Raw genomic sequence first — 72089 nt, forward strand, 5'->3', positions numbered from 1 at the left:
ATCATATAATGAACCTTAGGAACTTGCCCTAGGTAGAGCTATGTCAAACCCCTAGTGGTCACCCGAATAAGTTTTCTATTTATTCTTGCTTTAGCTTTGTACTAACCTGTTTTCTTTTGGTTGCGATTGCATTGCATTTTTATCATAAAAAAGAGGTGTTGATTCACATTCAGTTGTTAAATAGAGAGCTTGTCATAAGAAAATGAGTTTCTTGATAAAGTGGATGATAATATGGTTGTCCGAATATGGTCCAAGAAAACATGATAAGAGAAGGATGATAGGTTAATGGAGGACTAAACGACTATGGCTACGTTGCCCAAGGATTCAAGATAACAAAGATTATTCAAGAGCCGCTGAAATTTCTTAAAGAGAAGCCAACGAGCATCACGAGGATAAGTGAGCAATAAGTTGCAGCCCGGATCAAGCAAAGAGGAGATGGAAAAGACATCCCTTTTGAAGAGTTCGTGAGATTTATCTTAATGCTCGAATGAAGAAGAGGATCGAATGTTTTCACCTATGAGGGCAAGGACGTATAAATATCCATTTTATGTAAAGAGATTTGTTTTCTAGAAATTTTTTCTAAATGTAATTGAATCAGAATCAATGTCTCTTTAGGCATTCATTTCATGCATCTGCATTACATGACATCATATGCATCGAAAGTGTCTAATTGAGTAAATTTATTTCAGTTAATCTGGAAACCAACCAACCCACCAAACACTATTACGGTACAAAAGTGAGATCAAAGAATATTGATCAAAGGTTGGAAAAGTTCGAGCAGTTCCAAAAAGAAATGTAGGATCAACTTCAGTAGCAAATGCAATAGCAGTTTGAGAAGATTCAGCAAAAAATGATGGACAAAATGGTGGAATCTCAGGGGAATATGATGACTCAATTAAATCAGTTGTTGATTGGGGGAGTTGATAAAGGAAAGGGCTCTGTGCTCAATGTAGAAGAAGGAGACAGTGAGGGACCCATTTATCCCCCAGGCTTTACCCCTTAACATGTTAAGGTATATTTGCGCAAATCTTCTGTCACCATCAAGTCTCAGCAGTTTTAGGCCAGTGTTGCAACACCAATAAATTTTCAAGCTGGATCAGGCTCTAACCCCGGAGACAACCTTGTTAATCCTGCTATCCCTGACTTCGACTAAACAGCTGAAAAAGAGAAAATTAAGGATGGATTGCCAAAACAGCTAGAAGAAAAGTATAAATGGCTGGAAGAGAAATTTAGAGCGATGGAAAGTGCTCAGAGCTACTATGGGATTGATGCTAAAGAATTGAGCTTGGTTCTGGATTTAGTACTCCCTTGCAAGTTTAAAATGCAGAATTTGAGAAGTATAATGGAACTAGTGGCCTCGAAGCTCACATTACCATGTTTTGTAGACGGATGACTGGGTATGTTAATAACGATCAACTACTGATATATTACTTCCAAGATAGCCTCACAGGAGCAGCATCCAAGTGGTACAATCAATTGAGCCGTACCACGATTAATTAATGGAGAGATTTAGCACAGGAATTGATAAAGCAGTACAGTCATGTGACAGACATGGTTCCTGATAGAATTACCTTGCAAAGCATGGAGAAGAAGTCAAATAAAGGTTTTAGGCAGTACGTACAGAGGTGGAGAGAGATCGCCGTCCAAGTTCAGCCACCGCTCTTGGAAAGAGAAATGACAATGCTCTTTATAAATACATTGAAAGCCCCGTTCATCACACATATGTTAGGAAGTGCCACAAAAGCTTTTCTGATATAGTCATGAATGGTGAAATGATTGAAAGTGCCATAAGGAGCGGAAAGATTGATGCTGGAGGAAATAACATAAGGCAAGCCTCAAAAGAAAAAGAAAATGAGGTGAATAGCGTGGATTCGTACAGTAAATCGATTACGGTGAATTAGCCAAGAAAAGTGGTTGCTAATCAGTAAGGTTCATCAAGACAAGAATCAGGTGTAAAGTAAGGTACTGAGAAGCTCCAGTTCACGCCAATTCCAAAGTCGTATAATGAGCTGTATCAAAGCTTATTCAAGGCGCATGTTGTTTTCCCTTTTCATGTGAAGCCTCCACAGTCTCCGTACCCCAAATGGTATGATGCAAGTGCACAATGCAATTATCATGCGGGAATTATGGGGCACTCAATTGAAAATTGCACTACATTTAAAAAGCTAGTTGAAAGACTAATCAACGTGGGTGTTGTCAAGTTTGGTGACTCATCTAGTGCAAAAAATCCATTACCCAATCATGATTGATAATGGATTTAATGTAATGTATGAAGAAGTGGTGGGACACGATCACATCAATGCCATATATGAAGACACACTTGAAAAGGAACCTTGTTAGACATCCACCCTTATAAACTTGAGAGTGTTCTAAATAATCAGATTGTAGAAGAAATCTCTGTAGCATCTAGAGCTTACTTAGAGTAATGTTTAGAACACACTTGTTGCCTTTAGCCTAGAGGTAATAAGAATTCCTTTATGAAATAGGCTCATGTCTGAACGTCGTTATTCTAATAAAAAACATCTTTGCATTCATTTTTGAGCCAATATTCTTTTATTCTTCTAGAATAATTATTCTTTCATTCTTTTGGATTTTCTTCCACATTATTCCTTTATTCATTCATAATTATAATTGAACAAATAGTTATTCATAAATTTATACATTCTTTTGTATATTCTTTAATATTTATTATGGGTCCCCAGATATCAATAACATGAGTGACGCTGCTACAGGCTCAGAATTTCCTTTTGAGCGAGGCATGTGTTTAGAGGGATTTCATGACTTGTTGAGGATGGAAGAGCAAGAAGAGAAACAAATTTACCTCCTGAGGAGATAATGGAGATTGTGACCTTGAGGGAACATGCATGACCGAAGAAACAAAGCAAGACGTTGCTGAGTTACTTCAAGAATTCAAAGATATCTTCACATGGTCATACCAGAATATGCTTGGATTAAGCATTGTCATTGCAATCTGAACAACAGCACGATATCAGAAATTTACAGTATGCTCAAGATTAGCATCATGAACGATGCATTTAGAATTCTTTGCCGGGGCAATGCCTTTTTCTTTGGCTCATCATGGTTTTGCCCGTCGAAGTCAAGTTGTCATTTCTCTGTTGTTGGACTTCATCCTAATTGAAGAGTAAGATTCAAAGTTTTTTCGTCATAGTTAAATTTCGCCTTAGGCCAAGGCGAAAACCTGCAAAAGGCACCTTGAGACCAAAAGGGATTTGAGTTGAAAAGTCGAAAAGGGCGGCTCAAATTTTGGATCAAAATGGGGCATGAGATGATCAGAGTTACTAGGGTATGCGGTGATCTTGCTATGCCTGAGACGGCAGGAAAGGGTACGCGACATCTTGGGGCATCGACAGAGTAATGTAAATCTCCTAAGCACATGTCAAACTCAGAATGGTCTTTAGAAAGTTTGTACAGAGAAGTTCAAGCTGCGATATCTGGGGCACCTAGTTTTTATACTATTTATATTTGCTTATTCTTGGAATACTTCATTCTTTTTCAAGATAAAAGTCAATTCCTCTTTTATTCTCAATATTCTTGATAATTTATTCATTGCAAGCTATGCTTTCAAATCAATTATATTTTATCCATCATTTTGTTCTTTTTGCAAGTATGTTGCATTAGAATAACGATTAATGGACTAATAAAACTTTCAAAAGGAAAGTTTTGCATATTACTCTAGAAGTTTCTAAATAATACGGGAACCTGATACAGGACTATTGTTTAGAGCGCGCCAAGTTTAAATGTTGGAAATCTGATAAGGAAGAGTCTAAATTAAGATTTTCTCTTTGGATTTTGTTGTTAAAAACATTGAGTGAACAAAATGACAAGATGGGGTGTTGGAGACAAAGCTTCATTGAACAAATAAGCGATGATGACCTTGTGATAGGAAGAAGTTCCTTTTGAAATGAAAATTCTTCATTTGTGCATAAGCATTTCGTATGACACCCTAAGAATGGTGTAAAGAACCAAAGAGTTTCACATTATGTATTCTTGAATTACGATAGGAGTGGATTAAGAAAAGATTAGATTCTTCTACACTTGGTCACAGCGGGAGAAAGATGATACAAATTTTATGTCCCAGTGGATTGAACTTTGAAGTTCACAGTGGGGGGTAATCTGATCAAGTGTTTCTTTGGAGATGCCAGCTGAGCAAAAAGGCGTTATTGTTAAAGCCTTAATAAACTTTGACCAATGACAACCTAAGCGGGATCATTCTCGAAAAAATAAATTTGCATTCATGCAAACACCATTCACACATGCCTAATTAAGAGCATTTGATTCATTTTGATCATGTCATCCTAATCATTAGGTATAATTAGGTTCATTATACAGGTCATGTTCCCCAGATAACAGATCAGTGAAGATAACAAATCTTGTCTTCCTGTACCAACAGCGAAGCAGATTGAAGACACCAGCCTTGCCTCCCTAGGTTGCAGCGAAGTAGGTTAAAAATAGCAGATCTTGCCTTCCTGCACCAATAGCGAAGCAGATCGATGACCCCAGTCCTATCTCCCTGGTCAGCAGTGGAATAGGTTGAAAAATTGTAAGTCCTATCTCCCTAGTCAGTAGTGGAATAGTTTGAAAATTGTAAATCATATCTCCCTGGTCAGCAGTGGAATAGGTTAAAGATTGTGAGTCATATCTCCTTGGTTAGCAGTGGAATAAGTTGAAGATTGTGAATCTTACTTCTCTGACGTTATAGCGGAGCAGATTAAAGCTGAGGGCAGCGAATCTTATCTCCCTGGCGTTAAGACTTGAAATAGCTGAAGCAGAGTAGATTAAAGCTGTAGGCAGCGAATCCTATCTCTTTGGCATTACAGTGAAATAGATTGAAGCCAAAACGGTGAATCTTACTTCCCTGACATTGTAGCGGAGAAGATTGAAGCCATGACGGTGAATTTTATCTCCCTGGCATTAAGGCTTGGATTAGCTTAAGTGGAGCGGATTGAAGCTATGGGCAGCGAATCCTATCTCTTTGGCATTACAGGGGAGCAGATTAAAGTCGCAACGGCGAATCTTACTCCTCTGGCTGTGTAGTAGAACAGATTGAAACTACGACGGCAAATTTGGTTTCCCCAATATTACAATTAAAAATATTAAAGCCGCAACGGCGAATCTTACTCCCTTGGCAATGTAGTAGAACAGATTGAAGCTACGACGGCGAATCTAGTTTCCCCAACATTGCAATTAAAAAGATTGAAACCGCAACGACGAATTTTTCTTCCCTGGCGGTGTAGTGGAATAGATTGAAGCTATGACGGCGAATCTCGTTTCCCCAACATTGTAATTAAAAAGATTGAAGCCGCAAACGATAAATTTTACTTCCCTAGCGGTGTAGTGGAACAGATTGAAGCTACGACGGCGAATCTTGTTTCCCCAACATTGCAATTTAAAAGACTGAAGATGGCAAGTTTTATCCCCCTGAAATTGTAGTGGGGCAGACTGAATAAACAAATCCTACCTCCCTAAAGTTTTAGTGGAGTGGATTAGAGTGATGGATCTTATCTCTCTGAAATTACAGTAGAGCAGATCGCGTGAAACTCATTTTTAAGTTACAGCAGATCAAGTTGAAGCTATAAGCCTTGTCTCCCTGAAGTTGCAGTAGAGCAGATTAAAGATAGTAAATTTTGTTCTCTTGAAAAACTACAACGTGCAAATCATATCTCTCTGGCATTGCAGTGGAGCAGGTTGAAGCACCAGTTCCTATACCTCTGAAGATGTAGTAGGTGTTGGATCACCGGCACCCCTATGGCGCAGCAAAAAATAAAAATCCGACGATCCTAACCAGAGATCCATGTGTGAGGAACGAATCGGGGTGAAAGAGGTGGCGAAATTACCTAATGTTTATTCAGAGTAGACAGCAACACCTCAACAACGAGTAGTCTGATCTGCTGTTGAACCAAACCGCAATCTATCATGATTCTGGCCTCTACGTAATCTACCCAGTTGACTACGAACGAAAGGAATCCCCAAAACAGTTTTGAGAGTTATTTTTTTTACGGCTGCTAGACTCAAACAAAGAAAAACGGGATTATATATATCCTTTTGTTTTAGGGTTTTTTTTAAGAATTAAATAAATATAATAATATTTTAATTATAATATAAGTTCGGTAAACCATATATTTATTTGAATTCTTATGCTAACCAAATTCATGTCCTTACTATACGTACAACAACCTTGTACATAATGTGTTGGAAATTTGATTACCGAATTAAATTAATTCTATAATTAATTTAATTCAAGCGACCCCAAAAACAATACCAACTATGGTTTATTCCGTTCATTTCAACTATAGGGTGTGACCCTGTAGGTTCTTATAACGTTAGCAGTAACACTAGAACGATTCTAATGCTACGAACAATGAGTGGCATCTAGCAATGCATCATTGCTACCTAAGTCACAAGAGATCATGATTCGACATAACCTTTTTATGATTAACCTTTTATGTAATAATCCTTAAGTCCTTTATCTCTGGATTGGACACAAGTCATGGAATAGTCACACTTGCATTGTCCATTCCATGTTCCTTGATATCTTAAGCAGACTACGATATACAAATAAGTATGACATCTAATATCAACTTATTTGAGCATGGCCATGCATTTCTAGTCTCACTTAATCAAGTGGCCTAAGATATTACTCACATTATGTAGGAGGGACTTATCCTATATCGACCAACCATATCCCTCTACATAGATTGTGGTATATCCAACATCAGTCTTTATAGAACAACCAGTTACGGTGTACGTTTGACTGTATCAAAATATACAACTCACGATGTTGGGATTATGATGATCTCAAGTCTGAGGATCATATAAATATTAATCATTATAAGTAATGTCGGGACAATTACATAATAAACCAAGAAACATACTCATAACGGGTCAGTCCAATATGTTGTTCTCTAACACACATATTCATGTAATGATTCTGACATTCCATATCAATGACAACTCTTTATCATCAATCAACTACACGTTAGTCTTAATGCATTATCGTTGTCCTATCCAACAATAATACTTGACTAAGGAACTTTTAAGAATAATCATATTATTCTCAGGACATTTTATAAAACAATTTATTTATATACACAGAAAAGAAACTGAAATAATAATGGTAACGCCTTATATGATAAATCAAGTATGTTATTACAACCATCTCATGATTGATCTTTGGGCATACTCTAACAATCTCCCACTAGCACTAACACCAATCACTTATATATCTAATACCAAGTGACTTAGTGTGACGATCATGCTTCTGCTGTGTCAGAGGCTTGGTCAAAGGATCAACAATGTTATCATCTGTTGGTACTCTGCATATCTCTACATCCCCTCGATCGATAATCTCTCGAATAAGATGGTAGCGCCTAAGTATATGTTTGGATCGCTGGTGAGATCTAGGTTATTTAGCTTGTGCAATGGCTCCATTATTATCACATCAGATTTCTATAGCATCTGATATGCTAGGCACAACCCCTAGTTCAGTAATGAACTTTTTGATCCAAACCGCTTCTTTTGCTGCCTCACTGGCTGCAATATACTCAGCCTCTGTTGTAGAATCTGCTACTGTACTTTTCTTTGAACTCTTCCAGCTTACAGCACCACCATTAAGGCAAAACACAAAACCTGATTGTGATCGAGAATCATCCTTATCGGTTTGGAAGCTAGCATCAGTGTAACCTTTTACACTTAAATCTTCCTCACCTCCATATAGTAGGAAAACATCCTTAGTTCTTCTCAAGTACTTAAGGATATTCTTGACTGTGGTCCAGTGACCTTCACCAGGATCTACTTGGTATCTGCTCGTCCTGCTTAAGGCATATGAGACATCTAGACGGGTACATAACATGGCATACATGATAGATCCAATAGCGGAAGCATATGGAATTTTACTCATTCGTTCTCGCTCCTGTGGAGTTGAAGGACACATTTCCTTCGAGAGTGAAATACCATATCTCATAGGTAGGAATCCTCTCTTAGATTCTTCCATACTGAACCTTTTCAGTACTTTGTCTATGTATGTACTTTGGCTTAAACCTAGTAGTCGTCTTGATCTATCTCTATAGATCTTTACTCCTAAGATGTAAGTTGCTTCGCCCAAGTCCTTCATAGAAAAACAACTTCCTAACCAAGTCTTAATAGACTGCAAGGTAGATATGTCATTTCCTATGATAAGTATGTCATCCACATACAGTACCAAGAATGTTATAGTGCTCCCACTAACTTTCTTGTAAACACATGGCTCATCTTCATTTTTGATAAAACCAAACTCTTTGATTGCATCATTAAAACGAAGATTCCAACTTCGAGAAGCTTGCTTTAATCCATAAATGGATCTTTGTAGCTTACATATCTTTCCAGCATCCTTTGGATTGACAAAACCTTCAAGTTGTGTCATGTACACATCCTCTTCAAGTTTCCCATTAAGGAAAGCTGTTTTGACGTCCATCTGCCAGATTTCATAGTCATGAAATGCAGCTATAGCTAGCAAGATCCTGATGGATTTAAACATAGCTACAGGAGAAAAGGTTTCATCATAGTCAACACCATGAACTTGGCGAAAACCTTTAGCGACTAATCGCTATTTGTATGTTTGTACATTACCATCCATGTCGGTTTTCTTTTTGAAAACCCACTTGCACCCTATGGGCTTAACCCCTTCGAGTGGGTCAACCAAAGTCCATACTTGGTTTTCATACATGGAATCCATCTCAGATCTCATGGCTTCAAGCCGTTTCTCAGAGTCTGGGCTCGTCACCGCTTCTTGATAAGTCCTAGGCTCATCTTGATCTATCAGTAGAACGTCACCATGCGTTGTAACGAGAAATCCATATCTCTCAGGTGCTTGGCGTTCCCTTAAAGATCTATGCAGTGGTTGTGTTTCTACAACAATTACTTGTTCCTCAACCCCTTGTGGAACTTGCTGTTGTTCTATCTCTGGTTCAGTGGTATTTTGCGATTCTCGAACTTCATCAAGTTCAATCTTTTTCCCACTTCCTTTTCTAGAAACAAATTCTCTCTCTAGGAAGACACCAGTCCGAGCAACAAGTATTTTGTTCTCAGTGGGATTAAAGAAATAATATCCTTTGGTTTCTTTTGGATACCCCACAAAAATACATTTTTCAGATTTGGGTTCAAGCTTAGTAGACGTCTGACATTTAACATAAGCTTCGCAACCTCAAATTTTCATAAAAGACATACTGGGACGTTTCCCAGTCCATATCTCATATGGTGTCTTTTGAACCGATTTAGATGGAACACGATTTAATGTGAAAGCAGCTGTCTTAAGTGCATGTCCCCAAAAGGAAATCGGCAGATCAGCATGACTCATCATGGATCGAACCATGTCTAATAAAGTTTGATTTCTTCTTTCAGAAACTCCATTCCATTGAGGAGTACCAGGAGGAGTAAGTTGTGAGACAATCCCACATTGCTTCAAAAGATCATCAAACTCTAAGCTCATATACTCCCCACCTCGATCAGATCGAATGTCTTGATAGTTTTTCCTAGTTGATTTTGTACTTCATTTTTGAATTCCTTGAACTTTTCAAGGGATTCAGACTTATGGCGCATGAGATAGACATACCCATATCTACTGAAATCATCAGTGAAAGTGATGAAGTAATGAAATCCTCCTCTAGCCTGTATATTTATTGGCCCACATACATCAGAATGTATTAGGCCTAATAAATCACTAGCTCGTTCACTTTTACCAGTGAAAGGAGACTTAGTCATTTTTCCCAATAAGTAAGATTCACATATTTCAAATTGTTCAAAAACAAATGAATCCAAGAAACCATCTTTATGGAGCTTGGATATGCGTTCCTCACTTATGTGGCCCAAATGACAATGCCATAGATAAGTTTGATTTGAGTCATTTATTTTTGATCTTTTAGTATTTATGTTGTAGATGGGATTCATTTGATCTAAAACATAGAGGCCATTATTCAATTGTGCCGAACCATAGAAAACATTATTGAGATAAAAGGAACAACAATTATTCTTAATAATTATCTCAAAACCAATTTTGTCTAAACAAGAAATTGAAATAATGTTTTTAGTCAAACTGGGCACATAATAACAATCCTCTAAACATAAACCAAGTCCACTAGGCAAAGATAAATTATATGTTCCCACAGCTAATGCAGCAACTTTTGCTCCATTTCCAACTCGTAGGTCCACATCTCCTCTAGCCAAAGTCCTACTCCTTTGCAGTCCCTGTACAGAAGTACAAATGTGAGAACCACAACCAGTATCTAATACCCATGAAGTAGTAGTTGATAAATTAATATCAATAACATAAATACCTGAAGCAGACGTTCCGCTTATTTTGGCCTTCTTGACTGCCTCAAGATAGATAGGGCAGTTCCGCTTCCAATGTCCAATCACACCACAATGAAAACAGTTTCCTTCCTTAGCCACCCCTCCTTTAGGTTTCAATGCAGCCTTTACTTTTCCAGGCTTGGGCCTAGCTTTGCCCTTGGGCTTTGCTTGAACTTTGGCCTTTCCCTTGCCCTTATTATTACGGACCATCAGTATAGGCTTGGGTCCAACCTTTTTCATGTTGCCTTCAGCAGTTCGTAACATACTGAGCAACTGTGGCAGAGTCTTATCAATCTCATTCATATTAAAATTGAGGACAAACTGGCTGTAGCTATCCGGCAACGATTGTAGAATAACATCAGTGGCCAACTCTTGGCTCAATGGAAACCCAAGCTTAGACAGGCTTTCAATATAGCCAATCATCTTAAGGACATGAGGTCCCATTGGGCTTCCTTCAGCCAGCTTACATTGGAATAGGGCCTTAGAGATATCGAACCTCTCTTGCCGTGCTTGCCTCTGATAAAGTTCTTTCAGGTGCTCAATCATTTCATAAGCAACCATGTCCTCATGTTGCTTCTGAAGCTCAGGATTCATAGTGGCAAGCATAAGACATCCAACGTCTACCATGTCATCGAGATGCTTCCTGTAAGCATCTCTATCAGCCCTCGAGGCATTAGTGGGTGGCTCGTTAGGAACTGGTTGTTCAATGACATATAATTTCCGTTCTTGTTTGAGGATAATCCTCAAGTTACGGAACCGATCAAGAAAATTTAAACCATTCAACTTGTCCTTCTCAAGGACCGATCGCAATGATGGTGTATTTGTGTTTACAGCCATAATATATCTACAACAATGAAATTATGCGTGTGAAAATTTATCAAATTTATATTAACCATTAAAAGGACTTAATTAAATGATGCTCCCACCATTTTACTACAAAACTAATACCCTCATACGTTAGTTTCGGAAAGGCTTTCTTGAAAAGTATTTCAAGTGGGTTAAGGATCCATATTTCACCTCCTCTTAAGTCAGCTTTGGCTTTACTCTCAAGATTATGGTTATCTAGGTAAGCAACATTTGCTAATTACATCATATGTAACTCCTAAAGTTTGGTGAACAACTCTTGTTCTAATCATCTTATGATTTATCCAAATTACTTGCCTCTAGGTTTCTAATCCTATTAGAATAACCTAGTCAAGTCATTAACCAATTTTAACCTGCGAATATCACTTGTTTATTCTTCGCGTTTAACCAAGATAAATACTAGTACTTCGCTTTAGTAGAACCTACACAGTATTGATCGAGGCCTTAACGAGGGCAAAATTGGAAGGCTATGTTGACTTAATATTTTAATAGAGGGATTTTATTAAGATCGTTTCATCTCACCAATTATGATTTACTTTAGTCCATTTAGCCATTTAATTGATCTCATCAATTAATGTGGTTCATTATTATCAAATTTTAACATGTTTAAAATTTGGCATGTTTTAGACATCCATAGCATCTCATACATGAATAAAGCAATAAATAAATGTAATAGTTATAGCCCATAAACTAAGGTGGCGCAACCCAAGCCAATGGGAGAACCAAAAGGAAACCTAAAGGTGTAAGCTGGTTTTCAAGCTATCAGTCCACACTGGTTGGCCCATCTTCCATCTCGGCTAGCCCACAGCAACTCTTGCAAATTACAATATGTATAAACTCGTTTTACATACGAGGGAGTAAGATGAGAAGAGAAATACACAAGAATAGTAGCAAGGCACGACACGCAGGCCGTATTTATAAAATTACAACCTTTTTTTATCAAATGGGCTGTTGGGCTATAACTATGCATTTCAAACATCGTGCATGTCAAAAATAGCATATACAAATAAACACTTTTGTTAAAGTGTATTAAAACATATCCTTTCAACTTTATGGCCCACCAAGTTTTATTTATTATATATATAAAAAAATACTTTAAGAAGATGGGGCTGAGGCGATGTATTAAAAAATAATTTTAAAATTTTTCAAAAAGAATACTTGGTAAAAATTGAAAAAGGTGGGCAGCCAAGATGAAACCAAGAAATGGACTCCATTGCCAACCTGGTTGGTTTTGAACTAAATGATGCAATCTCTAATTATTGTCTCCAATGCAGCTGCGCTATGTATATTATTGCTATTCTTTTTTTTCATTTATTTATTTATTTGTAAGTACGAGCTTCTCTGTTTTGTATCAATGCAGATTCCTAGTGTTTGAGGCTTTATATTCGAATTTAATTTTTTTTAAATACAAAATATGCTTTTAAATATATAAAAATTATATTTAACTATTATCTCAAATCCTGCATGATGGATTATTCTTTCTAATGCCATCTCTCTTATTTAATTTGTTTTTTAGTTAAAATGAGAAGAAAAGGGCACATGATGCAAAATTATTTGTGGTTAATAAAGGAAAAGTATTTTACCCTAATCATCATATCTTCATGATTACTCTGATCTACCCTGGATCCTCTTGTTCTCTTCCCACTTGCATTTGCCGATTTATATTTGGAAATTTATATCACACCATTTTATCTAAATATATATTAAGAATTAGGTTGTATTTTATTTTCTCTAAATTTTATTATTAAAACAACTTATTAAAATGTGTCATTTTTCATGCTAATAAAATAATGTCACATCATCAACTTTTAAAAACATATAAATGTTATTCTACATTCACGATTTTAATTAAAATTTTGAGCAGAAAATATTAAAACTATACCAAAAATAAATAAAATTTGAAAAACCTAAAATCAACCATTAAAAATCTAGAAAAACGTAATAGTAAAATTTAAAAAATTATAACCAACATAGATGGTTTTATTAAATTTTAAAATTTGAATAAAAATTAAAAAAGAAAAATTACCCACCTAGAAATTAAAAAAATTAAAAAATGACGGTATAAAAATAAAACACAATTTGAAAGCAAAGAAATAAAAGAGGATTAAATTTAAAAATTATAAAAGAAGAAAACATATTTATTTATTAAAATTTTTAATTTATTAAGTAATTAAATTAAGTCAGAGATAATATTAAATATGAATAAATGTATAATAAGATTTGTATACTTTTATATTTATATTTTAAGACATTTTAAAATAATTTATTCCCATAAAAAGTATATTATAAAAGCAAGATGCCAAATCAGTTAGGAAAATGCAAGGGAAAAAGATGAGTTATTGTACATTTTTTTTCCAATGATATTTGAACCCCAAATTAACATGATAATTGAAGATGTGAATTTTCGATAATCATATCTTTAATTCTGATGAAATAAATGTATTGTGGTCATCCTAAATTATTAACCGTACCGATTTTTCCAAATTATTTGAGGAAAAAGCCGACTTCTAACTCTAAATTTTTATGTGGAATGATAACATTAACATATCATGGCATTCTTAACAACTGATAATCAGAATAAATCTACAACATCATAATCATTTTAGTAAAGAAAACAAACATAAAATCACTAAAATTGAATTTAGGCATGGACAACTGTATTAAAAAAAAAAAGCCCTCCAATCTGTGTAAAGTTAGATCAACTCAACTTGGTTGGGATTCTGCTGTCAAACAATTCTCAGCAAACCCAAAAAAGCTTTTGTTTTGCTCAAAGGCTCAACTCCCCACGCCATGAAATTTACACAGTGAAGAATTTAAATAAAATAATAAATCAATTTAAATAAAACAGTGAGTAGCCGACAGGCCATCTTCATCCCACCTTCAAAATCTCTGTACATGTTTTTATTTCTCTTGTCCATATTATCAAAATTTTAAACCCTCCTTTCTCTCTCACACACACTGCCCCATACTCTCTCTCTTTCATTTCTTTTCTTTTTCTCTCCCAGACGTTGCTGTTGCAGAGCTTCGCCATTGTTGTCTTGCTTCAAGCTTTTTCAGTTTCTTATTCACACCCTTTTGAGTTTTGCTCTTCAACCATGGCTGCTTTAGTGCTCCCGCTGCTCATCCTGGCCGCCATCACTGGCCGCTCAAGTAAGCTCTTTCCTTGTAAAAAGCCATTTTGTTTTCTCTGTTTGTAGATCTTATCATCTCCTTTTGTCTTTTTTGCCTTTTGGATACTTCTTAATGGAACCTCAAAATATAACTTAAATCATTAAAAATGCCTTTTGTTGAATCTTCATGCTTTTGTTTTCTTGTTTTTTTTTTATTTCCAAACAACACATTTCCTTTTCCAGCATCAGATTTCACTATTTTACTCCTTATTTATAAAAAAAGGAAAAATAATAAAGTCATTTTTCTGTTATTTTTCTTCTCTCTTCCCATCACTGAAAAAATGTGAGGTTTTTTTTTTTTTTGATAATGTTGTTAACAGAAATGCCATAAAAACATTCTACAAGTTCAATATTCCATCAAATACACATTAGAAATGGTAAATAAAATTCTCTATTATCACATTTAATAATAACATTCTTATAATCTATACTAAAAAGGGTAATGTTGGAAAAATATATATTTTATGTAGAAATATTATATTTTAAAAATGAGTGATTATTTATGTTCAAAAAGAAAAAATGAGCGATCATTAAAAGAAAAGTGATTTATTAAGGAAATGGTAGTTTTAAAGAACTGCATCAGTTTGTTTTTCTACAGAAGAAATATGTTTTTTTTATAACAGTATTATATAAAAATTTTAAATTACATAATTACCCCACGTTTGTTAAAAAAAAATGAATGTGCTTTTTTTTTTCCCAACTGATAAGGGCTTTAATTTTAAATTATTAAAAAATATTTTTGTATTTTACGCTAACATTGGAAACATAAAATTGAGAAAAAACGTGTGATGTGGAAATGAACAGGTGGCAACTGGTGTATATGCAAAGATGGTGTAAGTGATACAGTATTGCAGAAGACACTGGACTATGCATGTGGTGCAGGCGCCGACTGTAACCCTATCCACTTGAAGGGATCCTGTTTTAACCCCGACACTGTTAAGGCTCATTGCAGTTACGCCGTTAACAGTTACTTCCAAAGAAAAGGCCAAGCTCAAGGCACTTGTGATTTTTCCGGCACTGCTACCGTTACCACCGCTGACCCCAGTAATTCCCCGTCTTTTTCTCCATTTACCATGGCAGTTAAAAAAAAAAACCCAAATTTACTTATTTTAATTAATTTATTTGCCTTGGTAATTCACAGGCTACACTGGTTGTGCTTTCCCATCTAGTGCCAGGTATCCTACTACTGTCTCTACTTGTTTCTTTTTCATTTGAAATAACAAGAATGAGTTAGTTAAATAATTAAATAAAATAAAAAAATTTGAAAGTGCTTATATAATCATTCTTCTTGACTATTTTTAAAATGATTAAAATGCCAAAAATATACTTTAAATAATACAAATATGTACCAATGCACATTGAGTATAATCTTTTAAAAATATATGAAGGGAAGTTTAAAAAATGGAACACACGTTGTATTTTGGACTGTTAAAAGCATTGATCAAAGTTTTGAATCCAATTTATTTTGAATCGAAGTTAGCAACGGTAGGATGGTTGGACATGTGGGCCATGAAATATTAATATAAATGTTGGTCCACAGTCAAATATTTAATGTAAAGGGGTTTTTTTTTTTAATCAAAGTAGGACCACCACCACCTAAGGAGTAACAAAGGTTTGAACGAGAAAGTAAAGATCACTTTATGTTATTGAGATTGTTATTTGACGTGCCTTACATGTTACATTTTTGTAATGGTGCAATGAGCATTCAACTTTCTATTTTTGGATAAAAGGGATTATTGCTTTTTCGTCCAAATTTATGAGAACTGGAAACAAAAGTATGAGTGTGATATGGTTTTTTAATTACATGAAATAAATTCTAAAGAATTGAATACACCAATGTTAAAATACTATTGTTCAGACACTCGTACCTGAATTCGAGATTTCTATCCATGTTTTGTCTATATAGCTTGTGAAACATGTTCTGTACCATTGGTTGTATGAATTGTCAATTGTAGTGGGGTGGGTTTTTATTTTATTTTATTGAATCAGTACCGCAGGCACCACCACAACACCAACAACCACACCCTCATCCACCACACCCTCGTCCGTGAACCCAATCAACAACACCCCAACAAGCACAACACCATTTGGTTCGACCACACCTACCGGAATATTGGGAGGAGTTGGTAACGGCTTAGGCCCGTCCGGAACTGGGATCAACCCAGATTACAGTACTGATGGAGGATTTAGGCTGCAATACTGCTTCTCTTCCTATGCAACCCTCTTGATTTCAGGATTGATGTTATTGTGGGGTTAAAAGAAGTTACAAGGGAACATGTTTTCTGGTCATTCAGTCTTGTTCTCTTCTAGTGTATGGTGTTGTTGATCTATAAGAACATGTTTGCTAAGGGTTTTTTTTTTTGGTTATGGATTTTAATCATTTTAAAAGCATGACTTTTATGGGTATGGAATTTTGGTTATCTAGGTTTTATGTACATTTAAATGGAAATTGTTATTTTTAGGAGGATTTGGCACTACAAAATCATCCTCTTATCAGTAATTGGCAGTAGTAACTTCTCCATTTGTTCTTTGTTTTATGCATGTTTTAATCACAAATCGAGAAGCTTGCTTGGAAAGTAACGGGTAGGGTTATTATTATTTCTAAAATTTATATCTTTTATGGGTTAAAATTTTAATGAACAGTCGGTTGGGTCTGAATATTTATTTAATTATAAAAAATTAGATTATTAGATATGATTTAACTGGGAAATTTATGTAGCAATATAATAATTATGTGGTTTTGATTGAAATAGTAAAATTGTGAGATTAAAAATTATTTTCAAAATTTCATACGAAGAAATAAAATATCTATTGCTTTGTAAGCAAAAAGGGTTTTCATTGTGTCGAGTTGAGACACGGTTGGAAGATGACATTAGTTTACTAAATTTTTTTTTGATACCATGCTTAAAACTATATATAACATTTCTTCAACCCTTAAATAGGGTTGAAAATAAAATTCAAAACACAAACCATCCATTATACCTGACGATGGGCCGAGCTACCTGTCCAAGTTTGAAGGTCCGTCCGAAATTTAGGATGGTCTAAGCAAAAACATTAGGCCTAAAAGATGGGTTTGAGGGGCTCGGGTATGGACATCAAGGTCAAAGCCCGACCCGATTTGTTTTTAAATTAGTAATGTTTTATGTTATGTTATTTTTATATATTATGTAATTTATATGCTACTGTGATGTAAACATTAAAAATTATTAAGGTGGCTATATAATAAATTTTAATAAATAAAAATATATAAAATTATTAAATATTAAATTTAAAATAATATAAATATATATTTTGAAAATATGGGAGGGCCTAAAATGAGTTTGAGTTAACCATTTACAAGTATGAACGGGCCTGAACAAATGTTTAGGCTCATATTTCAAGTTGAGTCGCGCTTGGACAAGTATAAAGTGTGTTAGTATCATGCACAAATTTAACCTGAACCTTGACTTGACTTATGAACTCCTCTACCGTCCATCAACATTTGGACATCACTTAGAAAAAGTGCTGCCAATAAAAATTTGAAGGTTAAAACAAATATTTAGATCTAATTGTTACTGTAATTAAAATTTATTTATTAAATTAATTGGTTTAGTATTTTTTTAAAAAGATTTGAGTTCGATAATGTTAATCATTTAAATTAATTAATGATATTATAAAAGTAGAGAGAGTAAATTATATAAAACACTATTTAAAAAAACAAATTAATCTCAATCTCTTATAATGTAAAAAAAAGGATAAACATTAAAAATTGGAAAACATGGATATTTTGTGGCTATCTTACCCAAATGACCTAAAAAAATGAACAACTACAAAAATACCCAAGTTCAAAGACAATCACCCAAATGACCTAAAATGAACAGTAAAATGGGATTGGGGAGACTCAATGGTTGGCACCACCAAAAAATCTAACACAATCGTTGCCCAATGATTGTGTCAGAGGTTAAAAAATTATTTTTTTGGGTGCTGGACGTTGGATGGTCGACACCCATGTATTTTTTTTCAAACCGTAGCATATTGGTATATTTTTGTACCAATATTTAAAAAAAATTGGGTTGGGAGACTTAAGTGGCCGGCACCACTTTACAGCATAATTTTTTTTTTGGATGTTGGCACAGTGATGACCGACACCCCCTTTATCATATAAAAAAAATTGGGTTGGGGGAAGTAGATGGCTGGCATTAGCTTTTTCGGGTGCTGTGACATTGATGGCTAGAGCCCTTGTACCAGATTTGAAAAAAAAATTGGGTTGCTGGGATACTGATGGTCGACACCTTCTTAGTTTATATATATGGAAGCTATTTAGTTGTAATATTATAATTGAATGGGAAAAAATTGTTGAGATTATCATCAAATGGGAGTGTTTGGGTGTTTACTATTAAATGGGGATACCGTATTTGGGAGTGTATAATCATATATGTGTGATGTGGTGGATTACATATGAGAGTATATGGGAGTCTACAACCTAAATTTGGGGTTGAATTATATACTGTCATGTTTTAACGGAGTTAAATTATATACTATCACGTAAACCGTAAAAATTATGCCACCAAAAGTCGAATGACTTCATTCGCCATAGATGACGAACTATGTATACCGGTTACAATTAAAGAATACGGCGGGCGAACATGGTTGAAATTACTAAATGCAATGTAGACCTGATTCTAAATAAATTTTAGTTCGTATTATTTATTTGTCGAATTTTATATTTTCATATATCAGTTTTGTAAAATATTTGTATTATTTGTGGATCTATAAAAATGTTTTAGTCCGTATTATTTGCCGGTCGAATTTTATATTTTCATATATCAAATTTCTAAAATGTTCGTATTATTTTTGTATATGTAAATAAAATTTATTTGTTATTATTTGTTGGTCAAATTATATATTTCCGTATATTAGTTTTGTAGAATGCTTGTATTTTCTTGTATATGTAATTTTTTTTGTTGCGTCTTATTATTTGTTCAAATTATTTTTTTTACTTAATATTTTGTACTCAATGCCCAAAAATAATTACGTTAAAAATTTAAAAATTTTCGTATTGGAAGAATAATTACAAAGTAAATATTTACAAAATAAAATCAAAACTGTCTAGACCCCAATGACGTCCTCGGGGCCGGCGTATAACGGTTGGGCTTCCTACGTTGGCAAGGGCATGCACCTTGAAGAGGCGTTTGATAGTTGCTCGAGCCAGCCTCTGGTGTACTTCAGAAAGTTGTATAATCGTATACCCCATCATTGGGGGTGAAGGGGTATTGCAAGACCGGAGATGCTGAGCCAAAAATACCCTTAATGTTAGGTGTAAGTGCTTGCCGGTGGAGCTCTGAGTGGTATGAGGACGATCTAGAGTTTGCCGAATGTTGAGGCTTAAGGTCGTCGCCAAATGTGACGCTCCAAACTCGGTCAGGACAATCCGACCCAAATTTTGAATGTCACATTAGCCATCGAAGTGACTTTCCGTTTAAACCACCACAAAACACACCAGCCTACCAATCACACCACACAATTAATCATGGAATATTTAATAAAAACCTAATATCAGGCTTCCGTTGTGCTACTATGATCAACAATCAACAAAAAGACTAATTCACAATTTAATATTTAATAGACAATTACCTCGAAAACTTTAGTTAAACATACATACATGCAGTAGGGTATTTTTTAAAAAGGTTATATTTGTAGGGACTTGTAAAACTGTTTAGTTTAAAAACGTATAATTAGATTTAAAACATAATATATAGTAACGTGTTGGGAAAAAAACTCTTTTTCACAAAGTTTAACAATAGTATTGTAGGATTAAACGTATAAGTCTTATTTTGGAAAATTTATTAAAGCATCTTGCACAACCCACATAACATTATTAATTAATTGGTTAGCAGATATTTAACAGTTTACATGACTTGACTAAATTATGTGTTACATCTCATGCATACCAAGTACATGTTTGTATCCAAATCACACATAAAGCATCTAAGGCTTACCTCGATGTCCAGCGACTCTTCAACCTGCATTTACAAGTTAGTTGAACAGTTATTTAAACCAATTGTCAAACAATCATAATCCATCATTCAATCATCTATCTAATGCAATGATAAAAGTTTTAAACCAAACAATTAAATAGTCTATAGTGTCCAATTACAACGAGAAAATTAGAAGTCTAATACTAAATCCCATAACTTGATCCCACATTGCCTTCCTCATCGGGTTTGGGAACACAATGACATACCCAAGTATAGCCTCGATTTGGATCACTTGGATGACTCACTTCCGCACCTCTTCGCACGCTATATCACTGCAATGTTATAAAAGAAAGAGTGAGCTTATGAAAGCTCAGTGAGTGCTCAAATATATTACAAATAAACACATCAGTAGGTTAAAGGGTGACATATTATAACGATTCACATATTATTACAGTCTATACAAAGTAGTAACTCGTACGACATAACAATTCTCATAAAATTAGTAGTGCACATATAATAAGTAATTCGTGTAAATGAGCAGATCACATAAATTATCAATTCGCATAAAATATCTGTTCATATGAAAAAACAATTTATATATAATAACAGTTCATACAATTTAACAGTTCATTCAGTATAATAATTCATTCATACCACATCGTAACTCATATATCTCAAACATTAATAAATTGACATTTTTATGATTATGAAACTTATCAAGGACTCAATCACCACCTATAAGTGGACTCTATCACCACACACTGGATAAACAGATCTCTAAAACACATCTCACTTTTGGACTCAAAGAGCTCTACGTTGTCTCTAATATAAGTGTAGCACAAATGCTCGCACTCTCCAAACACACCACGCTATCTACGGTGAATGGAGCTATGATCGACATTCCTTTATCTCTCCAACACATCTCTGGGCCACAATGCCTATTACAAAAAAATTGTGAGTACTCACAATCCTATAGCATGCCAATTATATCCAATGGTTTTATAAAGTCACAATGTCAAATTGTCTCTTTAACACATTCACTATATCCAATATAATAGGGCTTACAATTAAGCAGAGCTCGCACATTATAACATAGTTTGCAATTCTCAATTCGCAATAGAGCATGGTTCACGTATAATATCACTTTCATGCAACATATATTGCACTCATAATCAGAGTTCATATATCATTCATGACATAGCTCACATAAATCAATGTTCACATATTTTATTTAGCATAGGGCACGTAATACATTAGCTTACATGCAATGCAACTCAAAATCTCACAATACACAGTTTGGTAAATTAATACAGTTCGCATATTAATACAGATTACCAAATTAACACAGTTTGCCATAATAATATAATTCTCCAAGTTAACATGGTTCACAATATAACAGAATACACAAATATAATTGGCTCGCAATATCATAAATCTCATAATTCACTTACATATTAGTGCATGCATAGATATGCATTATCGATAAAAATTGCATGCTATAAGAGCCCACATTATATTATTTATTCATATATTCATTCATAAATATTACAAAATCATATACGAATATATATTATATATATACATATTTATTTAATGACCATTGTCACTTCAAATTTTAAGCATACATTAAAAGTCTCATAAATTTATATATTATATAAAATCATTCCCGTAATTATATATACTAAACCATGCATATATATTATATATATAATACCAAAATCCATTAATATATACTATGTAAAATAAAGCCATGCATATATATTATACATGTATAACCACCCACGCGTATACATATATTACAACCCACATATATATAAGACGCATATATATTACATATATAGCACCAAAGCACGCATACGTATGTCTATGTTTAACACCAACAGACTCCACTCATATATATTATATATGACTCCAATCTCACACATATATATATTACCCACTCCCCCATTTATATATTATATATATAACACCCAATATATATTGTATACAAAATAAAGCCCATGTATATATATTATAAGTTCATGCATTTTGCACCATTAAAATCGCACAATGAATATACTCAACGATTCAACCAAAATTACGAGGATTTGCATAAGGAAGAAGTTAAGGTTCGCATACCATAAGTGGGGATTCACATAAGTTACCTTAGCCTGTGTACTGGAATTTAAATATAGTATGTCAAACCACTCACTTTAGTCAATACCTCTTTCACAACAATGTCAAACAAGCTTTTATTACCCTTTTGCATTGCTCGTGAATCCTCCCGATGAGTTTGAAACTTTGCATACACATTAAATACAATATAGAATCATTATAAGCAGCCTTAAACTAAAAAAACAACAACAAAATCACCACTCTAAGCTCACTTTTCTCATACCGAAAATTTAACTAGTTTTATTGAAATAGGTGTTTTACTATTCAAACTTTATCTCTAAGCCTTAATTTCGATTCTAATATTCCTAAATATCATCTAATTACATATCCACACCATCAATTTCATCCAATTTTACCGATTTAATTTTTTCAGAAAAATCAAGCTTATGTAATCTTTTAAAAAGGGGAAGACATTCAATTTGCTTAAATTCATTAAGGATTTGATAAATTAAGATCAAATACCTTTTAATTGTTCGTCATCCAAAAAGGGAATAATTAGAGTTGTTCATGGGTCGGGATGGGTCGGGTCAAGCAAAAACTTTAGGCTCGGGCTTGGTCTGACTTGAAAAATGAGTCTCAAATTTTGCACAAGCCTGATCCGGATAAAAATGCTAATACCCAAGCTCGACCTGCCCATATTAAAATTTTTATATAAAAATAAATTCAAAAAATATAATACATCAAATATGCTAAAAAGGTTAAAAATAAATATTTCCCAACAAATGGAAAAAAATAAACATTTTTTAAATAAATATACTTAAATAACACTAAGGGCGTGTTTGGTTCGCCGTATTACCCAATCCATTACGCCCCGATTACGCGCGTATTACATTACGCCCCTAATCCGGCGTTTGGTTCGCTGTATTAGCCATTACGCGCGTATTACATTACGCCCCTAATCCCCAAATTCCCGTGTTTTACAATCCGTTCCCAAATCGTTGTATTAGCCATTACGCCCGGCCTCCCTCCCCATCTCTCTGTTTTACCCTCCCTCCCTACCCGACCCTCTCCTCTTCCGTCCTAATCATTTTCTCCTCCCATTTCCCACTGATTCCGTTGATTAATCTGTCGTCACCGTTTCTTCTCGTCTCGGCATCAAATTTCCCTTCCCCATTTCCTCCCAACACTATCTGCTCCGCACACCAAAACCCTCTCTTTTTCTCTTCAATATATTCATAAAATTGGAAATTCTAGCTTAATCCATTGAAGAAAGAGTGAAGCGTTTTTTCTTTGATTTTTCCATTCTTTTTAACATTTCTATTCTGTGTTTTTTGTCGGTTTTTTAGCCATGCTTGGTTCTACTCACTACTCCACCGCCGTCGACATGTGGTCTGTTGGATGCATCTTCGCCGAAATGGTTAGAAGGCAAGCATTGTTCCCGGGGGATTCTGAATTCCAGCAATTGCTCCACATTTTCAGGTATATTTGTTTCTTCCCAATGTATCTCTTCCTAGCTACCGCCCTTTTTCTCGTTCTTTTTTCTTAATTGGGTGAAAATTGAAAAGGTTACTGGGCACCCCAACTGAGAAGCAATGGCCTGGGGTTACCTCTCTAAGGGATTGGCACGTGTACCCACGGTGGGAGCTTCAGAACTTGGAACGCGCTGTTCCTTCCCTTTCTCCTGAAGGGGTTGATCTCCTCTCTGTAAGTCCTCATTCTTTTACTAAACATCAACAAACTGTTCAAATCAAAGCATCATAATATAGTCATGTTTTCTAATGTAGATTTATTCTTTGTTTCAAACAAATATCCGTTGATATAGTCTCATTTCAGCAGCAACCATTCTACATATTAGAGTTTAAGAAGAAAATTAAGTACCGTTGAATTTTTTTTTTACTTCTATTAAGCTGCCAACAAGCAAACTCCCAAAAAGTTCAAATTATATAGTCATGGATTAATTTAAAAATCCAAAATGATTGTGAAAAAAATTGTTAGTTTACAATCATAGTAAATTAAATACATTACAATAGTATGAATAATTCATATGATTCTCAAAATGCATGAAAAAAAAAACTAAGCATATTTGAGTCGGACAATACTTGTATTTGACACTTATCCAAGTGCAGGTCGTCTTCAACTCACAATTGCAGTCTTGCCATGGGGAAGAATTTTGAGAGAAAAAAATAAAGTCTAGCATGATTAACATTTAGGCCATGTGAATAGGACTAAGGGGGTAGAGAATACTGATAGAAAAAGCATCGAAGCTATTTAGAATTCACTTGGAATTTCGTTGCATGTTATACTAGGATTATAGCAATGGTCAGAGTGATTCAAGTCAATAAAAGCTTTTTAATCTATGATCATATGTTCAAAGTCAAATATTTAAAGAATAGAAAGGAACAAGTAGTGATATACATGAAATTTATCAGTTCTATATGTCCACTGACCTTAATGCATAGGTATATGCACAGCAAAAGAAGGAACTGAAAGTAGTCTGTTTGGTGCCTTTTACTCTTTTAATTCCTATTTCCTTAGCCTTTTTGCAAGGATGCCAATTTCAAGTCATACAACATGATCATTGCCAAATAATTTCGGAATGATATAACACATAAAAAGGGTTTACCGTCTGTGACAATGACAACATTTAGTTCATGCTCATGATTTACTGATTTACTTCTCTATTACTTGCACATTTTGGAGGCTAATAGCTTCTTGTTTTTGGTTATTGCAGAAGATGCTTAAATATGACCCTGCAGAGAGAATATCAGCAAAAGCAGCTATGGATCATCCTTATTTTGACAGCCTTGATAAGTCCCAATTCTGAATTTGCATTGTATGGTTATAGTATTATATGGATTTTTTCTTTTCTCGCTTAGAATGGTACATTGCTTTTCACTAGGTGCTCGCTTCCTTGAGCCTAAACTCTAAAGCACCAACTTCTGAGCTTCAAAATATATGTCGGGAGATTAGTTGTCATCAACTAGGTGATCCACAGTCTCTGACAAGTTATTTTTTTATTCGTGTGTAACCTTTTACAAGTTTGTAATGATACAAATATCAACCAGTTCACTTTGAAACTTCTCTTGATATCTAATTTAATGCGGTTTTAATCTTTTCATTGAGCATCTTCGGGTAACTTCAAATGTCGGTTTTTTAACTTTTATTGATCTGTTTATGTTTTTTTTTGTTGAAAAACCAATGATGATGAGTAATGGATGTTTGGTTCTGGAACATCTTGTTTGAAGAAATTGTAATGACAGTTGAAGAGGATGTGAAAGGAGACATTGATGTGATGATTTTGCAATTATATATTTGTCATTGAACCATATTTGACTATGATATTAAGTTTTGGTGCTAAATCGTCGTTGGTACAACAGTCTAATAGATTTCTACTTCAAATTAGACTGTGTTTCTAGTTTGGATTGTTTGTCACTTTTAGAAGGAAATCTGATTATAAGCATAGAACATATGTGCAGACCTTGAGAGAAAATTGCAAAATTTTACTGCTGTATACTTCCTTGGCCTCAAAGTAGATGGTTAAAATGCTTAAAACCCCCACAGTTTAATCCTTGAAATTGTTGAGTTTACGGTTTTCCTTTGAAATGATTGGAAAGTTAGGCTATCTAAATTTTAGTTCTGACAAAATTCTTTTATTTTTTCTATTAAATACTTCTTTCAGCTCATGGTGACAAATTTGCTGCGAAAAGAATGAGAAGGCTGACCCAAAGGAGAGCTGTTGATTATACTAGTACTGTTGTGCGATATATGCAGGTATTTTTTCATGTTTAGTTGTTTTCATAAGCGTTTTTTTCTATATCTTTCTATAAGTTGTTGCATGGTCAAAATGGTGAATCTGATTAACATGGATGCTTATGTTTTTTCTTAGATGGCTTAAATGTCTCTTTATTATTGTGGTTGTTGGCCTTCTCTTTATCAATACGGGCATTGATTTCTCTATCATAGAAATCAGTTTGCTTTTTTCTTCTGCAGCCTTTTGCTCAAGTTTATTATTCAATGTACTTGGCTGCTATATTTTAAAGTTTATAAAGGTCCACTATTATAGCCATAATTGTATCTTTATGATAGCTTAACTTATGGAGTTGTGTTTCAGATTGCTGCTAGAAAATCCATTAATATAGAGGCAAAATGACTTGGTCTTGCTTGCCATTGATGTATGGTGTTAAGATGTTCTTTTTTTGCTTCATGGGAAAAATAAGTTGATGTCTTTTTATGTCATATTTTTCCTAGTTACTAAGAGTAACTCCTCTTTATCATAGTTGTATGCTTGTTGAATCATATTGAAATGCTAGATACTTAACTGACTGAACTTGTTTGAATGTAGGAACTACAGTTCCATCAAACACCACTACTGCAATTCTTGCTGCTCCCAATTTGTCGAATCCCATGGCTACAGTTGTTGGTGCTGCTTCAAACCCATTAACCTATAATTTGTAGTTGAATTTGAATTATGATCCAAAATGCAACATATCAATGATGAAATACGGCGATGCATCTGCTTGAATTTCTCTGTCTAGTTGGCCTTTTAAGTCCCTTCTGATCTGGTATCCTTGGAAAATTATTTGTTTTGCACTCTTGGCATTTTAATATCATATTAGAATAACTAGTTTATAACTTTGGAGTAATGATTCATTGTAATTTTACCCATTTTTATATATTTCTTTAATTTTTTAATTCATCACAAGGTTCATGCCATAGGGGCAAAGCTAAAATCAAAAAATAAAAAAGAACCTCATTGAGGAAGAAAATTCAGAGAATAAGGTAAGAAAACCAAAAAATATAGCAACTGAGAGAATATACAGAGCTATGTTTCTCCGACTCTTCATTTTGCTTGAAGTATCCCTTTTTTATACCCCTGTCAGAGTATTCATTTTTCTTAAAGTATCTGGTTTCAACACCCATGCCCGACGATGAAAGAACCTCTTTGAGAAAGTTATACAATAGATTTATTATATAAATTATTTTAAATTAATAAATTCATATAAGAAAATTTATTATCAATAATTTTATGAAATTATATCTTATTAAATTATATGTAATAATAATTATTTTAAATTATACAAATTCATATAAGATAATTTATTAGTTATAATTATTTTAAATTTTATTAAATCATATATTTTAATTAAAATATATTTAATATTAATCATTTCAAATTATCTTTTATAGTATCATATATTATGATTTGAGTAAATTCATATAAGAATATTAATTATTAAGAATTTTATTAAATTATATATTTTAATTATAATATATTTAATATATTTAATAATTATGTTTAAATATGATTAAATTATTTATTTTTGATAATAAATAATCTTATTAAAATTTAAATAACAATAACAATAATCATTTACCAAAACAAATTTATGCTAAGGGTATTCTGGTCATTTTAGTTTTCTCCATTATGCTATTATACCTCTATTACATTCAACCAAACACAGTTTTACTATTACGCCTCTATTCCATTACATTCAACCAAACAGTTGATTTGTTATTACACCTCTATTCCATTACACCTCTAATCCAATACACCTCTAATCCAATACACCTCTAATCCAATACAGCGAACCAAACGTGACCTAAGGTAAGTGCAACTTACAAAACAAATACCTCTAAAATAGTAGCAAAATTAATAATAAAATAAAAGTCATACAATATCCAAATAATAGCAATAAAATAGTATCAGTATAATAGCAAAATAATAGCAAAATAGTGAAAAACACTAAAAAGCAACAACAATTTTTTTTTCAAATTTGAATTTTTTTTAGGCCTATATTTTTTTATCCAAACCCTCTCATTTTTCAGGTAAGTCTTCGGGTCGGGTGACCCGACAATGAACAAGTCTAGGAATAACAAACTCTCTAATCAAATTTTTTGTTTTATTTTTTTCTCCTTTTACTTGTTAAGCCCGTCTAAGTTAACTTTTTTTTTTCAAATTTTCTATTTTCACCTATTAATCAACCTCGTTTATCATTTTTTGAGATTTAAGTAAAATTAATTTAATATTTTTTTATAAAATTATAAAACTCTAATCCTAAGACATAAAACATTAGAGTTTAAAATCTAACTTTAATGTGATGTAAATTGATAAAATATGTAACGCAATTAAAAAAATACAAATGTAGAAAAGTAATGAAAGCTGATGTACAACTCATAAATGGATAAAATAAAAAAAAAGAAACTTATAAATGAGAAAAAGCAAGAAAGTCAAAAAAGTTAAAAAAGAAGAAGATAAAAACATTATTTTTTCTGTAATAATAAAGCTCAGTCAAAGGACTGAAAGCAAGTCATTTTGCAGCAAAGGCTAAGCAGTAATTGGAGCTTGGTCGAAAATTTGCAGCTAAAAATATGCTACTTTTCCCATCTTCGCCATGTGGTCTGCAACTTGGTTTGACAGTCGTTATTTTAACATCCCACGCTTTCTTCAACAAATCCACGATTTGCTTCACCAACTAAACATCTTTCTCCTCAGTTGAACTTAGCAGCTGCACCACCAACTTGTTATCACATTCCGTAACGCTCGCCGAAAACCCATGTCCCATGCCAACCGTAGGCCATCCCAGATCCCCCATAGTTCTGCATGGATAACAGAACATACACCCAGATCGCGACTATATCCTTTCAGCCACTCCATTTGAAGTTTGTGGCAAGAATTCGTCCGTGAAACACTCTTAGAATCACTTATTGTTAGAAAAGGTTTTTCTCTAAGAGGGTCAAGTTGACATGAGAGAATTCAAGCAACGTATATATTGAAGGAATAGGTGGAACACTCAAAGCAAGTTGGAGACTCGCTCGAGTTAATAGTCAAATCCAAGGTGGACAATATACATACAGAGTTGAACAAGAGAAACGCAAGGAAAAGAAAATTGTTTAACCAAATTAACTGGAAATATAATAAATTTCTAATTTGAATTTAAAATTTTAAAATAATTGTTGTCAATATTTTTTTTAAAAAATATTAAAAATCATTGAGAAGATTTTCATTAGATCCTATGCGGTAGCAGTGATTTACCTATATCCAAAAATGGATTAATGCATTATTTGGGGCTTGAATTAGATAATTATTTCTATATTGAGGTTTGAATTTTTTTTTTGTTCAAGTTAATCATTGAACTTGACAATTGTCTTGGGTCTGAACTAGTTAATTGTTTATACATTAGGTTTTGAACTTTTTTTTGTTCAAATTATTTCTTAAACTTGATAACTATTCTTATATTGGGCTTGAATTTTTTTTTTGTCTCCAACTTTCTTGAAGTATCAAAGACTAATTTGAATAAAGAAAAAGCTCAGGTCCCAAGTTAGCCTCTAAAATTGATACTTGTTCCCATATTGGGGATCTCAACTTGACAATTATTTTTACTTGAATTTTAGGATTTTTATGAAAATATTAAGGATTAACTTAAACAAAAAAAATTCAAATTTCAATATAAAAATAATTGTCAAATTTAAGGTCTAACTTGGATAAAAAGAAATTTAACTCCAATATGAGAACAATTACTAAAATTAAGACCAAAAATATTTAAACCTTAATAAGAGAATAATTACCAAGTAAATACAAAAACCAAGAGAGAGGCGAGCGATTAACGTGCGTCAGCTTTTTTATACAAAATACCTTAAATTTTTTATTAATTATGAAAATGACTCATTTTTTTGATTATACACGTAAATAATCTGAAATCTACAGTAAAAATTGGTGGAGCCAAAGAGTTTGGCGCCACCAACACGCCATATTAGCAAACTTAATAAAAACTGATTTTTTTTGTTGGAGCCATGTAAAATGGCACCAACTATATAAATACTAGGAAAATACTGTTATTTCTGAAAAATTGGGAATCAAAAAATAAATATGGTGGTGGAGCCAAAGAGCTTGATGCCACCACTTTTATATGTGTCAGTGTAATTTTTTTAAATTTAAAATTATAAAAAAATGTTTTATATTAGGTGGAGCCATTTTAAATGGCACCACCACTTTATGTCAAATCTTTTTTTAATGTGTTTTTTTTTAATTTTAAAAAAATAATATTTCATTTGGTAGAGTCATATAAAATGGTGCCGCCAGTATAATGTGTATTTTTTTAATGTGTTGTTTTTTTAATTTAAAATTTTTAAAAAGTAATATTTTATTTGACATAGTCATTCTCTATCGCATGATCAAATAGCTATATATATCCCTAACCCGCAGATCACTCTAAGTTGGAGAATTTTTTTTAATTATATCATGTTTAAGGATGAAGGGGAGAGAGATGAGGAGTGCTTTTTTTATGTTTTTATGTTTAATGGTTATTTTTGGTTGCTAGTAATTTATTCGGTAACGAGTTCAAATTGATTATGTAAATCTTTCCGTTAACGAGTTCAAATTGGTTATGCAGCCAACGGGTGGATTATTTGGAATTCTCTGGGCCAACATGATGTTTGAAGGTTTTAAGGAATCTCAAATCGAAACGCACTGGTGAGATAATCAATATCAGCAGCATCCGAGCTGCAATATAATAGTACTGAGAAAGTCGCTTTTGTTGCGGTTAAAAATTTATTTTTCAATTTGTAAGACACAATATTGTCGGTCTTGAACAAAATTGTTTAATTATGCTTTGTTTGTAAGACAAAATGTTGTCAGTTTTAAACAAAATCGTTTAATTTTTTTTTTTAGTATTGAGGAAGTTGCTCATGTTGCAAAATTATATATTGTAAGTTAAAGTGAAACTATTTTAGAATGTTTGAAATGTAAAATTATATATTGTAAAATATAATTTTTGAATTATTTAAATTGATAGCTATTTGTAATGTTAGCAATGCAAGTAATTTTCATGTAAATCATTTATGTAATGTGAAATCAAAAAAATTAAAGGGACATTTTTAATAGAAATCAAGAAATAGAGGACCAAAAAATAAAGAAAATTTGGGAAAAATGAGAAAAAATAAAGTGGGGGATTGAATTGACTAAAAAATGAGAAAGGGCTGATTTGTAAAAAATCTATGGCATTTTTAAAAGAAATAAAAAAATCAAAGGATAAAAAAATAAATATATTGACTGGCCACACCACATCAGCAGCATCAGCGACGTCAACGATGTGACTGGTCATGGTCAATTTAATTAATAACTTTAAAAAAATTAGAATGGGAGAAGAGAAGAGACCGGATCAACATTTTAAAAAGAAATGTTGGGCTGCTTTTGTCCCCCTTAAAATTTTGAAGGAAAAAAAGAGAAGAAAAAAATTGTATTTATTTTGAAGTTAATAAATACAAGGTATGCAAATATATTTTGATGTGCATGTATTATATTAAAAGTATTTATTGTAATGTAATAATTAATTATATTTAATTTATGCATTTTTTAAAATTATGCAGATATCAAAATATCTTCTCGAGTAACACTTCATCGAGGATCAACGAAACAATAAAATTAATTATAAATTAAATAAAAAAAGATTTTGTTTTGGTTTCTAGATTTTTCTAACTTAGCATTATTTTGCTCTACGTGTTTGATGTTAAATCGCTTTTTCCTAACTGTTTTGGTTGCATGAAATTGATCTACATTTGGTTGTTTCTAGCCACTCTTTTTCTCCCTTTTTATCTTCTTTTAGTTGTATGTTATTACTATTTACATATGTATTTACCTGTAAATCGGTATATATATATTAGTTGAGTTATTCTTTTGTTTGCAAGCCTTACAACAGTATATACATGCGCATTTCATCTAATATTATGATGCATTGATTTTGAAGTTTCTGCACTTATCACTAAACAATAGGACGAAGCTTAGAATTTTTGAACTGTAAATATTATGGGATTTAAATTTGTGTATTTACTAAATTTAAAATCCTATGCAGAAATGATAAAAATATAAATATTATTTTACCTGCAGGTCTCATCCTTATCCATGTCCAATCCATATGCTATCTAATATAGGTACGGGATAAGATCTCCGACGAATGGAGGAACATAGAAAAATAATGAGCATACTCATACTTGCTATAAAATAAATTTTTATCCTGCATCATTTTTTATTTATAAAGTGTGGTATATTTTAAATTGATTTAAACTTATTGTATTTTTTAAAATATTTAAAAACTTGTGATCAAACAGAAAAAAGAAAAGCCAAAGGCCCGAAAACATAATTTATCGTATTTTTTAAATATTTATTTTAAATTAAAAAAAATATTTGAAGAATATAGGGGCCAAATACAGGTTACCTTATTTTTAAAATTTTATACTAAGTGATAAAATTAAATTTGTAAAGTTTATCAAAAAAATAAAAACTAAATAAAATGTATAATTTTTTTTGGATCTTATTTGAATTATTTAATTTTTTTTATTAGCAAAATTCAGTTTCTTTAATGAGTTAAACAAATAAATATATAGTATATAGTAGGTACAGAGAAGCAAATAGATTGGAGAATTACTTGAAAATATTGACAATTTTATGTTTAAATTATATAGATACTTGATTTATCATATTTTTATAAAAATTTTACCATACAGGATAGGTATCGTGTTTTTAGGTCCTAGTTCCATTTTCCCAAGTACGATCTGGATGAGCGGATCATGCCATACTTACAGTTGGTGAGATTTGGGGACGTCGCATTTCGACCTGAGGGACTTGGTTGAGCAGTAGTGGTCACAGACCCACACCTTCATTATGCAGTGCAGGGAGTGCAATATCACATTGGAGGACGTTGCTATGCAACTTGGGTTACGAGTTGACAGTGACGGGTTAAAGCAAATTATTGGAACCTTCAGTAGTATGCCACATATTGCTTGAAAGGTCCCCTGGTGATGGTGAACAGAATTTCACGTGCTTGACATTGGTAAGGTTGAGAGCAAATTTCAAGGAGTTATCGAGCACTGCCACTGAGCAGGAGGTGATGTGTGCTGCTCAAGCCTATATTATGCAGCTGACTAGGGGTTACTTATGTCGGACAACACGTCTAATAGGGTCCACTTAAAGTACTTGCCTCTATTGAAGATTTCCATCGTGCTGGTACTTATAGTTGGAGATCAACAGTGTTGGCCATATTGTACTGTGACTTTTGTCGAGCAACAAAACATAGGGTAAGTAACATGATTGGTTGTGTGAGGCTGCTATAGTCCTAAGCTCTGTACATGATGCTTATAATACCCAATTTTAGCCCGGGCTCACATATGGAAACATAATCTTCAAGGATATGTAATCTTAGATATGTTATGCAATCTTAGATATGATATGCAATCTTAGATGTGATATATGCAATCTTAGATATGATATATGCAATCTTAAAAGATATGATTTTGTAATCTTAGAGATTTAATTTGTAGATACCTTTTAATCTTAGCCGTTGATATAATTGATCTGTACCGTTGGATTTGGGGAGGCTCAACTATAAATAGAGGCATCTCCCTTCATTGTAAGGGACTGAAGTTGGGAGTAATAATAACTCTTAAGAGTATTTCCTCAAATTTCTCTCTCTCTTGCGTTCTTATTTTGTTGATTTGTGTATAATTTATTTATTGATTTGGATATTGTTGATTTCAAATCTCTTTTTCCCTTATTATTTATTTTCAAATTCATTATTTTCAAATTTGTTTACATTTTATTTGGCCTTATATTTTTTTTATTTTATACTCTTTGTTTTAAATTCATTGGTCTTTGATTATTGATGCTATTTAATCCTCTATTTGTTATTTTAGTTTTTTTATTCTTAAACTAATTATTTTAATATTATTAATACTATTATGTGGCATCATTAATCTTGTATCATTATTATTATTTATTTTTATTTTTATTTTTATTTTTATTTTTATATTCATGCGCATGCATCGTTTTTATGTAATATATATATATTGTTTTATATATAGTATACGTATGTTTATATATATTTTATACACATGTTTTTATTTTTATTTTACTTCCGAACTTTTATATACATATATATACTTTTATATTTAGTTTCAATTTTTTTACTTTTGTATATATGTACATGTATGTATTTATATATTTTTCTAATGAATATTTTATATATATATATACGCACATGTCTATGTTTTTTTATTTTTTTAAATACAAACTTATATTTTCAACACATATGTTATAATATATATAAGTATATTTATATATTTTTCTTTATTTTCGTAAATGCATTATATATATTTTGTTATAAATTCTATAGTCCAAAATTTTATATGTAAACCAATGTGTATGTCTTTTATTCTTTATAATTTCATGTATATATTTTGAACCCTTTTTCTCTTTATATTTTTTTTTGTTTATTTCCTTCATTTGCTTATTGATTTATGTTTTCATTTATATTTTGTTCATTTGATACTTTACATGTCGTTGTTTTTCATGTACATTAATTTCGTTTATTTCTATGCCATTGTTGTATTTATTATTGTATTTTACACTTAATGTAGCATTACATCATTTTTTTACTCGATTTTAAAATTTTCAAAATTGAGATAATACTCGTATTTAGGATTTTCAAGAAAATTGAGCCTTGACGTATTGGGTTCCAATTTTCTTCGTTAAATCTAACAATCGAGAATTGCTCATTAATCAAAAAAATAAAATGAAAAGCTTGTTGTCGGGAATTTAATATTTTGTATCCTAACGTATTGGATGTGACGTATTGATTTCTCGAGACAAAGATTTTTTTAAAAAATAATAACAAAGGAAATATTCCAAGTTTAGGATTTTGAAAAATTTTGCCCTAACGTACTGGGCCTCGATTTCTTTATAAATCTTAAACAAATGAATATTCTTTTAAATTTTATTACACGAGTATTTTGGACTAATTCATTTTTGAGGAATTAGAATGTCGTGCCCTAACGCATTGGGTGTGACATTTTTTTTCTCCGAAATGATAAGAGTCTTAATAATTAACGTTTTTTAAGTTTTTATTAAGGATCATATTTTTAAATTTTCGACATTAAGACACTAATTAATTAACTAGGTACCAATTTTGGGCGTTACGAGGGTGCTAATCCTTCCTCGTACGTAACCGACTCCCGGATCCATTTTTCTAAAACATGTAGACCAAAGCTATTTTTAGGTGATCCAATCACACCTCAATAAAAGATCGGTGGCGACTCCCAATTTTTGTTTTTTTGAAGTCGACAACTAATTTTTGTTTTTTTCCAAAAATAAAAATAGTTTCGACAATGCCATTTCTAGCTGTTGTTAGGCACCAACCATATACGTGGTCACTTGTAAATAGGTAAAGACAAAATTATACTTAACATTTAACGACTCATAAGTGTGGATAATATTTTCCCAAGTTTAAGTGCTAACGTGTTTGTTTCGGTTTCAGATGGGTTACGTCTCTGGAAATTGGTGCGAGTAATACATTAACCATTGACTGCTAGATCATAGAGGCATCCGCCAAAGAGAAAGTAATATACATTGATTTAACTTAAGTAACATTGATTTAACTTATCCACTTGCAGTATGTGATTTGACCTATTTTGTTATATTGTACAGTTCCTGTGGATGCCGTATTTCGCACTGAATGTTACGATCCTTATTCCACAGCAGGTTCACGCCAAAGCCCATGTATGGTGCATTAACATGTCGGTGCTCAACTCTCAACCATTGAGTGGTTCAATGCCGATCGGGTTATGCAGCAATTTGTACCAGTTGATCCACAACAATTTGCTAATGTCCACAGTAAGACCATGAGGGGAAAAGACGAAGCGGATTAGAACATGAAACATTAACGTTATATAACACTATAGAATGTCCGGGAGGATAGACGACCTGAGATTCAAAACTGTATGTTTGATTTCAGTCCTTCGATTAAATACATACAGTGGTACATGACCGATGACGCAATTATTTATATGGTGGATAACTTATGATAGTACCGGATCACGACTATAGACGTGGAAGTCAACCTATGGTGGAGCCCGACCTAAAGGACCAATATATGGTGGAGCCCAACTCGGAAGACAAACCTTTGAACACATGCACTTCACCGGACCAATGGGTTGGTACTTTTGGTGATGGGTCCTAGAGCAATGTATATCATTCGGAGATAGACTATTCCAATTCAACTTACATGCAACTGCAACCACCGATAATATTTGATATGTTTGGTGACACCATGTACTCCACCCCGTCTCAGGCCATGTTTGGTCTAGCACCTGATCCTCTTAATGTATATAGTACACCCCAACGTCCACCCCATCAATGGAGGCTCGTAGACTGCTATACCCCGAATGACGATACCACTCTTAGTTTATTCCAATTTTGATACATATAAATTTCAAGTGTTATATCATATTTGTGGTATTGGTTTATAATTTCACAACTTATGTATTATTATTTTTTGTATATCTTATAATATTTTTGAAAGTATTAAAAGCTGTATAAATTAATTTTAAATAAAACTTTAACACTAAACAATACAAACTTCATTTCCATAAGACCATAAAATGAAAATATCGAGTACAACATTTAATTTCCTCTAGACCGTAAATATTAGCCAATATAAACGTTTCCATGGGGACACTTGCTCCGACTATGGCTGACTGTTCTACATATGATGCAATGTTTTGGATTGAACTCTTCTCTAATATCCATATAATTCTGAATCCTCGTCGTTGTTGGTCAACATTTGACTTTCTTACATATTGACCTATTTGGCAATATCTTAAACGCAGGCGATTGCACTTCTCATGTCAATATATTCCTCAATACGGGAAACTCGTTACCCCAAATATGCAATGTACGTTCAAGTGTGTACACATTGTCGATATATTATTCGACATTCAAATTGAAGATTGCACACACTATAACCATATGCGCATACGAGTATTGTAGTGTTTAGAACCTCCCTCACTCACAACGCTTGTTTCGAAGATCAACTCTGTAAGACTGTGGCGAATCTTTGACTGACTGCTGATGTACTCTATCACTCAGAAAGTTTTCAAGTTTTGGGTAGTTCTACATCCATCGACCTCGCCCTTTGAACGTTCTCTTCCATGCCATTCTTAACACCTTCGATGTGCACGTATCCTGCCTCCATCTGTTTTACTTGTCTCAACCCCATTTTGGGTATTAAGTTTGTCAGCTTGTAAAATGTGGCTGAGAAAGCTGGTGAAATTGGCAAGTGATGCGTATGCCTCAAGACGGAATTAACAGTTTTAATGAGGTTGATTATCTTATGAGCATATCGGTACCCATTATTAAAATATTGAGCCCATTGCCATGACTCTATGTTGCCCAACCACTGTCTGATAGAAGCATTGGACACCGCCATATCAGTTTCTAACCTAACCAGCTTATGTTTGAATCAGTGTAGTTTCAGCTCGTACCTTATGTATGTATCCCAATAAAACACGTTACCATCGCTTTTAGTAAATGGACTCAAAATATTTATAGATGCAAATTTAAATACAATATTTTATCCATGTTCACGATTTGTTTGCGCTAGTATTTGTTTTTGTACTCCTTGTACAAGTTTATAGCGATATGACGAATGTAGTAGATGGACCTTTACTGAACCTCGGATTGTTGAATCGTAGAACTAAGGCCTTTGAATTTGGCGGAGACAATGTAAATGTTGTCTTGCCTGACAAAATGCCTTCGTAAGTTCCTAATGAAAAATTCCCACGATGGCAAAGGCGATTGGTAGTACATTTCAATTACTGTATTGTGCGACCACAATCAGAAGTATCTGTGTGTATTTTTCATAAAGCCACGTTTCATCAACCTGCACAAGCGGCTTGCAATGGGAGAAGGCCCTAACACATAGATCAAAAGTTTAGAACAATCGATGAAAAACTCTTCTCCCCAGTTCAAGTTGTCCATTCGAGCCTCTGTAAGACAACGTTTGCAAGTCCATGACAATTCCTAGCACATACTCCACCATCGCTGAAATCCACCCCTGAAGTTTATTATATGACTCATCTTAGTCGTCGTACAATTGTTCCATGACTATTTGTTTTGCTCACCATACTTTTCTGTACGACACTCTGTACTGGAATCGGGTTTGCACGTCTGTAATCAATTTCGACACAGGAATGGTTGGGCTATCTTTCATTAATGGCATGATGCAGTTGCAGATACTTTTGACATCTAATTTCTGGTGGTCTTGAGTCATACGTGTGGCAGTGTATGTATGACGCTCTTCTAATTTTCATATTTGTTACTGTTAAGTCATCTATATAAATACAGCTCGAACTCGCTAGCCACACCCATCGTCAGCTCTTCAACATTCCCCAACATATAATATCGGTGTAGACTTGGTGACATTGTAATCAATTGACACCTTCATCCTGCACTGTTTGATGGCAAACATAAAGTTTGCATTGTTCCCGAACCGTTGCCCAACGAACAACTCTTCCAACTGCGAATTTGACATCGATCTGTGAGCAGGGACTATATCAGCATACTTAAGAAACTCGGATGCATGTGTTGCATCAGGATCTATGCTCAACATGTCGCCCCCAGGGTCATTCCGTAAAATAATGCCAAGACTTGGGTTACTAAAAGAAGGGACATGAGCATCTTCAACCTCCTCTGGATCTTTATCGTTAATATTGTCTGGAACCTCATCAATATCAGGGTCACTAAAATCTTCAACGTCCTGATTAGAATATTCACCATTATTGGTCCCTTATTTGACGTCTGCCTCGGTACCTATCACCTTCGGATGTATTTGTAAACTAGGACTCGGAATAGGGTTGTTATACGAACTCCCACCATAATATGGATTTCCGTGCATCTGCGATGTCCCTCCGTAGTCTAATTGATCTGTTCATTCAATATTAAGATCAAAGTCAAACTTGCGATGTTGACTTATTGGACTAACATTCTCAATTGGCTCTAAGTCAGTTAACTCAATAAATAACTCAACTGGTTGGGGGTTCTACTCCCAGTTGACCACCATATTTCCATCATAGTGCCCAAGTCATCATTATATAATAGTTGCATTTCACAAAATTTCAACGGATTTTTAAATATTGGGAACTTGTAAAATAATCTGGACATCAACCTTCCACAACGGTTAGCTATTTTCGCACAGATCTTCCTATTCATTTATTCTAGTTTCATAGTTTTATGGAATCGCAACCCTACTCTCTGCCAACCTTGAAATACACAACCAACATTACCTTCTATAATTTCACCATAAAAAAGAACGTACACAAAAAACACCGAGTTATTCATCTTCACTAGAATTTTTGAGCTCTCCTACTAAACACAACAATTTCTCTCTTTTCTTCTCTTCCAGTTCAACTGTTACAAAAAAGCCTAAACAATATTTATATATGTAAAATAATTAAGGTGGTGAAGCCATAAAAATAAAATATTATTTTTAAAAATTTTAAATTAAAAAGCAACATACTAAAATACACTGGTGGCGTCATTTTATATGGCACCACCAAATAAAATATTATTTAAAAAAATTTAAAAAATAACACATTTAAACAAAACATATAGAATATACTGGTGACGCTATTCTATATGATTCCACCAAATAAATATTATTTTTTAAAATAAAAAAAAACACATTTATTAAAAAAGATTTGACATAAAGTGGTGGCGCCATTTAGAATGGCTCCACCTAATAAAAAATTAAATTTTTTATAATTTTAAAATTTAAAAAAACTAAAAAAAAATTTACACGGGCACATACAAAAGTGGCGACGCCAAATATTTTGGCTCCACCACCATATTTATTTTTTGACTCTCCAATTTTTCAAAAAGAGTAGTATTTCTTTGATACTTATACAGGTGACGTCATTCTACATGACTCTACCACAAATGATGCCACCACAAAAATAATTTTTTTATTGAGCTTACTGACATGGTATATTAGTGACGCTAAACTTTTTTACTTCACCAATTTTTATTGTAAATTTCAGATTGTATATAATAAAAAGCATAGGTCATTTTCATAATTAATAAAAAATTTTAGGGTTATTTGTATAAAAAAAACCAACCTGCGTCGTTGTATACTAGAAAGTAAATGGAATATAGATCGTCGGTCAAATCAAACTAGTAAGTCGTGTCACTTATGGTCGTAAAAAGAAACTACATTCCCTTTTAAAGCTTTCCAAAATAAAGGGACAAAATGGGGGAACAAATTTCAAAATTTTAATTTTCGAACACAAATTTCGCTTACTTTGACTGCTGCTTCCTCTCTCACTTCTTCACTTGCTAAGACTCCGAGGCTAAGCAACACAGAGAAAGAGAGGGAGACATGATGGAGGAGGGATCAGGTGGGGGCAGGAGTAACTACAACCGCATGAACGATGCCAAAAATGAACGGCGGGTAGGCTTAATTTACGATCAGAGGATGTGTAAGCATCGAACTCCTTATGGCGATGATCATCCCGAGAAACCTGATCGAATCACTGTTATATGGAACAAGCTTGAACTCGCCGGCATTCCGCAAAGGTAATATTTTAAAAATTTCACCCACTAATCTGATATTTCCTTCCATTTTCTCCCGGTTTATTTCTGCTGAGAATTCCTTTTTAAAGTCAATTTTTAGAGTAATAAGTAAATGAAAATGATCTCTATTGCAAATTTCATTTCAAATCTTCAATTTATTTGAATTGGAAACGTATTGTTATCCTAAACCCTAATATCTAACTGTATAAGTTTGGATGTATAAGTTTGGACGGGCGGTGCCTTTAGCTGCTGATAGTATAAAAACAGTGTTGGCGGTGAGATTAAATACGGTAGCGATATTGTAGCGTGAAATAAAAAAAAAGTAAGCTAAATACACCGCATCGCACCTAATCACCCATCCAAACTCACCCTAATTTCATTTCTTTCTTATTTTTTTTTTAAATTTTGTTCTCGTTGTCTTTATCTTTTAGATGTGTGATTTTAAATGCAAAAGAAGCCAAGGATGAATATATTTGCGCTGTTCACTCCAAAAACCATGTTAATCTGATTCGAAATATAAGCTCCAAAGAGTATTCAAAGCGAAATCGGATTGCTTCCAAGTTAAATTCTATATATTTGAATGAAGGATCATCAGAGTCTGCATACCTTGCAGCCGGCTCTGTCATTGAGGTACATTATAAAAGTATTCTCTATAAACATTAGATTCGCATTTTAAAATTAAAAAACTGAAAACAGAAAATTTTTTTGTCATATAGGTTGCTGAGAAAGTGGCAAAAGGGGAATTGAATTCTGCTTTTGCTATTGTTAGGCCACCTGGACATCATGCTGAATATGATGAAGCAATGGGGTTTTGTTTATTCAACAATATAGCCATAGCAGCAAGTTTTCTACTTGATCAAAGGGTAAGAAACGAGAGCTAGATTTTACAAGTCAGAGTCATTTTTCCTATTTTTCAATGAAGCTTGCTAAGTCTTCACGGAAAGTTACAATATTGAATTTTTAATTCATTCATGTTTTCTTTCAGCCTGAACTTGGTATAAACAAGATTTTGATAGTTGATTGGGATGTTCATCATGGTAATGGTACTCAAAAAACTTTTTGGAGTGATCCTCGTGTTCTTTTCTTTTCTGTTCACAGGTACAGAACTAGTATGAGCCAATGATTTTTGTGTATCACTTTGTATATGTTCTTACCCTTAATTTGCTTGTGGCAATTGTATATGCTATTGGTTGTTTTTCATATTTTAAATCTTTTTTGCCATGTTTGTTCAACTTTTTCTTTTTTCTGTAAGTGCAGGTTTTCAAATTGAATATGTTTTTTTTTATGATATTTATTCGCATATTGTTGTTGCACCTAACTTATGTGAACGCTTTACTTTGTTTTCTCTTGCAGACATGAGTTTGGTAGGTTTTACCCTGCTAATTTTGATGGGTTTTACACCATGGTTGGAGAAGGGCCAGGTGCAGGATATAATATAAATGTCCCTTGGGAGAATGGCCGCTGTGGGGATGCTGACTATCTAGCAGTTTGGGACCATGTTTTAGTTCCTGTTGCTAAGGAATTTAATCCTGACATAATTCTAGTGTCTGCAGGGTTTGATGCAGGTTTGATGGTTATAAACCAACTTACGCATTGACATTGACAATTGTTGGAGTTTCGGCTGCTTTTAAGTCTCTCCATCATTATAAATCTTACTTATATGTTGTTTGTAACAGCTTTTGGTGATCCTCTAGGGGGATGTCGGTTAACACCTCATGGATATTCAGTTTTGTTGAAGAAGGTTAGTGATTCTTTTTTTATCATTTCCTTAACTTCTCCCTTTTGATTTCCCTGTGCCCAGTGTAGTTGATCTATAACTTTTAAGTACCCTTTCCCGTTCATAATTTTTTGAAGTGAGATCTACATTGTTGCTTCTTTTATTTATATCTGAAAAGATTGTTTTCTATATCTTTTCCATTTAATGCAACGTTTCTTTTTCCAGTTGATGGATTTTGCTCAAGGTAGGATTGTCTTGGCACTAGAAGGAGGATACAATCTTGATTCTCTTGCAAATTCAGCCTTAGCTTGCATGGAAGTTTTGTTAGAAGACAAACCTATTTCCGAATTGTCTGAGGCATATCCATTTGAGTCTACATGGCGCGTAATACAAGCGGTAATAATCTGTTAAAAGCTGTTGCTGAGCTTTTTAGCCACTCCTGCTGTTAGCAGAATTAACTCTGCTCTCTTTTCCTCCTTTTTACTTTGGCTCCTAATCAGTTGTTAGCAATTTGTGCTTGTTTTAGTCTTTTCTTTGGCTGAAGCATGCTTGAACTCTTTGCCAGGTTCGTCAGATGTTGAGTGCATACTGGCCAACATTAGCAGATAAACTGCCAACAAAATTGACTGATCAAAAAGCTCCTCCTGTAAGCTTTTTTTATCTTGATTGCAAAATTACTGTCATGCTTTCATCATGTCAAATTTGGGTAGTGGTTATTGGTAGATTAATATGCGTTGTTTTTATTAAATTTATCATATTCTGGAGATTTTAAAATTCATTAGCATAAACATAAATAGAAACTAGATTATGTGACATTCACGTTGTCAGTAAAGGAAACAAATTATACCAAAAAATATATAAAATCAACACCAATGATCAAACCCACACCCAAAGGATGTTAAATCTCCCAACTTAAGCCTTAACCACTCATTCATTTTGAGACTTCTTTTGAGGTTGTACTGTAAGCTATTTAATTTAAACACAATTATTGAATTATTGAATGACATAAATGTCCTTATAATAAAATTTGATGCTTTTAAAATTTTTGGTTTATTTGTCATTTCCCAATTGAGTTGGTGTTTGTTTAACTCGTGACACCAACTCATTCAAGGACATTATAAGTAGTATAGATAGATGCAACAATTACTTTATTCTCCTATAACCACTAAAGAAAAGGAAAAGTTTATTTATGATTAGTCCATGGATGGTTTGTGATGCTAAATCATGTGAATTTTGAATGCATCTAAAACCTCTTTATGGAAAGAAGAGTGTATTTAAATGGAAAATATGAAAAAATGTGCAAGATGAATGTTTTTGGTCCTTGTCATTAAGGATGAAGCCATTGGGAGAATCGGTGTCTTTGTGAGATACCTATGTTAGGGTTCTTGTTATTAATTTTAACGCAATGTTATTTGTTGCCCCTATACATCTTTCTAATATAGTTGTTTGCAATCCAGCATATTTTACTATCAAGCTCTGAATCTGATGATGAGGATGATGATGCTTCGAAAATCATTTCAAAAGATCTAGTTCAAGCTGTTGAGGATGTTGTAGAACCCATTTTGAATTTGAAGATTGAAGATTATCATGGTAATGAAGTGAAGAGTAAGTTCTTTTGTTTTTAGGCTTTATTTATCTATTGCAAAAACAGGTTTCAATAAAAGAGTTTTACATTTTTAGTTGTTTGTTTGACTAACAATTAACTTGTTAAAAGAAAAATGACTTATTGATCAACTAAAAGTAGCACTTTCTTTTTGGATATTTGTTGAGGTTTAGGTCTATCTCCCCCTCCTGCTCTTAGCCTTCCTCCTGCACCAACCCTGACAATGGAGTCCACCCATTCTGCAAACTCTCAAGTCCACTCCATTGATCCTCCTTCGGCTGAGGTTCCAACAGAGACAATACGCCCAAGCCAGCCAGTCGCTTCTTCTAGTTCTCTTCCTCACGATCCTTCCACTAGTGAATTAGATTAACTCTTCCCTTGGCAGGATCTATTGAGGTCAAGGCCAACTACTTTCTCGTTGGGCTCTTCAATACAAGTTTTTGATCCCCCACTATTAGAGAATCCTACTAAGGCAATACCTTTATTTCAATCAACTGCTCCTCCTAGTTCTCTACCATAAGATGCTCCTTTCGTTGAAATAGGAAGAAACTTTCCTTGGCGTGATCTTTTGGAGTCAGTACCAATGCCCATCTCACTCAATACCATTTTCAAACAGAAACAAAATCTTGAAGATCCTCCAACTGAAAAGGTCCCAACTAAACCTACTAATCAACCTAATGAGGGAAAGGATTGAAATTTTCTTTGTTAAATCTTGTTTTTTACTTTTCGTTAATTCGATGATATATTTCAACTTTATCAATAAATCTACTCCTTTTGTCTCTAATTGTCTTACTTATTTCAGAATCATTTTATTGTCTTTCTCACAATACTAAATTTTACATACTTGAGAGATTAAGCCAAACTCGATGTATTATGCATACAGGGTTTCTTACCATATTAATTGTTCAAGAACAGGCTGAAACGGGCTCTGATACCAATTTATAACATCCTCCACCTAATCCGGATCTTCGGATTACGCCACACAAATCTCAACTATAATCATTTTACTACAAATAAATACATTAAACCCAAATATGAACCGTCTCAGCAATCAATCTACTATAGAAATACAAATATTATAAAACTTTACAACTAATCTTCCCTAAAGCAATCATCTAATGTATACAACTTCATTAAATTGGATTCCTACATTACACTACTACACAACTCTGTATGCATAATATTCCAATACACTATTTTTTTGGTGTAGTCTTGGCATCGTCCCTCCAGGCGTAAACCAATGTCAAAATCTAAAACAGTAACAACATGAATAAGTTCATAAGAATTTAGTGAAAGTCAAATAAAAACACCTTAATGATTACTTACGAAGCTGAGGATCATTTTTACCATATGATTGTTTATTCAATTACTTTGGCAGATACTATCACAATTTTGGACTTACTCTTATGCGCCAACACTACACACTTACTCGTATCAATTCTTTATACTATTAGACTAACTTATAATCATTCCATACATCTCTGTACACTTCTCTTACTTAATATTCCCGTAATCTTGTTAAGTAATTTGTTGTGTGTCCCATTAAAAGAAACATTCGGGTATTTATACATATTATCACTGTTCTTGATCTAACTCCACTGTTCTTGATCTAACTCCACTGTTCATAGGATTGACACTCTAAGTAGGCCTCGGGCATGTTGGACATGTGTATCGTTCCAAGTCGCATGCTAGAGTTCGCGGTCCCTTCCAAGTGAACTCTTTGGGTGTATGCGAGCTGATACCGTGAGCTCCCTTCAACTCCTGCGGGCCGATATAGTGAGCTCTCTTCCACTCCCGCGAGCCGATACCGCGAGCTCCCTTTTCTTCTACCAACGTTGACGAAATCTTCACAAATTGCTCTATGTCATCATCAAATAACTGCAAAGTTTTCATTACCTTTCCGCCTCGAGTTTGTGAGCCCTCTCTTCACTCATCACATCCAGATTGTCCAAGTCTAAAATCTGATTTGGCTGTCACCACTTGCTGCGAATTTTGGCCTCGCTCCTCCTGCTCATGAGTCTGTTTGACCAAAAAAATATGACATTGTCTGGCCAAATGTTAATCAAACTTCATGAATCCCACCCTTGTTCTAGTAGGGAACTTGATTTTTATGCAAAAAGTTTCAATCATCGTCTTAGCCATCCGCATGATAGGGCGTCCAAAAATGGCGTTGTAGGTCATGGGATGGTCTACCATGAAAAATTGAACATATTTTGTAATAGTATGCTTAGTATCCCTGAGGGTAATAGGTAAAGTAATACACTTATGGTACGCTTCCCAAGTCAGTACCTCAACAACACCATCACTGTCAACTAGAATTCTCTTAACCTCAAACATGGCAATAGTTGATCGTTCCCTTCCTCGTCGCAAACTAAATCCTCGTCTTTCTCACTAAACTTTACCCGCCATTTCTCTTGCTGACGTGGCATCTTAAGCGAATTAACAGACATCACACTCTTGAGGTGCGTCTTCCTTTTTGTGTTGGATCTCTCATTTTTCATCTGTACCAATTTTAATATGTATCGTACCCCTGGCCTTCTGCTTGCCCTTATCAACACCTCACAAACCCTGCCTTGATGGTGAAGCTTCTTGTGTTACAAAATCTTTTAGTTAGCCATTTCTGACAGCGTCATTGATGGCATCTTTCAAAGAAAAACAATCTTCTATCTTGTGTTCTCTATCATTAAGAAAACTACATCTATCCCTTAAATTAGACCTCAATTGACTAGGCCGCATAGGTGGTGGACTTGGCAAAATTCCTAAGCTTCTCACCTAGTTAAGAATATAGGTACGCAAAATATTTAAAGGAGTGTAAAATTCAAATTTTCCACGGGGAACGTACCTTCTCGTGTGCTCGCCTTAGGGCCTCTGGAATGTCCTAGGCAACTCATTTTGTGAATGAACTCATTTATTGTCCCCCACCTTGGACTCGCAGGTTCTGGGAAGAATGACCTTGCTGGTTACGTGCACTCTGACGACTTCTAAACTGTCTATCATCCCTTAGAAAAGTACCACGGGCTACCTTCTTAATTCGGCTTCAGCGAACTTATGTGCCCTTTCATACAACAAGTCCGCCAAACTCTGTCCGCCAAACTACTGGCACTCTCTGTTGCTTGGACCCTCATGGGCTTACTCTTTCCTTGGGCCTTAGTTTGTTCCTATGTTGGTATAATAGCGCGTGTCCATTGAGTGTGGGTCTTTGTTAGACAATAGTTCGAGGTTGAATCTATGCTTGACAATAGTTTTAGGTTAAATATGTGCTCGACAATAGTGCATCTAATTGATTTCTAATGCAGGATAGTAGGTCAGGAGACATATTATGGCCATCTAGGCCTCATTTGGCAATGTTTAGATTGCTTGCGTTGTTGTTTGGTAATCTTTTTATTATTTGGACCAAAACTTCATTTTATTATTAATATTTTCAATTATTAATAGTAGATAAAATTACATTTTTAAATAATTTTAAATATCTTAATATGTATGTCAAGATTACTATTTGACAAAATGTGCAAACTATTCAGAAAATTACTAGGTAGTCAAAATTTTTTTTATTGAGCCATGTAAATATTCAAAAATCTTTTCATGAAAATGCCATTTATTTAAATAACTTTCTGAAAGCCAATTTTTGCGAAACAATCAAGTCTTGATTTTATTTGAAAGAATAAACTCCATGTTGAATGCAGATGAAGTAAATAGTGCCCTGTGGAGATCAAAGCTATCCAAGACTGACATTTGGTATGCCGGTTTCGGATCAAATATGTGGAAGTCAAGGTTCCTCTGCTATATTGAAGGTGGACAGGTATGCATTATGTTACAAAGATGGATGAATCCTTTCATATGAAATCAAAGATGGTTCTAGATCTGGTAACCTTAAGACATTAACTAATATCATAACCATGTGTCATTAGACCTAACGATTCATGTTTTTGTGTCGTGTTTGTTATAATCATGCTTAACATGTCTATATTTATAATTAGACATGTTAATACTCCATATTGTATAAATTTTTAGGCAGTTATCTATTTGTGTCCTATTTTTTGTGTGCGGGTGCATGCGCGTGTTTTTGTGTTATGCCGTGTAAAATGTCATGTTTTATTTAATTTTTTATGCTTTCTAATATTTCCATATCGAGGTATTTTTCTACTAAACTCGGGTTAGCAATTGACAGGTGGAAGTTGGAGGAGGATGGAAAATGAACTTTTTCTTAAAAAAACTACTATTGAAGTATGCCTTCATCCAATAGCTTTAGAGATTATGTAGTGTTTTCCTGATGTAGTTTCATAAGGCTTGCATAAGAGGAAAAAGTCTACATTTTAGTCACTTTTCATTAACTCCTTTACTTGGGAAACATATTGGGGTTATTAACCAGGATCTAGATGCTTCCCAAAAAAGAGCATAAGAAATGCATTAGCTTTGTCTATTGGAATGTCTGTTGTATTAGCTTTTACTCTATATTGTTTTTGATCTGATGTCCTTTTTTATGATTCTGACTCAAGTGTATCTTATACTAGCATATTCTTTTTATTTTTTAAATGCATTGGATACCCTTTGAAGGATCATAACCCTATACCCATAGTATGCATGAACATGGATGCTTCAAGAAAAATGAAGAGTCAAAGCAACATAGGTCTTTTGTTTTCTTGAGCACCATGGTTTTAGCACTGGAGCACCATTTCTCCTCATTTTCAGACCACTTCTCCCCCATGCTTTTTCTTTTTTCTTCGCTTATCCCACTTTAATCTACTTAACGTTAATCATGAAATTCGTAAATATGATTCTAGGTCATAGGCATGAAAAAGCTGTGTTCTGGTTCTGTGGATAGAAACCCTCCAAAGGAGACTCGCTGGAAAACTTTTCCTCATCGTCTTTTCTTTGGTCGTGATTTTACACAAACTTGGGGTCCCGGAGGGGTTGCTTTCCTTGATCCTCGAAGCAACAGTGAAGATAAAGCATACATGTGCCTCTATAAGATCACATAAGTTCTTCTATATTGAACTTTTCTATTTTAAATTTTTTCCTCTTAGATTGGTGATAAATTCAATCTCTGTTGCAATTCTTTAGAGACAACTCTTGGATGTGTTTGATCAGCCTGCTTGAGTTTTAACTCTCTCGAAATTGTCATTTCATTGGCATCTTAAACAGGTTAGAGCAGTTCAATGATGTTCTGCTGCAGGAAAATGTTCCTGATCATGACATGAATTCTCCTTTATTTGATCTAAATGCTTTAGACTCTATACTCAATGAAGGTTCAATTCCTGTGGAGGCTGTCAAGGTAATCCATGTAACATTTGCATTTTCTGCTGTCAATGTTTTAAGGGTTATGCCGTCTTACAAGCAATTATGTTTTTCTTGCAGAGAGGTTGGTACCATAATGTTGTCTACCTTGGAATGGAGGATGATATACCTATACTGACTATGACATACGCTTAAACACACTTTCTTGGCAACTCGATTACCATTCCCTGAACTCATCTAAAAACCTCTGCATAATTTGTATAATGCTTTTGCTTTTTTGTTTATTCGATGATGTTCAGGTGTCCCCTCTCTGCGATGGAAAGCTTTAAGTCGGGAGAGATTCCTTTATGTGCTCCTAGCAAAGATTATGCTGACACCTTAGTAAGAGGCCTTGTTGAAGGCAAACAACTTTCGGAAGAGGAGGCGACAACTTACATTCAGGTGGCATCCACCAAACCCTTATGATTGCTTATTGCAACTCTTTGTTGCCATATTTTAGATGCAAATTTCTGAAGTAGCCATTAATGGTACAGAGTTAAGCCATTCTTGTCCCAACAATTGACAATAGATGATAGGGTAATCTCCTGCTATTATGTGTGATATTGATCCATTGTGTATTTAATTGGTATTTAAGCAGCTGTATAACTAACAAATATTCTGATTGTATGTTGTCCGAATTCAAGTGAGGGTTGGATTAGAGCATATGTTGGATATGAATATATATGTTTATATATATATATATATATTCAAAACTACTTGAAATTGACTAAAAAAAAACTTAAATTTGAAGGTCATTGTTGAGTCAAGCACAAGGAGTCCAGCTATTGCACTAGCTGAATTCGAATGTCCTAATGTTTGACTGAAGTGACTAGCAAAATTAATCGATTTTTTTTGTATTTTTAATTAATGTTAGAAATATCTCAATTCTAGCTTAAAAACATAAAAAAGTCAAGCATGAATATTGAGTTGATTTTTACTTAGTAATCAAATTTAATTGAACCTAATGAAGCAAATTTGATTGTCTGGAATTGAGTTAAATTTTAAAATGTAACAAAAATGGAGTTTTCGAGTCAAGCATAATAACCTCATATGTTTTACAACATGGGCTTAATTCGTCGTGGCTTACACCAGCGTTGGACTCAAGTAGTATTCTTTTAACCATCTTGTTCTTTTATTTTATTTATTTACTTATAGATTATTAGAAAGAGTATAATGGTATATTTTTATCCTATACTTCTTAAGGTATTGTTTTTTTGGCGGAAAAAGAAAGTTCAAAGGAACCTTAATACGGTCTAGCTACATTGTGGCAACAAGGCCGGTCCTCCCTTGATCAAAAACATTCCACCAGAGTACCGGACCATCTGGAGGTCTATCTAAAACACACAAATTAGATCCACCTGCTCTTCTAATTTTGGCCATAACATCAGCCCAAATGTTTTGTTTCCTATTAACGTGTCTGAACATTTCTCTACGTGTCTGAATTAACCATGCTTTGTCATTCTCCACCTCAATACTTCAGTATCTCCTGTTTAATACTCATGCCGGAAGTTTCATTGGAAATTTTGAAAGGGTTTAAATAAAAAAATTAGATCCATTTAAAATATGGGTTAGATTTGGAGTTCGAACATCCAAGACTCGAGCTTGACCCAACATATTTTTGTTATGCTTATAACATATTACTAGAAACCTTATCACACACGCATGCATGTGGAAGTCATATATTTAGAATATAGAGGTGTGTTTAAAAGTAACATACAATAAATAATAAAAATATGGTTTAGAATTAATTAATAGTAGCACGTGAAAATGTATGATATTAAAATGAAAAAAAATCATATCAAATTGTGAGTAAAATGAAATTTCAATACAAAAACATATCAGATTAAGAATACTAAATGAATATTGTTAACTAATTGGATTAACAAAGGAAGTGGTAGTTTGATTGGTGGTTCACCTGAAGCCTAGGCAGAGAGCTATTGAGGTTAGGTTGGTCTTTTTTATGGTCGAGTTGAGAAGAAGGAAAAGAAAATAGTGGAAGTAGAAGAAGTGTCTTGTAAGCTGTCGCATGAGCGTTTTATAGTGGGAGACAAGATTGCCTACATGTTTAGAGACTATTGGCATTGAGGTCTGATTTGGTTTTCTGGCAGTGACGTTGATATGATGTACTAAAATATGATGTCTTAGGACAACTAGGTAATCAATGATTCTGAAATTCCCATGTGTGTCTCACATATGTTTAGTAAAGGAGTGGTGTTGTATGAGGTTTGCCCATGGTAAAGAGTGGAAGGTACACTAGCTTGGTCAAGTTCGCCAGATACACATGGTTTGCTAGAGGACCAACTCTGCTGGAGGCCACATGTTGGGATACGTGGTGTAAGTATAACAATTGCCTCCCAAACGATTGTTGAGAGGGTCGCAAAATGGTAGGAAAAGAATTTCTTTGACTAAGAGTAGTTATAACGAAATTTGATTTTGTAAATTTAAAGTGATATATGCATTTTAACTTGTTTAAGAAATTATAGAAGTGTGTTTTGATTGAACGATGCGTTTGTTAAATTTTCTAGAAAATCACAATAAATGATTATAATCCATTCACGTGTTTTATTATGAGTGGGTAAATTTATATTATTTATGAGGATAATGTGCGAGTGGGTGCATAATAATGTGTTGAATAAATTTATAATAACTGAAGAGTTTTTTATTTGTTGATAAATAGAGAATCGAAGAATTGGCTTTAAGTGTTCTTTTTCAATGTTTAAAATTTCTTTCATTCTTTGAAAATCTTTTCGATTCATTTCTACTTTGGACAATTCATTTCTGCTTTGGATCGTTATTTGTGATAAACTTTCAAGAACTCATAAAAAATGACTTGAGAACTTCCATATATTATTTACAAACTGATAACCAGTATATATAATACAAGCAGAGAGTAGTTAGTTAACAACTGCTATTAACAGAAACTAACAGCTAACTGTAACTAACCGTTATTCCTAATATACCCCATGCTCACTCACTTTCCTTTCTCGTCACCCCTGATTAAACAAAACTAATTCATAGCAACAATCTGGAGCTTTTCACGAAACTTGTTAAACATTCCTGCCGATAATGGTTTAGTGAGTATATCAGCCACCTGTTCCGAAGTAGGAACATGACCTACTTGAAGCGTCCCATTTGCCACTTTCTCTCTGACAAAGAACACATCCAACTCTACATGCTTGAACTTTGGAGTGCATGACAGGATTTCCTGCAACTGCGACTGCTGCTGAGCTGTCACACCAAATCAACCCCTTCCTTGAAACTGCAACATTCAACTCATTTAGTAAGGATTGAAGCCACACCATTTCGGCAGCAAGATGCGCAACACTCCTGTATTCGGCCTCTGCAGTCAATCTAGACACTACATGCTGTTTCTTTGAGCTCCAAGAAATCGGATTTCCTCCAAAAAACACGCAATATCCAGAAGTAGACCTGCGATCATCACTATCCGACCCCCAGCTAGCATCTGAGAAACCTTCAAGCAGAAACTTTGAAGCGCTAGTAAACTTCAGGCCATAGTCCAACGTACCCTGTAAATACCTTAAGATCCTCTTGACAGCCTTGTAGTGCAAGTCCAAAGGCTTATGCATAAACTGACATACCTTGTTAACCGAATAAGCTATGTCAGGCCTGATGATCACCACGTACTGTAACGCACCAACGATGCTTCTGTATTGATGCTCATCTTCAACAGGACTACCAGTAGTGGCGGATAAGTGACAATTTGAAACCATTGGCGTTGGTAAACCATTCGCTCTATCCATGGAAGTTTTTCGAAGTAAGTCTCGAATATACTTCTTTTGCGACAGAATCATTCCTTCAGAGGTGTACTGAACTTCTATACCAAGAAAATAACTCAGCTTCCCCAAATCTTTTAGAGAGAATTTGATGTTCAATTGAGTAACAAACTGATTAACAGCCTGAGGATCATTCCCAGTGATTATAATATCGTCTACATAAACTAAAACATAAAGAAGCTGAGCACCTGCTCGAAGAATGAATAGGGAACTGTCTGCTTTGGAGACTTCAAACTTGGAGGCTAACAAGTAGTCTTTTAACTTGTGAAACCAGGCCCGAGGGGCTTGTTTGAGACCGTACAAGGCCTTCTTAAGTTTGCATACAAGAGGCTCCCTATGTACTCCATATTTTTCAAAACCTAGTGGCTGTAGCATATAGATGTCCTCACTTAAGTCACCGTTCAAAAATGCGTTGTTGACGTCAACTTGCCTAAGTGACTAGTTTAGAGATACAGCAAGTGAAAGAACAACTCTGATTGTGGTTGGCTTCACAACAGGGCTGAAAGTTTCTCGAAAATCTATGCCAGCTTCCTGCAAAAAACCTTTAGCAACCAGCCTACCCTTGTATCTAGCTATTGAACCATCTGCATGCCTCTTGAGCCTAAAAACCCATTTGCATCCAACTGCTCTCCTATCTGCAGGTAGAGACACTAAATCCCACGTATGATTAGCAAGAAGTGCATCATATTCTTCCTGCGCTGCCTTTGTCCAAGCAATGCTTTGAAAAGCCTCAGTGATGGTTGTAGGCTCATGTTCATCTAGAATGGAAGAAAATACCTTAGGTTTAAAAACACCACTTTTCGAGCGCGTCTGCATGGGATGACTATTTGTACGTGTAGGTCTCAATTGAGCTGCTGCACTATTCTCAGTCTGTCTAGTAGTAACCACTTCCTCACCTACTGTTGGAGAACCACTAGCACCACTGCTTGCAGGTGACTCGTCATTCACACCAATGACCTCATTTACTGCTGGAACATCACTAGGAGAAGATTGAAAATTTTGTGACAAACCAGGTTCATCCTGTGAGATTCTGTCTGACCGGAAAGGTGGTTGTCCAGAATACACCTAAGGTCTCACCAAGGAAAGAATAGACCGTTGATGACTCGCTTGTACAGAACCAACTGTAGACTGCTTAAAAAATCCATCATGAAAAGGAAATTTTATTTCATCAAATCTGACATGTCTCGACAGAAATATTCGACCGTTCTCATCCATGCACCTATAACTTTTGGTGTTAGCAAGACTGCCAAGAAAAACACATAGTCGAGACCGAAAATTAAACTTTTGCTGTTGAAATGGCCTTAGATCAGGGAAACATGCACAACCAAATACCCTTAATGCCCCATAGTCAGGTTTTCTTTTGTACAGCTTTTCATAAGGACTCGAGTAACTCAGCACAGGAGTGGGCAGTCTATTTGTCAAGTACACTGCATGCGAAAAAGCGTAGAACCAGTATTCTAAGGGCATACTCGACTAAGCTAAAAAAGATAGGCCCATGTCTACTAACTGCCGGTGTTTTCTTTCAGCAAGACCATTCTGCTCCGAGGTGTACGGACAAGTAACTCTGTGCAGCACACCTAGTCGAGACAACTCTTTGCACAACACACGATACTCACCCCCACCATCTGTTTGAAGCACTTTAATAGAGCAACCAAATTGAGTTTTAACCATTTGATGAAAAGCTAGAAAACAACTAGCCATTTCAGACTTAGTTTTGAGAAAGTAAAGCCAGGTATAACGGCTGTACGCATCAACAAACGAAACATAGTAGGAATATCCATTTGAAGATAAATGAGCTGGTCCCCAAACATCCGATACCACAAGTTCAAACGGATAAGAGTACACTGTGGATGAAGTAGGAAAGGGAAGCTTGTGAGCTTTACCCAACTGACAAGATGAACAAACTGACTTCAACATATTATTTTTGAAAGAAATTTTACAATCCTTCCATACATGTGAAAGAATGTTGTTGCAAGGGTGGCCAAGCCTGTTGTGCCACAAGGAAGAAGACACCATCTGAGCATTGTTGAGTGAACTGGATCCCAAAGAAGAGCTATGTTCGGTGGTGACAGGTCGAAAAATAGAATTAGAAAACTGAAACCTGTACAACCCTTCATGCATTCAGCCCTCTAATAGAATCATCCCTGTCTGAATGTCCTTCACAAAACACAACACGGGGTAAAACTCAAAATAAACACCATTATCTCTAGCAAACTGACCCACTGACATTAAATTTTTGCACACTTCTGGAACATGCAAGACATTCTGAAGACGCAAGAGTCTAGATCCAGCAACAAGTGAAGAAGAACCTATGTTAGCAATAGAAACTGATTCGCCATTGCCCATAGTAACACGATTGGTACCTGAATAAGGAGAGGAGATTGCGATATTTGACATATTAGGAGTGATGTGGTTTGTTGCACCAGAATCCGGATACCAGACTGAATCTAGCTGTGAGGACGTAGGGCTTGAGACGAAACCTGACTAGAAGATGATTGAGTATTTAAGCCACAACAATGAGTCAAGGACGAGCCAACCCCTGAACTATGTAACTGATGACAGTTGACTTGTACTGAGGTAGACGACCCATCAGAACCAGAGAAATTCTCATCAAATCTATGATAACAGGTTTGAACTATGTGACCTATCTTGCCACATAACTGACATTGCGGTCTAGTACGTGACCAACCTCTTCCAGTGCCACGAAACCTGCCACGAGACGACGCACGACCTTGCCCCCTGTAACCCTGCTTCGGCTCCTGAGAGTAATTAGAAGACTGAGTAGACGTTTTTAAATCAGACTCAGTACCTTGCTGTCAAGAAACCAAATTAGCTTGACAAGGTATCTCTGTGATTATCTCCTGTTGTCTTGCTTCACAATCCAGCAACATTTCAGTTACCAATTCAAGAGACATCGGAGTTGCAGAAGCAAGCACCCTAATGGACTCAAACTCAAGCGAAAGACCAGCCAAAAGAACACTTACTTGTTCTTGTTCAGAGACAAAACTACCAGCAGCAGTTAGGCTGTCACTAAGTTGCTGTACATTTGCCACATAATCTTTAATAGAAAGATTTTCTTTCTTGAGCGAATAGAGGGCATGATGTATGCTGGAATTTTTACTGGCTGATTTAGCACTAACCTTATTTCAATTGCAGACCATATTTCGAAACTTGTTTTGGCCTTTGCAAGATGAATTAAAACTTCATCTGTCACAGTGGACAACAACCAAGATGCTAAGAACTTATCTTGCTTCTTATGAACAAGAAAGGCTGGATTTTCAAGGCAGAGTAACAGTACCTAATACGAAACCCTCAAGATCATAACCTTCAAGAATCAGTAAAAGCTGATGTTTCCACGACAGGTAATTGTGAGACGCGAGCTTGATGGTGTCATGTTTTGAGAAATATTGAACAGATGGTATACTTTCAGGAATCAAGTCAGTAGCCATAGAGGCGAAAAAGAAAAACTTTAACCCAAGAAAACCTTGGCTCTAGATACCATGATAAACTTTCAAGAACTCATAAAAAATGACTTGAGAACTTCCATATATTATTTACAAACTGATAACCAGTATATATAATACAAGCAGAGAGTAGTTAGTTAACAACTGCTATTAACAGAAATTAACAGCTAACTGTAACTAACCGTTATTCCTAATAATTTGGCCATCTTTATTTGCTTTCTGCTAACGGAAATTCACAACTCCACAAATCTTTTACTTGATCATTTTTTCTTGTATCCCTCAGTCTTTTCTTCCTATCTTTCCTTCCTTCCTCAAATTTTCTTTTCTGGAGTGTAGTTCCCCTACTACTCTGATGTCAAGATTCTCGAAGATAAATCCTCCATTCTCGGCTTTCCTAGCTTGTCTACTAGTTGGATCCTCAATAGAAGGCATAGGCAAGGTGATAATTTCTGACTTACAGGGATACACCCATCAGATACAACATGGTGGTTTACATGTTTCTTGGGAAATTTGTTTTCCCTTCATTGTTTTTGTTCTTGGGGTGAACTAATGAAAAGGTCGACTAAGCAACACTAATAACTATCTCTTTCCCCTTTGGAGGAGATGTTTGGTTATGAGAGGTTACACATCTCTTTTTTTAGTCAACCTAGAACAAGGTAAGGATCTGCCTCAAAATTCGATAGGGTCTTTTTTTCCCCCTCTTCCCAATTTTCTCCAGGTCCCAATTCATGGCAACTCCTACTATAACATCGAGTAGAGATTACTCCAGCATCGCTCACCTCTTCACCTCAGGGGTTTAAGTTTAAGCCTTTTGTTGAAGTCAACCCCCATGCAGCAGCCAAGGTGACCATGCAAGGTGGCCATGCAGGGATCGTGCTTTAACAGCAAACCGAAACTGCATTGTTTCATTTGGTTACTCAAATGAACATTTTGTGTTTTAGTTTGTTTTGAACTAAGTTGGTAACTGTATTTTGATGTAATTAGATGCTGAATGACAAGTTTAGGTAGAAGTTTTTGTTTTTCAATCAAGTTTACCAAGTTACTAGGCAATTTAGTGGTGTTAGGTATGTTATTAGGTGATTACTTGTTTGTTTTACTTGTTGACTAATATATGTAATGGCTTAATGCCTTGTTGATGTGTTAATGAAAAGAATCAGCTCATTTTCATTCAATCTTCTTCTCTCTTTTCTGTTTTTTCACTAGCTAGTTTCATTTTCTGTTTCTGCTTCCGAGTTTGTTTCTTCACCAAGGCTCGAGGCTTGCTATTCAAGCAAGATACAAAACAGCCTGTTGCTGCCTCTTGCACCAACAATTGGTATCGAGAGCTCTTGTCTTAGTGGACCTGTTGCCTCAAATCAAGGAACCTGATGGCTTCTTCAGGATTTTCACCAGCAGCCCCACCAGTCTTCAATGGAGAAGGCTTTCACATATGGCTGGTCAAGATGAAGACTTACCTATAGGCCTTCGATCTGTGGGAAGTTGTTAACACAGATGCTGAGCCAGCACCACTGAGGGCTAATCCCACAGTAGCTCAGATCAGACAACATGCTGATGAGAGGACCAAAAGGCACAAAGCCATGTCCTGTATTCAGAACTGTGTATCAGATGTCATCTTTACCAAAATTATGGCCTGTGAGACTCCAAAACAGGCCTGGGACAAGCTTAAGGAGGAGTTTCAAGGCACTGAGAGAACAAGGCAACAGCAGCTGTTGAACTTGAGAAGGGATTTCGAGAATTTGAAGATGAAGGAAAAAGAAACAGTGAAGCAGTATTCAGATAGAATTATGGCAGTGGTTAACAGCATAAGGCTCCTAGGTGAGCACTTTGATGAGGCAAGAATTGTGGAGAAAGTCCTCTCCACTTTGCCTGAGAGATATGAGGCCAAGATATCCTCCCTAGAGGACTCAAGAGACCTTGCTAGCATCTCTTTGACTGAGTTAATCAACACCTTCTATGCTCAGGAACAAAGGAGAGCTAGCAGAGCTGAAGATCACCAAGAAGGTGCATTTCAAGCCAAGGCCAGAGAAGCCTCAAGCACCAATGCTCAAAGAGGCAAAAAGCCTTGGAAAAACAGGCCTAAGCCTGATGCTGCAAGGAGCAATGACCAGCCCTGCAGATATTGCAAGAAGCCTGGCCATCCAGAAGACAGATGCTGGTTTAGGCCAGATGCAGTATGCCAACACTGCAAGAAGAAGGGCCATGTTGAAAGGGTCTGTAAAAACAGGAGTAAGCCAAGGCAGAATCAATTTCAGCAGTCAAAGGTTGAAGCTCGAGTAGCTGAGGACAGTAGTGACCAAGAAGAACAGGTCTTTGCTGTTTCCTGTTTAGCTGCTGAGAAGAAATGCTCAAAAGGCTGGTTGCTGGACAGTGGTTGCACTAACCACATGTCACCAGATGCCTCCTTGTTTAAAACCTTGGACAGAAGTTATAAAACCAAGGTCAAGGTTGGAAATGGTCAGTTTATAAGGGCTGAAGGAAGAGGAGAAGTGCTGATATGTACTCCCACAGGCAACAAGATCATTCCAAATGTGCTGTTGGTGCCAGAGATTGACAGAAACCTTCTCAGCATAGCTCAACTGCTCGAGAAAGGTTATTCTGTTGTGTTCAAGGACAAACAATGCCACATTACTGATCCAAGTGGATCAAGCCTTATGACAGTCACAATGACTGATAAATGCTTTGAGGTTCACTGGGCAAATGACTCAAACTCAGCATACACAACTTCTGTTGATGACTTCAAGCTTTGGCATCAAAGGCTCGGACATGCCAACTTCAGATCAATGGCTCGATTGGCCAAAGAGGGCTTGGCAGAGAACTTCACCAGCTCAGTGGAGCATGATGATGTGTGTGAAGTTTGCCAAATGGGGAAACAGGCAAGACTGTCATTTCCTACAAATTCAGCTTGGAGAGCTACTGAAAGACTGCAGCTGGTGCACTCTGATGTATGTGGCCCGATGAGGACTGAATCACTCAGCAAAAATAGGTATTTCATCCTCTTTATTGATGATCTTACAAGGTTTTGCTGGATTTTCTTTTTAAAACACAAGTCTGAGGTAGCTCAAGTGTTTGTGAAGTTTAAAAATGCTGTAGAAACAGAAACAGGTTGCAAGCTGAAATCGATAAGGACTGACAATGGCACTGAGTACACTTCAGCTCAGTTTCAAGCCATTTGCAATGATGCTGGTATCAAACATCAGCTTACAAATGTCTACACACCTCAGCAGAATGGGGTAGCTGAGAGAAAGAATAAAAGTCTGATGGATATGGCCAGATGTCTCCTGTTTGAAAAGAAACTGCCCAAGACCATGTGGGCTGAGGCAGTAAACACTGCTGTTTACCTTCAGAACAGGCTTCCTACTAAAGCTCTTGCATCCGAGACACCTTTCGAGGCTTGGTTCAGTTTCAAGCCTTCCTTGGCACATCTGAAGGTGTTTGGTTGCTTGTGTTATGCACAAATACCAGCAGCAAAGAGAGACAAGCTCTCTAAAAGGGCTCAACCAGGTGTTCTAGTAGGCTACAGCTCAGTCAAAAAGGGCTACAGGGTTCTGGATCCTTTGACAAACAAAGTCCAAGTGAGCAGAGATGTCATCTTTGATGAAAAAGCCTGCTGGAATTGGGAGAAAAATGAGCCAGAAACAATTTTAGAAGACCTAGTGCCTAATCAAGCTGAACTTGAGCAGCTAGGACCTGAAATGGATGTTGATGATGTGCCTGTGAGAGGCACAAGGCTCCTAGAAGATATTTATGAAAGGGCACAGGTTGCAATAGCAGAACCTAGCAGTTTTGAAGAGGCTGAGGCAGATGAAGGTTGGAAACAAGCTATGGTTGATGAAATCAACATGATTGTAAAGAATCAGACATGGGAGTTGGTTGAAAAGCCTACCAACAGAAAGACTATCGGTGTAAAATGGGTCTATCGAGTGAAGCACAATGCGGATGGAAGTTTAAACAAGCTAAAGGCCAGACTAGTTGTAAAGGGCTTCAGTCAAAGGTATGGTCTGGACTACATGGAAACATTTGCTCCAGTAGCCAGACTCGATACAATCAGATTGCTGATTGCAGTTGTTGCTCAGAACCAGTGGACAATCCACCAAATGGATGTCAAGTCTGCATTCCTCAATGGATTCCTAGAAGAGGAGATATACATCGAGCAACCCCCAGGTTTTATAATGCCTGGTAAGGAACATTTGGTGTATAGGCTAAGAAAGGCCTTGTATGGCCTAAAACAGGCCCCTCGAGCCTGGTATGCTCGAATTGACTCATACTTGGTCAGTTTGGGATTTGAAAGGAGTGCTAGTGAGCCAACACTCTATGTTAAGAGGAATGGAGCTGAAACACAGCTTATTGTGTCACTATATGTTGATGATCTTCTAGTGACTGGAGGAGACAAGCTTGTGATGGTTGATTTCAAAGCAAGAATGAAGGAAATGTTCGAGATGTCAGATTTGGGGTTGATGACTTATTTCCTTGGAATAGAGATACAACAAGCTGATCAAGGAATCTTTTTGGGACAAAAGGCGTTTGCTTTGAAAGTTTTATCCAAGTTTTCAATGCAAAATTGCAAGCCAACATGCACACCTATGGCAGTTGGCATAAAACTGTCGAGCCAAGAAGAACACGAGCCTGTCAATGAATCATTTTATAGGAGCCTTGTTGGTTGTTTGCTGTATTTAACAGCAACAAGACCTGACATTCTGTTTGCTGTGAGCATGCTATCAAGGTTCATGCACTGCTGTAACCAGCAACATTACAAGGCTGGGAAAAGGGTGCTAAGATACATCAAAGGTACCTTAAACCATGGAATACAGTTTAGAAAGACTGAAGAGTTGAAACTGATTGGCTACACTGATAGCGATTGGGCTGGTTCAAAGGATGACATGAAGAGCACTTCTGGCTATGCTTTTACTCTTGGCTCAGCTATGATTTGTTGGAGCTCAATAAAACAAACAATGGTGGCTCAATCGACAGCAGAAGCAGAGTATGTAGCAGCTGCTAATGCTGTTAATCAAGCTATGTGGCTGAGAAAAATTTTGGGTGATTTGAATCTACAGCAGAATGATGCAACTGTGATACATTGTGACAACAAGTCAGCAGTTGCTATTGCTAAAAACCCTGTCTTCCATGGCAGGACAAAACATTTCAACATCAAACTCCATGTGATAAGAGAAATGGAACAAGCTCGAGAGATCAAGCTAATTCATTGCAGCTCAGAAGATCAAATCGCTGATATCTTCACAAAATCACTTGGTGCATCGAGATTTGTAAACCTAAGGAAGCAACTAGGAGTCTGCTGCATAGAAGCTGAGGAGGAGTGTTGAAGTCAACCCCCATGCAGCAGCCAAGGTGACCATGCAAGGTGGCCATGCAGGGATCGTGCTTTAACAGCAAACCGAAACTGCATTGTTTCATTTGGTTACTCAAATGAACATTTTGTGTTTTAGTTTGTTTTGAACTAAGTTGGTAACTGTATTTTGATGTAATTAGGTGTTGAATGACAAGTTTAGGTAGAAGTTTTTGTTTTTCAATCAAGTTTACCAAGTTACTAGGCAATTTAGTGGTGTTAGGTATGTTATTAGGTGATTACTTGTTTGTTTTACTTGTTGACTAATATATGTAATGGCTTAATGCCTTGTTGATGTGTTAATGAAAAGAATCAGCTCATTTTCATTCAATCTTCTTCTCTCTTTTCTGTTTTTTTCACTAGCTAGTTTCATTTTCTGTTTCTGCTTCCGAGTTTGTTTCTTTACCAAGGCTCGAGGCTTGCTATTCAAGCAAGATACAAAACAGCCTGTTGCTGCCTCTTGCACCAACACCTTTGAAGGCTTGCGAATACGATATGGGTGGAATCTGCATCCCGATGAAAATATGTAGTTGCAAAATGGGGAGCCACCTAATCTTTCGACAGATTCCAAATATGGCATCCAAGTGAACCTCTTTTCTCAACTTCCTCACTGAATCCCTATTCAAACCTGACGCAATGGTCTTTCTTGCCAGGTTTCAAACTCACGGCTAAATTTTCCTGTTGCTAGCAGTTTTTTTAATGCGGATCTCACATTTTCGCTAGTTGCAATAAGGATGTTAACATGAGGAATTCGACGGTTTCCTCATTTTCAAGCATCTAACTCGATCATTCTTACTCCTTCCTAGGAACTAGCCAAGAAGAAGTGAAGATACCATTGAGGCAGTGGCACGCTAGGTAAATAAAAATATTTGCTTCCTTTTGTATCTATATTTATTGGAATTTTTTATCCAGTAATTGTACTTTCAACCACTGTATTTACTTAATTATACTTTCCTTGTATTCCTTTTCTGAATCATCTATTTCTACTATCACCACCATCCACCAATTCTGGCGTATGTATCTATTTATATCACATATTAACTTAACTAAACAAGATCTCAAGGGACTTTGCCAGATCAAACGTCATGTATAAAAGAGGAACTCCTTTCAAATCCCTACATTCAAAGGATTGACTAAACCGTTCTTTGATACCACTAAACTTGTAACACCCCAAACAATCCGTTCATCGAATTTGGGTACAGAGTGTCACATTTGAAACGAGTTAATAAACTAATTTAGATATCTTTTTTTAAAAAAAAAATTAGACTGTAGTACCTATTTATTTAAATAAAAATTTTATAACAGGCACAAAAATTTTAATCCAAAGTCTATTGTCTCAACGTAGAACCTAAAGAGATTTACTTAATTACAACGTGTTGGGCCCCAAGCTGAAGCCTCTTGTAGTACTCCCTTCCTATGTGCATGACTCCAAACCGACATCGAATCCTTGAATTAATTTAGCCTAGCTTAGTCCCTCCTCGAGTTTCTTGCCAAGTAAGTCCTACAATCACAAGTCAACCCTTGTAAGTTCAAACGAACTTAGTGAGTTTCTACATTACACGAAATTAAACCCCATCTAATAGAGATTTAAAGAGAAAGAACTAAACACAAATAACTTCATGCTTATACGAGTAATTATAACACCCTATACCTAACCCGGTCGCTAATCTTGAATATAAAGATGCCACACCATTGTCTCACTACTTGTGTTCACTATTTTAAAAGCTGGCACATGTCATTCATAACATTTGTACAAGTTTTAAGACATACATGCATTAATCATCATTAAATTATGCTGGGCATGCATTAATGTAACTAACTGTGTTAAAAATTCAAGCATTTGGACCACTTAGCAAAATACCAAAGCAAGTCACGTAAGTATCGATACTGGCACAGGGGTATCGATATTTTCTTTAAGTGGTATCGATATTGCTTGGAAAATTGATACCAAAATAGAATTTTATTTCTCGCCCAAAAATAAAATTCTAGAAATTATCGATACATTTCGAAAAATATCAGTAATTTTACCTCAAGTATTGATACTCGCGATATGGTATCGATTCTAATTTATGATTCTGACTTTCTGTACATTTTAAATCATAGAGGTATTGTTTTTACAACATGAAAAATCGATACTTTTACTTCAGACCAAAAAAATACATTTCTAAGCTTATAAGTCATTCCAACTTGTATTAATTCATCATGTTATCATATCATCATCAAATAAACATAAAAAAAATTGTAGTAATAGTTTCAAACATCGAAAGTAAGTCCAAGCAATAATTAACGTAATACGAAATAAGTCTCATAAACTTAGGAACAAATAATCTATGAAAGCATCTAAAATATCATGGTAAATACCAATAAGAGTCTACCACATTGTCTTATTCCCAAAACATAAGCAAATAAAAATAAAACCTACGAAATCATAGAAATGGACTTGCTTGGATCACCCCTCGAAACCACACCGCTTACACCAGCACTTAACTACACTACAAGGGTTTAAAAAGAGTGGGTGAGCTTAACAAACTTAGTGAATACCTAGAATAACTACCATGCAAACAATTCATCAAGCATTAATAAAACAACCATATAGCAGAACCTTAGCAGTTCCAACTCTAGTGTTATATTATACTCACTCATGCATTATTTACTAGTTCATTTACATTGTAATCACATTCACTTTTAAGCATATATCACATTATACATATAATTACATAATATTTAAACATATAACACAATACACATATAATTACATAATATTCAAGCATATATCACAATACTCATATAATCACATAAAGTTCAAGCATATATCACAATACTCATATAATCACATAACATTTAAGCATATTTCATAATACTCAAAAACATGTTTATAGATAAATTGACACTTGAGCTATGAATCGTAAAATTGGGCACTATAACAACTCATCAGATACACAGATCTCCAACACACCACATAGACTCATAGAGTCAAACATGTCCCAAAAGTGAAGCATAAAGCTAACACTCTCTTTATTTCCCTTCACATGTCCCGTTGAATAGAGCTTAGCTCACATTTCTTTATCCCTCCAATATGTCCTAGGGCTCAATGCCCAAAATCACTATACATATAGATGAGTACTCATAACCCTATTGAATGCCAACTATATCCAACGGTTTCAAGATCACAAGGCCAAAATATCTGAAATCAAACACATATCACTTATCAATTATCCATGCACTATCACTACATATTTGCATTTTTAGCAAAACATTGTCATTAAAATTTAACTTATACATAACATGTACACATTTGCACTTTCACAACAGTTATCATAACCACATATCACATGTTATAGCATCTCATCTCAATTCACATATTCACAAACACTTAAGCACATAGTTCACAAGATAACATAGGTATGAGAAAACTTACACTTGTAATTTAGAGTAAGGGTTTAAGCTACTACTAAATTCACAAATAACGCATTGAATCATATCCACAAGCAATTATTCTAAACACTCACAAATTATGCTTTTGTCAAAAAAGCCAAAAGCTCAAACTAGTTTTTCATTGCCTTTATCTCTACTCGTAGAAGGTCTTATAGATTCTAACGGTTCAACAAAGTAAATCACACAACACAATTAACATTTTGCCAAAGACTCACATCAAACAATCCAAAAACACAAGCCTAAGCTAGGTTCTCTTTGGATCGAAACTGTCGACATAGGAAACTTAAAATTCGAATATCTCGGTCTATACTTAATTTTTTTGCCTAAAATCGATTTCATTTATCTATCACCTACGACTAATTCTCAACCTTTAAACTATACAAAACTACTCAATTCATGGTATCGACTTTTTCAACATGTTTTTGGCTATTTTTTGAAAATTCATTAAAACGTTAAAAATATTTAACGAAATTTTAAAATAAGTTTAGAAACATTCTAATCCTGTCAAAACTAATTGAAAAGCACTTTGAAACCACGTTTTTACCCAAAATCTCAAACCTCACCATTGACGACCCAATTTTTTACTTTTATTTAAAACATGCGATTTAATGGCTAAAAATTCTGTTTGAAAGACCAGGTATCATTTAAAACTAATTACAAAAATGAATCATTACCTTAGTTGACGAAAAACCAAGCATTTAATCAAAAACCTGAAAAACCCACAAGCTTAATAATAAAGGAATCTATGGTGTTTTTGGGTATTTTTCTTGGAATTTTATGGAAGTTTAACGCATGGATGTTGATAGGAATCAAAAGATTAGAGTTTGGAAATAAAAAATTGAATGGGAGAGCAAGGGAGAACGAGGGACGACACAAGAATGAGGGAAAAGAAAAACTAACGTGAAAATAAACTAGGTGGGGGAAGATATGAATTTTAAAATCTAGTCTAATTGCCTCTTAAAATTTCCAAGTTTTGACTGTTTTAAAAATCAGTCCTATTTTCAAAGTTAAAGGTATTTAAACTCATTTTCGAAAATTGATTTAATTTTCTAAAAATCATAATAAAGAAAACATTACTGATATACCATGTCACAAAATTTCGAACAGTCTAAGGCTAAAATTCCTAAATTACCTCTAAAACTCTTAGGACCTATTTTAGGGTGTTACAGTAATTACTCTTAAACTTGTCATAACGACATTGATTAATCCCTCAATCATATCTATTATAGATAGATAGCTAAATGAATTAGCTCTAGGCAATCCTTTCAGCCCACGATTAGTCTTAATGGATTCCTTAGATGTCTCGCCATTTTCATAGACTCTGTCATTCCTTTACTTGTATTATTCTTTCCATTTATTCTTAATGTGGAAATCTTCTTTTCACCATGTTGTTATAAGGTAGCCTTATGATCTACCCTTTTAATGCTCCTTGGGGACCCCCTTTGCGATTATTCCAATCTGTTTAGTCTGTGGCAGACTCTTTCTCTTGCCTTAGTCTCGAAGGACTTACTTTCATCCCATCCTTTGGGATAATTAGTGAGATTGCCCATCCCTTTGGAGGATTAAGTCCCACTTGGGATGAATAGCAATTTGATTATTTCCTTGTAATCCACTATATTCGAGATACCATGCTCGAAATTGTGTCATGTTCGTTTGTTGTGGACTATTTTGGCCTTTCGTACCCCACAGACTATCGTCGAAACGACCATCTATTTTCAAGATTTCTCCCTTATTTTAGTTCCCTACCGAACTAGTCATTTGACTGGTACTTCTCCAATGGTTTTCCCTTTGAATAAGAATAGTCTTGACATGCATATTTGTCACCTGGTATATCCTCTTAGTCAATTGGTTCTAATTAACCCTTTTTTTTCTTGTTGACCAAATCGTGTTCTTTATGTTGTCTCTCTAACTTACAGGGTTTCTTAGAGCACCTTCTAGCGGTTCTTAATGGTAGATCCTTGTCTATCGTTAGTTAAATCATATTTTATTCACCTGTACACCAGGCACCACTAGTGCTCAACTCTCGTGATTACTTCCTACTAGGTTATCACCCATATGCCCTATTAGTTTTCACAACTACTATTCCAACAATCCTTTCTTACTTCCATTATGTTATCCATTAATTAGTGGATTCTTTCGACCCACTGGTTAACTATTACATGTTCAAATTTTTATTTTCTTTCTATTCCCTTTCTTCTTGTTTGCAAAATGTCCCACAATTGTTGTTCTATTTGGCCATTCGTGTTTAATGTCCTAGCAGACTACCCCATGTTTAGTGTCCCAACAGACTCCACAAATTGTCATAGTTGAGCTATGGTCTTGCTCGTCAGATTTTATGTTTGATGTCCTAACAAACTCTGTTGGTTGCCATAACCAAGCTATGATCTTACATCTCATAATCTCTGTGCTTATTGTCTCGGCCGACTATCCTGTGTTTATTGTCCCAGTGGACTATACCGTGTTCACTGTCATGACAGATTATCCCATGTTTACTGCCCCGACAGACTATCATGTGTTTACTGTCTTGGCGAATTATCCTCGTTTTCATATCCTAGTTGTGGTCTTACACATTTAACCTCTTGGAGGTGTTGCCTCGAAAAACCTTAACTTTGTTGTGGTGTCGCCCCATAAAGCTTACTGACTGCAATCAAGGTGTTGCACTATGAAACCTAATAACCATTAATATCATCTTATCATATATCCACATTGATGCTCAAACACCAAAGTCTCCCCCCCGGTAATACCCGGAGCTTCGCACATCGCGGTTTGCTCTAAGCAATCCCGAATGGCAGAATTGAAATAGAATTCTAATTTTTTCCCTATTCTTTCGTCTGTTCCTCTATTTTCCTATACCTTAATGCTCGAACACCACAGTGTCCCCTCCGGGCCACAAGGCCCGGAGCTTCGAACATCACGTTTTGCATATAGCAACACCGTACTGTGGCCCGGAGCTTCGAACATCACGTTTTGCATATAGCAACATCGTATGGTGGTATCTAACAGAATCACCTTTTTTTTCCAATCCTAACTTCACCTAATTCTGTCAATAATTCCCACTATTATAATCATACAATATACACATTTCTTTTACATACTATTATAGCGTACGTTATTTATTAAAACATGAAGTCCTAACTATTTCATGCATGTTGAACTATTATGCCGAACACCCATATACCATATAATCTTACTCATGCATAACATACAAAATTAGCAGAGATCATTCATCATTCCAAGAATGGAGTATAGAAACTGACCTCATGCTTCTTCGCCTCATTAGTTTAGCTTCTTCAAACGTTAGAGCTTCCATTCTCCTGGAAACTAAGCATGTCAACTAAATTATGGGTTAAACCTAGTATTTTTAAATTAAACCTCAGTTTTCTAGAAACATGCAGAACCCTTAAAATGGTTTTGGAAACCCTTAGAATTACTTCTTAAACCTACAAATACCAAAGGTCTCAATATCCTACCATCTCGTTAGATTTTGTACTTTTCTACTTCATTCTCATGACCATCACTCCATGCAGAGTTTTCTTGTAACCATCTCCTCTCGGAGCTACTAAGGAAGAAGATGAAGAAAAAAATAAAATAGATTGGAGAAGAAGGCTCCCCAAAAAGTCATTTCTCAGCTATTTATAACCCTTCTCACACAGTCTTTAATCGTGTAGAAACCATTCATTGACAATCATTTTGTCCTCTACTAAGGAACCAGCTGGTTCTAATCCAACAAAGCTAGATTTGGAGCTCAACTATATCCAAACCAGACCCTATGTTTCTCTAATTTTTCAATAGAGACCGCCAGCTCACAATTTCTTTCAATTTAACCCCTTAATTATTTTCTAATTTTTGGGCTTAAAGGTAACTGAGTGTGACATGTATGCTTGAAAAATGGGTTTAGATGTGTATAAGGTTAATATATATGTTATTTTAGAGAGTAGTCATGTTTTGGATCATTGATGAATGTTTGATTTTGAACTTGTCAATAAATATGTATAAATGTGTGTGTATGCTTGGTAATATGCCATAATGCCTATGAATCTTATGTATGGCAAATGTGGAAGACAATTGATATGTTTTATGTTATTTAGAAAGGATTAAATTTTATGATAGACTAGCTGGTATTAGAATTGGTATATGTTATTGTGAATTGGTGCCAAATGATGGCATATTGGTTAGATGATGTTAAGGTTGTATAATGAAAGTTCGAAGTATGTTTGATGATGATTTTGAAAAGGTTTATAATGTGCTTCTAGGTACCAAACACATAGGTTGGTGGTTTGGGCTTGAAAAGGGACCAAAATAAAGGATTTTGACATATTTAGTAATAAGGTATCGATACCTTAGATGAGGTACCGATACATTACATTTTCAATTAATATTTTGCAAAACAAAATGCTAAAATGGTATTGATACCAAAGGAAAGTATAGGTACCTAAAGAAAAGTATTGGTACTTCAAACCTAGTATCGATATTTCTTGATTTAATTTGATTTTTTTGAAATATCGAAGCTTAAAATGGTATCGTACCTAGCAGGGGTATCGATTCCTGATTTGGAAACTTTAAAAACCTTACAATTTGGTCTTAATTTGTGTCTGGGTCATAAAAAGAGCTTTTGTAAGCTCGATTAAGGTTCAGATTTGATTGCTTATCATAATATCTACGTGTTTATGACATGATTGAATATTTGAATGATTTATTTATGGTGAAATTGTTCTCACATTTAAAAAATGTTATAAAAAGATCCCTAATTGGTATTGAGTTGACTTTAAAACATTTGTATGCTTGCATAAGACCTGAGAAAGAATATTCATTGATATTTAATGTTGTATTGATGATGTGAAATGGTGATTTTATTGTGAATTTCTTGGTCGTTGCTCCGGCAACAACTGTAGCACCCAATAACTTGGACCCGACAATTGGGTTGAGCAAGGGGTGTTACAGTCACTTAGGCCCATTTTCTTGAATGTGTTCCACCTTAATACCTCAACGACGCTACTTGTATCTATCAAAATTATTTTCACTTGAAACCCAGTTATTAAAGCTGAAACAACTAACGAATCATTGCCCTCAGAATCACAAACTCCCCTTTGTGTTGGACCTAGCCCATTCCTCATTGGATCCAACAATGACATTGATTATATCCCTTACAACATGTTTACCTTTTCCTCTATTTTAACCATGCGAACTCGAAGGACTTGAAGGACCATCATCATTATTGAAATCTTTATATCCTGATGTATGATCCAAATGAGCCATAAACTGTTTTAATTGCCCCCTACATATTGCAGATTCAATTGCATCTTTCAGATGAACACAATTCTTCATTTTATGGCCCTGTGCATGATGAAACTTACATCTCTCCTTAGATTCTTCTTTGCGAACACTCGACCTTAGAGATATTGGTGACTTGAGTATTCCCTGATGTTTAATCTAGTTCAATATATGCACCGACGAGGCTCTTAAATCATGATTATGAGTGGAACTAGTTATAAGAAGCTCTATGTGGCCTCTTTTGCTATTGTTGATAAATGTTGTCATCTCTTGCAGTTATATACAAATTAGGAGAGTCATTGGAATAATAACTCTGTTACCTTCCTAAGTACGAATGACACGAATAATCCCTTCTAGATTTGTCCTCCAATGGGGGCTTGTCACATTTAGGAGCATTGAAATTCATCAATATTCGTTGTTGGGATCCTACTTGTGCTTTTTCCATCTCATCACTCTCAAAGAACCTATGTGTTGTCTCATAAAGGACAAATAACTAGTAGGGGACTTGTAAACTAAATTATACTTCAAGTGTTAATTAGTAGTACCAGGCATGAAGGCTTATCTTGCAAACTCCTCTGAGACATATTCAGTGATCATTATCGTTGCATTAAATCTCTTTAAAAAATCTTGTAAAGATTTGTCTTCATGTTGCCTAATTGACATTAAATACTCTGATGATTGTTGTAGTGTCTTGTTCGTCGAGAATCTACTCATGAACAAGTCCATCAATTGTTCGAAACTAGTGATGGAGTGTTGTGAAAGCTAAAAATATTAAGCTTAAATTGCATCTTTTAATGTCATCGAAAATGCCCTACACTTTACTTGATCTGAAGCACCCAAGATATTCGTATATTCACATAATGCACCAAATAATCCTCAAGGTCACCTTGACCATTATATGATATCTTAAAGAATTTAAAAGTTGGAGAGACATGATGACGCAATATTTCATTAGCCAATGGTTCTTTTGTATATTTCTTAACTAAACTTAATAACTTATTCCTCTTATGCTTTTGCATGTTCTTTTCTAGTAATTCTATTTTTTTTCTTCTATTGTGTTTCTACTTAAATTCCAACTTTGATTATCATCACATCATTGAGATCATCATTACCTCTATTATCATGATGGTGCTTTCAAGCAAAATGGACAGTTTCTTTCTCCTTATGTAATGGGTCTTGCCTTTGAGCAGCTCTGGTTGTTCTTAACTCTTCAATGAGTTTCTCATTCCTCTCATTCCTTTCATCCACTTGGCATTGTTTTTTATCTACTCTTGAATAAATTTTTGTTGCTCTTCGTATATTCTCTATTGTGAATATATTTGTTCCTCTATTGTCTTCATTCTCTCCTATATGTCATTGTACTGTTG

The 72089-nt window shown here is 34.8% G+C and overlaps 3 protein-coding genes across 9 annotated transcripts; all 3 read left to right on the plus strand.

The window, feature by feature from the left end:
- Window positions 1-13860: 13860 nt before the first annotated feature.
- On the plus strand, window positions 13861-16899 carry LOC107949792 (PLASMODESMATA CALLOSE-BINDING PROTEIN 2). The gene is made up of 4 exons (XM_016884551.2): window positions 13861-14358; window positions 15183-15422; window positions 15520-15553; window positions 16368-16899. Exons 1-4 carry the CDS (start codon window positions 14304-14306, stop codon window positions 16633-16635), a joined length of 597 nt encoding a protein of 198 aa, XP_016740040.1. The 5' UTR covers window positions 13861-14303; the 3' UTR covers window positions 16636-16899.
- A 6859-nt stretch (window positions 16900-23758) lies between these two features.
- LOC107949791 (cyclin-dependent kinase B1-2) lies at window positions 23759-25547 on the plus strand. Its single transcript, XM_016884550.2, has 3 exons — window positions 23759-23908; window positions 23995-24133; window positions 25161-25547. The coding sequence occupies exons 1-3, from the start codon at window positions 23778-23780 to the stop codon at window positions 25251-25253; spliced, it is 363 nt and encodes a 120-aa protein (XP_016740039.2). The 5' UTR covers window positions 23759-23777; the 3' UTR covers window positions 25254-25547.
- Window positions 25548-40405: 14858 nt separating this feature from the next.
- On the plus strand, window positions 40406-50080 carry LOC107949789 (histone deacetylase 5). 7 transcript variants are annotated; one of them, XM_016884547.2, is made up of 14 exons: window positions 40406-40826; window positions 41255-41453; window positions 41540-41686; window positions 41809-41921; window positions 42177-42388; window positions 42500-42564; window positions 42766-42936; window positions 43106-43186; window positions 43998-44145; window positions 47827-47942; window positions 48925-49118; window positions 49286-49415; window positions 49499-49563; window positions 49678-50080. In XM_016884547.2, the coding sequence occupies exons 1-14, from the start codon at window positions 40630-40632 to the stop codon at window positions 49841-49843; spliced, it is 2004 nt and encodes a 667-aa protein (XP_016740036.2). In that variant the 5' UTR covers window positions 40406-40629; the 3' UTR covers window positions 49844-50080. The 7 variants fall into 7 exon arrangements, 6 of the variants coding, with proteins under 6 accessions (XP_016740036.2, XP_040946025.1, XP_016740037.2 ...); XM_041090091.1 differs by having other exon boundaries at window positions 40429-40826; window positions 48925-49100; XM_016884548.2 differs by having other exon boundaries at window positions 40429-40826; window positions 43998-44130.
- The last annotated feature ends 22009 nt before the right edge of the window (window positions 50081-72089 follow it).

Source organism: Gossypium hirsutum, chromosome D03 (genome assembly GCF_007990345.1).
Source record: "Gossypium hirsutum isolate 1008001.06 chromosome D03, Gossypium_hirsutum_v2.1, whole genome shotgun sequence".
NCBI lineage: Eukaryota > Viridiplantae > Streptophyta > Magnoliopsida > Malvales > Malvaceae > Gossypium > Gossypium hirsutum.

Coding starts and splice junctions, on each gene's coding strand:
- LOC107949792 (XM_016884551.2), top strand. CDS start 14,304: ATGGCTGCTTTAGTGCTCCCGCTGCTCATCCTGGCCGCCATCACTGGC. Junction 14,359..15,182: donor CGCCATCACTGGCCGCTCAA/GTAAGCTCTTTC, acceptor GGAAATGAACAG/GTGGCAACTGGTGTATATGC. Junction 15,554..16,367: donor GCTTTCCCATCTAGTGCCAG/GTATCCTACTAC, acceptor TTATTGAATCAG/TACCGCAGGCACCACCACAA.
- LOC107949791 (XM_016884550.2), top strand. CDS start 23,778: ATGCTTGGTTCTACTCACTACTCCACCGCCGTCGACATGTGGTCTGTT. Junction 23,909..23,994: donor CAATTGCTCCACATTTTCAG/GTATATTTGTTT, acceptor AAAATTGAAAAG/GTTACTGGGCACCCCAACTG. Junction 24,134..25,160: donor AAGGGGTTGATCTCCTCTCT/GTAAGTCCTCAT, acceptor TGGTTATTGCAG/AAGATGCTTAAATATGACCC.
- LOC107949789 (XM_016884547.2), top strand. CDS start 40,630: ATGATGGAGGAGGGATCAGGTGGGGGCAGGAGTAACTACAACCGCATG. Junction 40,827..41,254: donor CTCGCCGGCATTCCGCAAAG/GTAATATTTTAA, acceptor TTTATCTTTTAG/ATGTGTGATTTTAAATGCAA. Junction 44,146..47,826: donor TCATGGTAATGAAGTGAAGA/GTAAGTTCTTTT, acceptor TGTTGAATGCAG/ATGAAGTAAATAGTGCCCTG.